This window comes from Cibotium barometz, chromosome 19 (genome assembly GCF_041138505.1).
Source record: "Cibotium barometz isolate CiBa-2024 chromosome 19, ASM4113850v1, whole genome shotgun sequence".
In the NCBI taxonomy this organism is placed as follows: domain Eukaryota; kingdom Viridiplantae; phylum Streptophyta; class Polypodiopsida; order Cyatheales; family Cibotiaceae; genus Cibotium; species Cibotium barometz.
This window is the reverse complement of record NC_141064.1, coordinates 13,207,506-13,279,594: the sequence shown is the minus strand read 5'-3', so window position 1 is coordinate 13,279,594 and position 72,089 is coordinate 13,207,506. Positions and strand designations below refer to the sequence as shown.

At 41.2% G+C, this 72,089-nt stretch overlaps 1 protein-coding gene across 1 annotated transcript; it reads right to left on the bottom strand.

Moving 5' to 3' along the window:
* Positions 1-32,470: 32,470 nt before the first annotated feature.
* LOC147628241 (uncharacterized) lies at positions 32,471-63,074 on the bottom strand. Its single transcript, XM_086813298.1, has 4 exons — positions 62,864-63,074; positions 62,580-62,681; positions 33,433-35,952; positions 32,471-33,287 (listed from the first exon to the last, which is right to left on the bottom strand). The coding sequence occupies exons 3-4, from the start codon at positions 35,850-35,852 to the stop codon at positions 33,164-33,166; spliced, it is 2,544 nt and encodes an 847-aa protein (XP_086669424.1). The 5' UTR covers positions 35,853-35,952; positions 62,580-62,681; positions 62,864-63,074; the 3' UTR covers positions 32,471-33,163.
* Between the last annotated feature and the right edge of the window lie 9,015 nt (positions 63,075-72,089).

Sequence of the window (72,089 nt, the reverse complement as noted above, 5' to 3'; positions counted from 1 at the left end):
ACAAGATCTACTGCCATTATCTTACATCAAGGAGTCACGATAAATATACCAAAGGGTCAAACATTAAAGATATGAAGCAACAGTGTCCAAAGCTACAACTTGGATGAAGCCCGTAATGGTGTGACGGAGTATTTAATTCCCGCTTCAAGAGCATGTGGTAGCAAGTTAGGATGAAGTCCTAAATGATGTACTTCATAGATATATTATGAGAGTAGTCATTGTAATACATTAGGCCTGTTATGAGCCTAAAGTACCCAGCCGACCACAGTTTAAGCGAGTGTGAACACTTATGGCCATGAATATAAGTAAATATCTCTCATATAATACAAAATACTCTCCCATTGTGTAATTGAGTCTTGCTCTTGCTAATCTCTCTCCCTAATGCATGCTAGTGATTGTGTGTGATTGAAGTGAGGTGAGCGGAGGGACGAGTACCTGTAGTACAATGCCACAGTGTGACAATGCTCGCGGGAGGCACAATGGAATTACTTCTCAAGGAGTTGTAGAGCTTGGAGACCTCAAGGATTACGAGCTCGGCCATTGGAAAGATCCTCATAAGATAGTTATGGTTCACCAAGTAATCTCTTGTTGGGAGGGGGGTTAGAGTGAGCCATAACATTTTTGGCGTTGCTGCCAGGGAGCCATCCCTTGGCTTTTTCTACCGTTTTTCCTCTAATCTTCACATTACCCATTGCCCATTATCTTTATTAATGGTTTCTCATGAAAAAGATATGGATTTGATAGATTTGTGTGTGATTTGGTGTAGAATAGCTCTCTTTTTTGTTTTTGTAAAAAATGCTTTTTGCTTAATTTTTAACTTAATTTATTGTTTTTGTTGTTGTTAATGTGATTTTTCATGTTCTTAGGACTTGCACATAGTTTGTATTAGGCTTAGTTTGCATCCATTGCATCAAACAATGCAATAGAATGTAATTTTTAGTGAATGTTAGCTCTTTTTAGTGTTAAACATAGAACTAAGATCATTAATTTTAGTTTAATTGTGTGTTTTTTGTTGAAATTGTTTACATTAGAGTGTTAGCAAGCATTAGGAGTAGCTTAATCTTTCAAAAAAAATAAAAAACCATAAAAAATCCTTGAATTCGACTAATTTCTCTTAATGGACTGGTTTTTGTCATTAAGGGTGATTAATCTCATTTAAGAGGTAAAAATTTTAGAAAATGCGTTAATTAAGGTCTAAACTAATCATATGAGTAGTAGAAATTAGTATTTTTGAGTGTTTTGAAAGCATCTAGATGCATCAAAACACCTAATTACATCAATTTCTTCATTAATTGGAGGAGTTTGACTCTCGTTTTGCTTAATTTTGCCTTAATAGAGGAGACCAAAATTAAGAGTCTAATTAATCTCCTATTTTAGATTAACTTACACATTTGTTGATGCACATAGATTAGCATTGCCTTGCTCTATCCAATGAGGTGCTCAATTGTGTGAATCAATTAGGGATTAGTGGTTAATTAGAGTCCTCGATTAGTATAAAAGAGAAAAAGATTAGTAAAATGATTAATCTTAGATTAATTTTTAATCACTTTTTTACATAACTCATTAAGGCTAATGAGCATTCAATGAGTAGATGCTCATGAGTTGTAAAATTGTCCATTTTGGGGGTCATTTATGAAGGGTGTACGGGGTGTTATAAAAAGGTTGACTTTTTTTATTCACACTTATCTTTTTGGGAAAATGCTCATTTCTCCTTAATTTTAAATTCAAAAAATATCCAAAAAAAATTCATATTTCCCACTAGAGTCCACAAAAAAAAATCAAAAAATGTTTCACACCGTGAACCATTTCTGCACTTTCATGGCCTAAGGTTTCATGCCCTAGGAGTTCGCGCGAAAAAAAAATGAATTTATTTTTTTCGTGAAGTCCGCTTCACGGCGTGAAACACTTCGTTCATGCCCCCACAAAAAAATCAAATTTAACTTTTCCGTGAAGTCCGCTTCACGGCATGAAATGCTAAGGTTTCACAGCGTGAAACTCTTTGTTCACGCGGCCCAAAAAAATAAAGTTAACTTTTTCGTGAAGTTCGCTTCACGTTGTGAACTGCGCCCTCCTAGTTTGCGACGTGAAAGGGGACTGTCGAAAAAAAAAACGAATTTAACTTTTTCGTGAAGTCCGCTTCACGGCATGAAACCCTTCGTTCATGCAGCAAAAAAAAAATCAAATTCAACTTTTTTGTGAAGTCCGCTACTACACCCTGCTAGTTCACGACATGAAAGAGGTCCGTCGAAAAGAAAAAAAAAGTCAAATTTAACTTTTTCGCCGTGAAACGCTAAGGTTTCACGGCGTGAAATCCTTCGTTCCCACGGCCAAAAAAAACCTCTTCCGTGAAGTCTGCTTCACATCGTGAACTGCACCCTGCTAGTTCACACGTAAAGAAAAAAAATCAAATTTAATTTTTCTGTGAAGTCTGCTTCATGGCATGAAACGCTAAGATTTCATGACGTGAAACCCTTCGTTCACGACGGCCAAAACAAACACCCCTGTTTGGAGGCCCATATCTCCTAGACCGTATATCCGATCAAAGCACTCTAGGGCTCATTGGAAAGCTGACATCGCGCTCTTCAACTTTGGACTCGGCCGTTCGCAGTCATAATCGATCGTTTTGGCCTCCGACTAGCAGCCTCAAAATTCAACCTGAAAATCGAGGTAAAACACAACTCGAAAAGCACGAAAATTTGTTAAAAAATAGCGCGAAAACGACATTGAACCATATTCGGGCTACTTTTTGAGGGTCTAAACAACAAAATCACGGACGACTCAGGGAAACAAAGTTGTAGTACTCCAAAAATACTACGACTCTCTCATATAGAGTTTTTCAAAATTTCTTTTAGAACACCCTCAAAAACATGCTGCGAGATAGGGTAAAAATTCTCGAAATTTTTTTTCGTCTTGAGACGGTGATGGAAAATAGGTATTAGGACCTCCTCTTTCATCTGGGAAGTTACTAGCATACATGTTTTTCGAAAAATTATCTCAGAGGCTCACATGCATATAGCGCCTAAGCTATTTAGGGCAAATGGACACTCTTTTGACCCAGTGAAGAGAACGCCAAGCCTCTTGAGGCTATAGCGGGCTGTAAGAATATTTTAAAAAAATAAAAATGTGTGCTTGCTTATTAAGGAGCATTTAGGCAATTAAGCATGGCAACGATAGAGGGATCGCGAGGGATCACACAAGGACTGAACCCAATGGCTAACATCTTCGAGCCATTGAGATCTATGCCGCAAATACACCTCCCAATACCAATGGCCATGCCTATAACAAGCATGTCATCGGGTTTTACACCACCTGTCACTTCGATCCCACCGGGCTTTGGTCCCTTACCTAACATTCCCATAAATCCTATCGGTACCAACTCTTTCCTGGATGCCCACACCTTGGAAATACTGACTAGTCTAGGAAGGGGGTAGCCCAAAGACTCAGTGAGTCTCTCCCAACAAGAGCACTCACATACGGCCTCAGTGACTCATACAAAAATACGACCATACAGATTTCCAAAATTATGGGCAAATATGACAGAACAATAGACCCTCATCAATTTATTCAAATGTTTGAACAGAGATGTGAAGCCTTTGGAAATCCCAACTGTCCCACCAAGGTACATGCGTTGAACCTACGCTTAGAGGGAAAGGCTAGATGATGGTTCATCACATTGATGCTGGCAATCAAGACCAACTTCAAAACCTTGAAAACAACCTTTATCCAACGGCTTTTCCAGACAAGGTGATTAGTGGAGTGGTGCAGAAGAACTCTATTCAATTGAGCGTAAACCAAATGAATCCATTAGAGAATTTATCCTACAAAAAAACTCTTGTATGGGAAAAATTAAATGATTTTCAATTGAAGAGATGTTTCATGATGGGCTTAAAGAATAACAGTTTACACAACTTGATCATTGTATCCAATCTGGAAACATTCGATCAATGTTGTAAGGAAGCAATACGTTTAGATGCCAACATGTTGGAAGATGATCATGCTACAAGGTGTTCCTCATCTAAACCAAGTAAAGCAATGGCAAAAGAAAGACCGATCTCGGAATTGTCATTTCTCGAATTATATGCAGCCTTGTTTAAAAACTTTCAATCGACATCTCTAAGAGAGGATGAGATCCTTCAAAACCAAACATCTTTAATGCCTTTACAATGAGGAATGAAATGCCTTGTATTGAGTGCAGTCACTACGACCATCCCAATCCCCATTGTGCATACAAGGCAACTGTCTTTTTATACTGCATATATTGTAAAACCTTTGACCATGATACTAAAAAGTGTCCCACTTCATCCATAATTGACTCAAAACCTCCATCTCCCGTGCACCAAACAGAAACAGTCCAAAGGGTAGAAACTGCTCAAGAAGCAGTTAATCAAACACTTTAGTGTTTCTATTGTCAGGGACCTCACAAGGTGGCAGACTGCACAGTTTGGAATACTTCCATGCCCATAGTCCCATAGTCACTGACACTTTGTGACCCATGTGTGAACGATGTGGCATTGATCACAAGTTCCAAGATTGCCCAAGATGAGTTGCTTCAATGCAATTTGTCTCACAAAATACAACTCTTAACTTCTTAAGTGTACAGAATGGGCAATTGTCCACGACACCCTTGAATTTGCTTATAAGCCAAGGCACAAGAAATGATAAAATACAACTCTTAACATCTTAAGTGTACAAAACGGGCAATTGTCCATGACACCCTTGAATTTGCTTACATGCTTACAAGCCAAGGCACGAGAAATGATAAAAAAGAATGTAAAAGAAAATAACTCAACATGGGTAGAAGAACATGCTTTAATGCAAAACCCAAAACAGAAAACAAAACCTTCTAAACCCAAGAAAAACAAGGGACAACAAACTATCGAAACGAAGGTTGCAAGAGTAAAGGACAGGGAAAAGGAACCTGTGGAGGACATAAACCCAAAAGAGCCGAAAGCTACACATGATGCAGAAGCATCCACATCAAAGGCCACTACACAAACCACAAAACCCATATGTGCAACGCAGGGTACAAAAGCCCAAAAGAAAATTCGATCTTGTCGCATGGGCAAACATATTGAAAAACTGACAATCCAAAGAAAGTCAAAAAATGAAACAAGTTCTAGTACGCCACTAAGTGAGGATGAAACAAGTTATGATTCGACACTCAGTGTACTTAATAGACCAATCAAGAAACTAGAACCTACCCAACCATCCCAAATTGATAATAACCCAACCACCCCAAATTGATAATAATGATCACATGACATATGCGGAACGCAAAAAGCAAGCTCAAGAGAGCATGCTTAGCTTGGTTGAATGTCATAGGATCACCGGTTGTGATTGAGGATGAAACAAGTTATGATTCGACACTCAGTGTACTTAATAGACCAATCAAGAAACTAGAACCTACCCAACCACCCCAAATTGATAATAATGATCACATGACATATGCGGAACGCAAAAAGCAAGCTCAAGAGAGCATGCTTAGCTTGGTTGAATGTCATAGGATCACCGGTTGTGATTGAGCCTCATAATGCCAATCCTAAAAAAGAAACCAAAATACAAAGCCCAGAGGAGTACTACTTCCCCTTTTAAGAGAAAGACATGCTCTCTACAGAAGAGTCATTTGAGACAGATTCCACGAATTATGCACTTAAGCAAGCACGTGAGGAATTTGATAATTCCCTTACAAAATTAAAGCAGTCTCTCAAAACCTCATTTGGAGGAATGCTCTTCTCTCATGGTGGTGAAACCAGCATAACATCAGCACTTACACCTTTAAGGGCTCAACATGAGTTATACCACAATGTAAAGAGCTCCATAGAACAGGACTGTGAGGATTCACAAGCTTCCAAGCAGACCTCATTTAGAATTGTCAGAGGACCAAGTGTACCAGTGTACACATTGGATACTCTTGAAAAAGCGGAGAGCCAAACTGAGGATGAAAGTGAATGGGAATATGAAATAGAAACGGGATCTGAAGTTGACACAAATACTGAAACATCCATGGTTCCTTTCGAAGATTCTATCATGGTATGGTTAGATTTCCCTACATGCAATGATGTTAAGCACAAACACGCATTGAGTAGCCCTCAAGCTAGTCATAACATCATGACAATAGACACTTGGGTGTCATTGGGACAACCTAAACTTACCCCTACAGACAATGGTCTTGCAAGAGGAGCCAATGGACAAAGCATTGAAGTTCCAAGTTACTTTAGCTATGCTACTCAAATAATCAGATGTGGAATTTACATTCCATGTTACCCTAGATTTCCTTGAGTATGATGTCGTCCTTGGTGGAACTTGGATACATGACTCATTGTATTCAATAGATGAACCCATGCACCTTGAACACTCTTGCAAGTAATGTACAATTGCTATTACAAGAGAAAGAGACCTTGGAGGAGCTAAAACTTCCCACATATCTTACTGAAAATATCCCTAGGATTCTGGTTGGTTTGGAACTTTCCAATAAAATCACCACAGCTCAAGCACAACTTTATCCAACACGAGAACACAATTTTATGACCCTAGAGCTATGGGATTTGTTAGGACAACCAACAATCACGGCTCATCCTGAAAGCATTCCCTTTACACAAGACTTGAACATGCCATGTTTGGGATACTTTGAACATACAATGTATATTGAAACTAACCCCCTTACTTGCAAGTTTTTTGTGGTTGAGTATGTGTTAGAAAGAAGATTTGATCTTGGGGCATAAATGGACTATTGATGCCCAAGCACCATTGTGCTTTGCTAACGATAGAGTCATCATGGTGGTCAACGACAAAAAGTTGACATTACCATACTACAAGGAAGAAGATCCAACTTTAATGGATTTTTATGATGCTGAATGTAAAAAATACAAGCCTCTTCCACTAAAACCCCTCTACACCATGACTTACCATCTGCATCATCAATGGTGGACTTCAGTAAAGCATCTATCTCTAACAAGAAACTCAAAGGAAAATCCCTAGAGCTTATGTCTCTTCATCGAGAAACCCCACCAAAGGAGACAACTTCATGCTTGAAAGCCTCATCATCTACAGCCACTCCATAAGAGACTCTAGCCTCATCATTTTCAGCAATGCAAATGAGTCTCAAAACCTGCAGCCTCAGTGCCAACCAATGTGAAGGAGGGCCCCAAACCTTCCACATCAACCAAAAAGAAAACTCCACCAAGACAGCCAAGATCAAGGTATCTTAATGGTATCAAAATGTGGGTGAAAAAGTAGCTACTTGTATCCCAAGGATACTATGAAGGTGCCAATCAAATTTGGGTTCCTTGACATTCAAAGCATCTTCCTCAATGAAGCACTCAGAGGCCAAAGAAAAAGAAAAATACTCCACAACACCGTCCACAAAAGCCTATGAGAGTTCCTCAAAGAACTTCACCAAGTCAACAAGTGTGGATACCAAAAACATTACTGCAAGCACAAGGGTACTACCAAAGTAATACCAAAGCTTGGATTCCTAAGCGCATCACAAAGTCCCCTAAGCTTGCACACAAAGAAGGAAGCCTCAGCACCAAGCACATCAGCCACCAGTTTATAATGTTCATCAAAGATGGGTGCCTGTGCATGTGCTTCAACAACAAGGATACTATGATGGTAATCCCATCATATGGTTGCCAAAATCGAACAACGTCAAGAAAATCGAACAACCACAGACTTCAACCCCAACAGCTTCGCCTAAAGTTTGACAAGAATGGAGGCCCAAGCAACACTAAGCAAGTCACTCAACCACTCTCGTATTTAGCACCTACACAAGAGCTTGTGTGTTCAAGCAACCAACCAGCAGTCTTACCTACCGCCTCAACAACATTTGAGCAACAAATTCAAGAATCAATACCCACATCTGTAACAACGGATACTTATGAGCGCATCAAAGACAAACTCACAATGCTTTTGTCACCCCTCTGGATATGAAGCATAAGTGCACAAGAACTTATTGCTCACAATTCATGCCCTAACTGACCCATACAATCATTTAAAATAAAAAACCATCGAGGTCAAACCTGCAACTTCATGGGGGCCAAACCTGTAATTTCATGGCCTTAGACCATTTCACGGAATTACCCTGCACAGAATTCCATTTCACAGAATTACCCTTCATGGCATTCCATTTCACAGAATTACCCTTCATGGCATTCCATTTCACGGCCTTCATTTTCACGAGATTAACTTTCACGGGTTTAGGTCATTTCATGGAATATCCCTTCACGACCAAAAAAACATGCAATCTCACGAGTTCAAGTCTCTCACGAATTACCAGTCTCACGGCTTAAGAACCTACACTTTCACAATTTAAGCCATATCATGGATTAAGCCATCTCACGCATCAACACTTTCCCACCGATCTTCAATAGCCATTATATATTTGTTAAGCTTATAGCTTATTATTCTTTTAGCTAAATTAATGTAGCATCTACTCCATGAGTACATATCCATACTCATGCATTGGAGAAAATTTGCACCAAAGCCTCACCATCTATAACTTCCAGGTACATCTCTGGATGGGGGGGCCATGGTGGGCGAAAGCCTGGTCAATGGTACAACCCATCGCCTAGAAATTTCCTTCAAATTCCAAACCTCTCTAAACAATTCTACCACCTTCACAAATCAATGATCTTCAATCCTTAGTGAAGATACCTATATTAGCCTCGCAAGTCGACATAATTCTTTCAATCTTCTCCAGCAAATGGCTACTTCAACACATAGAGCAGTTCAATAAAAGTCTATATGACTCAATTCTTAGGAAATCGCTACTTCAACACAGAGCAGTTCAATAAAAGTCTATATGACTCAATTCTTGTACTTCATGTATATCTACTTCATAAGGGCACTTAAACATACATAAAAACATAAAAAGCACATGGGCAAAAGAAAGCAGGAACAGGTCCTACTCAACAACATTTGACAAGGATCCTACCACACAAAAGGACATCATCGAAGGCCGATTTCTTCAAATGATGAATTTCGCTTCAATGAATCAAATGAGGAACTAAGAATCACCATCTCGTTCCTGATGATTAATTCTACGTTCCTCCGGATCCTTCCCTCTTTACTCTCCCATTATTAACATATCTTAGCATCCCCACAAACACAAATCACATGTAACATTGCTCATGATTTCCAAAAACAAAGTGAGCAAAAAGCCCCCAAAAAAAACATGCTCACACAAATATAAAAATGCAATCATTCGCAAAAAACCCCACCCCCACCCCGTTAGGAATTTCCAATAAACCACTAACATTTTTATTCACTAACTAGCTTTTCTTATTCCTTCCAGAGGGACAAAGACCATTGAGCGTCAATCAACATCAAAGCCATCGACAAAGCTTGTCCATTCCCCCCACACAAAGGTCTTCAATGCGATCTTCAACGCGATCATGAGGGCGTGATCGCCATCAGGAAGGGGGGGATGTTAACCCAATTCTAGGGTTAACAAGATCTACCACCATTATCTTACATCAAGGAGTCACGATAGATACACCAAAGGGTCACACATTCAAGATATAAAGCAATAGTGTCCAAAGCTACAACTTGGACAGGCGCCCGTAAAGGTGTGACGGAGTATTTATGGCAATTCTCGCTTCAAGAGCGTGTGGTAGCAAGTTAGGATGAAGTAATAAGTGATGTACTTCATGGATATATTATGACAGTAGTCATTGTAATAGCATTAGGCCTCTTATGAGCCTAAAGTTCCCGATCAGCCACAGTTTAAGTGAGTGTGACACTTATGGCCATGTATATAAGTGAATATCTCTCATAATACAACATACTCTCCCATTGTGCAATTGAGTCCTGCTCTTGTTAATATATCTCCCTAATGCATGCTAGTAGTGAGTGTGTGTGATTGAACTGAGGCAAGAGGAGGGACGAGTACCCGTAGTGCAACGCGGCGGTGTGACAATGCTCGCGCGAGGCGCGGTGGAATTGCTCCTCAAGGAGTTGTAGAGCTTGGAGACCTCAAGGGTTACGAGCTCGGCCATTGGAAATATCCTCATGAAAGTTGCATTTCACGAGGTAATCTCTTGTTGGAAGGGGGGTTAGGGTGAGCCATAACACTGCTATGCACTCTGATTGTCAATGAAAATGGTGGTAGAAGACGACTATCTAACACCAAGATCTGCCAATCGATGGGGTGAAGCCATACACAGTCCACAATAACTATGAATGATGCCATGCACTCAGCTTCACAACTTGAAGTGGACACTATTAGTTGCTTCTTGTTGCGCCATGAAATACATGAACTTCCAAGAAGGAAAATGTCACCACCACTGATAGACACCCTAGTGTCATAACATCCTGCTGCCTAGCCATTGTGAGTGTACGAAGTTGAGCATAAAGAAAACGTAGTGCTGCTTCACTACTTGCCAGTGTTGTGTGTTGGGGCAATGCATAAATCTGCTCAACAGTGACACTGCATACTAAATATCAAGATGAGTAGTGCATAGATTAGCATCCAATAACTCATTGATAAGTGGCAACATCAAAAGCTTCTATGAGATAGCATGATGCCCCCCTTAATAGGTATAAACTAGATACCCAAATAGTAATGCAAAAGCCCCATGTCTATAACATCAAATGCATGTTGTAATTCAACAATGAAAGCTGAAATTTGCCCTTCATTAGGGCCAATCATCACGAGCAAATCAACCCAATTATTATCCTCCAATGCATCAAATGGAGAAAGTGGTTCATCATTTAATGCAAAAGCAACAAGGGCGAAATCATCAAAACAAGATGCGTGTTAATGAGTAACAACGCATGTCCAACCTGACATAAGTATACTAAGCTTGTTGTCAGTAGGGAACTCTATCACAAATGGCTGCATCCTCTGTAATTAATGCATCATCCATGGCATCTTGATCAAAGTGTGGCTGATCTAGAGCAATATGGGAAAGTTGGATTAGTGAATTGATTGATTTTGTCAGCAATAGAGCGGAAGGTTGATTTGGAGCAATAGGAGGTTCAATGGATTTAGCACTGGTACCAAATAATGGCATGAAGATGTAAGAACTAAGATGAATTCCAATACATCAATAAAGGAAATTTAGTCAATGGTCAAGCCGACAAGGTGATAATCAGCAAATGGAAATAGGCTGATATAACAAATGTGTCAAGTGGGGGCAGCAAGACGCACATCCAGCCATTACTATGAGAGTATAAGGCAACCTCTCAGTAACACCAAGCGTGGTGGTGTGTATGGAAAAATAAAAGAGATGTGTAATCCCATGCAAATTGGTGTAAATAAACCCTGAATTATGCATAGTGACAAAGCAGCAAAGCTGAAGACAATGTAACAGTCTGATACCATGAGCATCCCTATAAATGGGATGCAAAGGGGAGGCAAATAAAACATGAAGTGAGGAAAGAAAGTAATACATCTCAGCAAGTAAGAATCACTACATAAAGGTATATCTATAAGACATAGCACAATCGAGAGGTCAAATGTGTAAGTGACCAAGGACATCACCAATAGCAATACACAAAATGTGTCCCCCCTCAAATGCAACAAGTGCTATAAAGAATAATCGTCAGAGTACCGATCATCACCAAAATTTATGATTGGTAGAGCAACATCTGCAAGGAAGATGTAGTGACTCAGGCACAATCATAATGAGCACAATTAGCCTCTTTCGCTACATCAGATGAACCAACACACCAGCTGACAATTCTGCATCTAAATCAAAGTACCAATCAACATCCAATAATGACAAATAAGAAGCAAGAAAATCATTTCATGTGATTGTTAAGGCATAGCCATCATGTGTGAAATTTTCTTCCCCGGCATTGTCAGTGGTACTGGCAACAAGGCCTTGTTGCTTTTTCTTTTCCTCACTCTCTTTCTGCTTTCGACATCCCTGAATTACAAGACTAGGTTTTTGATAATATTTGCATCTCTTCTTCTTCTCAATCTTGTCCTATTTGGACATATTAGGATCTGAATGGGCTTGTTCTTTGCCCCTAGGTTTAGCACTAGAATCAGCCCCATATTTTCCTTTGTCATAGTGGGAGGCAACAAAAGCCTAATCCAAAGCAAGCATGTTGCTTCGATTGGAACGAGGCTGCTCTTCCTATAGCAAGAGAGCTACCAACTCATCAAATGTGTACAAATCTGTATTCCTCTTTGTTAGCAAGAGGCGAAGAGTGGTAAAAAATCCTTGATAGGATTTAGGGAAGCCATAAGAACTGTAGAAACAAGAGAGCTACCAACTTATCAAATGTGTACAAATATGTATTCCTCTTTATCAGGAGGCGAAGAGTGGTAGAAAATCCTTGATAGGATTTAGGCAAGCCATTGAAAACTATAGAAACAAGAGAACTGTCAAGAATCACCTCATCAATATTGATCAACTACTCTCTCATATCCTTAACACATGTTAGAAATGCATCTATAGATTCACCCTCAGTCAAATGCTCCAAGTCAAGCTTTTTCCATAGATAGGCAACTCGAGCTTCATTGTGGATCTGATATAGAGAGGCAAGTATATCCCATGCACTTTTAGAAGAAGTACATGAATTGATATGAGGCATGACTTGACATTTGTTGCAAGAGAGAAAAATCAAGGCATGCACCTACGCATCTTTAGCATCCCATCTGAGTTGTTCTGCTGTACGAGGAGTAGGTGCAAGTGGTACACTTTCACTCAAACTAGACTCATTGGTTTTGGCAGTGCATCCACTTGATGTGCTAACAGTAGATGTGGGCCCAGCAGGCCTTAAGTCAATACTAGATACATACACCTACAAGTTCTTTGTCACCAGTACATGCCGCATCTTATATATGCCCAGATAGGATAGTGCCATCCAACTTGTCCTTAACGAACAACATGCCAAACAAATCACTAGTGTTTTCGGACATTTTACACAGTAAAAGAATGTGCAAATTGAAGTATATCTAACACAAATAACTTTAAGTGACTCAGAGTACCTCAAATGTCTGCTCAATGCATGTGCAAACTTACTAAATCAAGAATCTATCGGTCAAAATATGTAGGTAGAATCGGTGGATGCGGGGCAGAATTGGTTGACACAGCAAAATTGGCTGACGTAAAATCAGTAGGTCGAAAGCTGTAGGCAGAGTCATGGATGAACGTGGAACCAACCTACTGATGGATGGATGCTAAACCAACTGACAGAGAAGCGCAAAATCAGATGACGGAAGCTGAAACCCAAACGCCGAATGTTGAAGGCCATATGTGTTCAAATAAGAGCAAAATATAAACAAAAACTACTGCAAAAATAGTGAATGGAGGTAGATAGTGGTGGAATGTCGAATGTTAAATGCGGAAGTTTGAAATCCAAATGCCAAATGCAGAGTGCCAAAGCAAAAGGCTGAACACAAAAAGCTAACTGCTAATGGGTAAACTCGGCCACAAGAAAGTAAAGCCGGCCAAGCAAGTAAACCCAACCAACTACTGAATGACTGTTGAAAGCAAAAAGCGGAGCACTGAAAAACTGACCAAGCAAAACCGACAGATGCAGCTGAATGTCTGATCAAGCAAAACTAAAGCTGAATAACTGATTGAGAAAAACTGAAGGTGAATATTGAATGTTTAAATGCTGAAGCCGAATGCTAATCAAACCGATCGATATAGCTAAATGGTTCTAAGAGTATAGAGGATATGGTTTTGATAAGGACAATGTCATTTCTGTCTTCATCACAAAACTCAGTTCTTGTGGTTCTAGCACACGTGTCCATTGTAACAAACAAATGCATGTAGTTTTTCTCCTCTCCAGCAATGAATTAATGGAATTTTATCATCTTTCTCACATTCTTTACAACTATTCCCATTCATATGACACATGTTTATGATCTCTAGCATGTTATTGATAGGTGTCCTAGTCACATCTCTATATGAATAGTTCTTTAGGTTCACCTTGATAGTGTTATCATCTTATCGGAGGTAGATGCCATCTCTTCCCCAATCATAGATCAACATAATTTGATGCATAAATGGGCGTACATCATAATTGGTGGGCCTTCCAAAGTCAATAATAGTAAATGTATACTCATAGGCTAGGCCATACGACATTACTTCCACCTCCTTCCTATGAGTGTTCCTAAAATTCGGCTGATTGGAGGACAATCTTTGACGTTTAAAGGGGCTTGCTCCCCCATCTTTGCCACATGCCTTTGGTGGCTATGCTCACTCCTCCTCCACCATCTAGGATCACAGTTGTGGTCATGCTCTCTCTAATTTGATTCAAATGGTGGCATTCATGTCGTCACCTTTGAAATACTTACCCACTATACTCGCAAGCACGTCTTTGTACATTTTCAATGGGGTTTCCTCATTTTCTTTTATGGGTCTCTTCTAAGTCCCCTAATGGTCTGGGTTGATTTTTCATCCATTTATGGACTTCCTTTCAGTGTTTTCTCCTAGCTTTGATTCCCTACACAAGTTATCTCTCATGAATCTCTCGTTCCCTCAAGATGTGGATGTGTGGTCATGTATTGCTCTCTGGTTTTCCACATCTTTAGGCTCTAAAGGGACATTTTACACAGTAAAAGAATGTGCAAATTGAAGTATATCTAACACAAATAACTTTAAGTGACTCAGAGTACCTCCAATGTCTGCTCAATGCATGTGCAAACTTACTAAATCAAGAATCTATCAGTCAAAATATGTAGGTAGAATCGGTGGATGCGGGGCAGAATTGGTTGACACAGCAAAATTGGCTGACGTAAAATCAGTAGGTCGAAAGCTGTAGGTAGAGTCATGGATGAACGTGGAACCAACCTACTGATGGATGGATGCTAAACCAACTGACAAACAAGCGCAAAATCAGATGACGGAAGCTGAAACCCAAACGCCGAATGTTGAAGGCCATATGTGTTCAAATCAGAGCAAAATATAAACAAAAACTACTGCAAAAACAGTGAATGGAGGTAGATAATGGTGGAATGTCGAATGTTAAATGCGGAAGTTTGAAATCCAAATGCCAAATGCAGAGTGCCAAAGCGAAAGGCTGAACACAAAAAGCTAACTGCTAATGGGTAAACTCGGCCACAAGAAAGTAAAGCCGGCCAAGCAAGTAAACCCAACCAACTACTGAATGACTGTTGAAAGCGAAAAGCCGAGCACTGAAAAACTGACCAAGCAAAACCGACAGATGCAGCTGAATGTCTGATCAAGCAAAACTAAAGCTGAATAACTGATTGAGAAAAACTGAAGGTGAATATTGAATGTTTAAATGCTGAAGCCGAATGTTAATCAAACCGATCGATATAGCTAAATGGTTCTAAGAGTATAGAGGATATGGTTTTGATAAGGACAATGTCATTTCTGTCTTCATCACAAAACTTAGTTCTTGTGGTTCCAGCACACGTGTCCATTGTAACAAACAAATGCATGTAGTTTTTCTCCTCTCCAACAATGAATTAATGGAATTTTTATCATCTTTCCCACATTCTTTACAACTATTCATATGACACATGTTATAGGTGTCCTAGTCACATCTCTATATGAATAGTTCTTTAGGTTCACCTTGATAGTGTTATCATCTTATCGGAGGTAGATGCCATCTCTTCCCCAATCATAGATCAACATAATTTGATGCATAAATGGGCGTACATCATAATTGATGGGCCTTCCAAAGTCAATAATAGTAAATGTATACTCATAAGCTAGGCCATACGACATTACTTCCACCTCCTTCCTATGAGTGTTCCTAAATTACCATCACGGCTGATTGGAGGACAATCTTTGACGTTTAAAGGGGCTTGCTCCCCCATCTTTGCCACATGCCTTTGGTGGCTATGCTCACTCCTCCTCCACCATCTAGGATCACAAATGTGGTCATGCTCTCTCTAATTTGATTCAAATGGTGGCATTCATGTCGTCATCTTTGAAATACTTACCCACTATACTCGCAAGCACGTCTTTGTACATTTTCAATGGGGTTTTCTCATTTTCTTTTATGGGTCTCTTCTAAGTCCCCTAATGGTCTGGGTTGATTTTTCATCCATTTATGGACTTCCTTTCAGTGTTTTCTCCTAGCTTTGATTCCCTACAAAAGTTATCTCTCATGAATCTCTCGTTCCCTCAAGATGTGGATGTGGATGTGTGGTCATGTAGTGCTCTCAAGATGTGGATGTGTGGTCATGTAGTGCTCTCAGGTTTTCCACATCTTTAGGCTCTAAAGGCTTGCCACGGATTTCTTCCTCGGTTTTAAGCTCTTTTAGTGCTTCTCTATTTTCTAGTTATTGTCATGAGTGGTGTTTCATTGATAGTTAATCTTTTAGTGATCTCTAGCTTGAGACACTACCTTCATGGGATACTTCTAACACTACCTCTAGAGGTCTTAGTGTAGGAGTCTTGTGAGGAAAGTGCTTTAGTGGGTCTCTCTATTTCTAGTTGTATCCACTACATCATTTCCTATGCTTCACTCAACCTCAAGATTTCCTCTCTCGAGTTAGGATATTCTTGTAGTTTCTTTGGAAGGGGTTCTTTGTATTTTTGTCTTGGTTTGTATCATCCTTCCACTGCTTTTAAGGACATTTCCAAGTTTTCATCCATTATATCCATCAAAATCAATGTCATTGCTTTCCATCCCTCGTTCCTCATCTAGAGTGATTTGCATCAAAAGTTATCAAACATCTTCAATTTCAATGAAGTCTAGATCATCCCTTAGATCTTTGGTTTGTTTGCACCTCTCTCAATATGGGCTTGTGATGCTTTTTGGGGTTCTTCCCTAAGTTCTTCTATTATGTCCATGAGGATTTTTCCCACCATCAAGGTTTTCTACTCCCCATTTTTCTTCTAAGGGAATTTGAGTGGAGGAATTTGGAACATCATTAATCAGTAGTTCACTTGGATCTTTCGCTTTATGCATAACCTTAGGACCTTGGGAAGTCCTAAGTCATCTAAGAGGTTCTGTTGTAAAATCTCATTTGGCAACGTCATTACCTTCCCCTTATTGCAATCCCTACTTTTTATTTTCCCCTTTTTACTCTTAGGGGGTTCTGATGTAGAAGATATTATGGACAAGGCTACCTGATCTTGAAATTGCTTCGCTTGGGCCTTCGTTATGATCTTCAATGGAACTTCCTTTTCATCATCTAACGAGTGGCCCAGACCCGCCTACGGCGGGTCAATTATTGAATGGTCTAAACCGTTGTTCACATGTGTTAGTGTCTATGACACATGCACATAGGACATGGGTCTGGCCCAAACTCTTAAAAGGGGAAATGTATGAATATAATTATTTTTCCATTTTCATCACTTCTTGTTATATAAACACAATTGTCATATAAACATCATGCTATTTTCATCACATCATGTTATATAAACACAATTGTTTTTCCCTTTTCATCAACCCAAACTTTCTCTAACTTTGTTTATGTCGTAGTATGTATGTATGTCAAACCCATATGCATGCTTAACCTTTTACGATATATTTATATATAAAAGCATGAATATCTTGATTTTATCCATAACATCTACGTATTATAACACATACACCTCTCTCTCTCTCTCTCTCTCTCTCTCTCTCTCTCTCTCTCTCTCTCTCTCTCTCTCTCTCTCTCTCTCTCTCTCTCTCTCTCTCTCTCATATTAGATTTATTGTAATTTAAACGCACTATGCTCCTTCTATGATAAATATATATTCATTTATTTATTAGATAATAACTATATAAACATATACAAATTTATTATATAATACATATATATATATATCTAAACTTATTATAAATCCACTATAAAAAAATATCTATTATATATTACATATACATATTTTTTAGTACATATTATATATTATATACATATACATATTTTTTAGTACATATTAACCGCATAGTATTATATAAATATATATATATATTTACATAATAAACATAAGTTATCATATTAAATTTCCAATTTTTGTATAGTTTATATTTGCCTATATAATAAATATATAAGTTTATATTCACTATATATTACTTATATTAAATATGTTTATTTATTTTATAGTAATCAAATACTCATTATGTAAAGATATATTTACTTACATTAGATTTATATGTATTAATTTATTTATTTTTTATATATATTTACATGTATTCACACACACACACACACACACACACACACACACACACACACACACACACACACATATATATATATATATGTATGTATTTAAATAATAAACATAAAAAGTATATGTATATATATATATATATATATATGCATACATACATCTATATCATATTATATTATATAAAGAGTATAATTATATATATCTATATGGGGGGGGAGAGAGAGAGAGAGAGAGAGAGAGAGAGAGAGAGAGAGAGAGAGAGAGAGAGAGAGAGAGAGAGAGAAAGTCGTATTAATGTCCGCGGAATGCCTTGAAGGCATATGGGACCAAAAGACATGACATCACAATCATTACAATCCACTTCGGGGTGCACTTAGGCGCAAGTAAGCATAAGCACGAACATTGAAAATAAAAATAAAAAGCTAAGGGTCATCAACTACCATGTGTAATATGAATGCTTGTGGTATGTAGGAGAGAGCTAGTTAGTGGGGTTTAGGCTTCCGGAAGTCTTCAATTATTGTTCTTCCTTCGCGGTAGACAGCCCACTTTCCAGCTTGGCGGGCTTCTCAAACTTTAGCACTTTTGTTTTTGAGCTGCATAGGTGTAAGCGCGTCTGCTACTATAGCCACAGCTTGGGAGCCTTGGAGTGCCTTGGATTGTCGCAAAACCTTGATCTTGTCCTTCTTGGTTTCATAGCATAGGATGGCATGTCCCCCTTTTGGGGTAATGAGATATGGATTGCCTATGTCGATGGAGGGGAGAACCCTACTGATTCTCCTCTTCCAAATGTCCGTATTGGGGATGTAGTCATCTACATCTATCTCGGTTTGCTTCCTTACCTCTTTCTTGTCCCAACCCTGAGAGAGAGAGAGAGAGAGAGAGAGAGAGAGAGAGAGAGAGAGAGAGAGAGAGAGAATATTGCAATGCATACATACATACATATATATATATATTAAAATATATGTATATATTGAAAGAGAGAAATATATATATATATATAATTATAATTATTTAAAGATTTTAAAAATCAATCTATTTATCATAATAAAACACACACACACATATATATGAATGTGTGTGTGTAACAAAGTGTCCTAGTGGTGCATGTGCATATGAGGATGGGCCTAGGCACATGGGGTTAGGGTCCATTTACACATGTGGAGCACATGGGGCCCTAGGGGTATAAATAGGAGATTACTATCATGTATTGGGATCTTTTTACTCACCTTATGACATTTGGACATCTATTCTCCTTGGAACATGTGTTCCCATGGATATGGTGCAAACTCCCATAAGTGCTCTCTAGGTATTTCTCCCTATGATGAGCTTCCTCTAGGTGAGAGGCTAGCACACCACACTTCCATAGTTGCTTGCATTGGTATCAAAGCCCTTGGCTTAGGTCTTTGCTTAGGGAGTGATTAATGTTAATCATTTTTGAAATTAATTTTCACACAATTTTTAGATTTGCTAATTTCTTGTTTGACAGGATTGGCAAAGAAATTTCTGTTAATCATTTTCAAATTTGCATTATACACTGTTTTCAGAACCCTAATCCAATTTACTGTTTGATTCTTTCAAACTTCTTGATCTTCTTGATCTTGATTTTCTTGATTTTCAAATTAGGGTTTACAGAGATTTTAGCAACCAAAATTGAGAGATTTTCTTGCATTATCTTGCTTAGAGAGCTTACAATTCTAATTATTAATCCATTAAGCCTCTATTTCTATCCTTTTTTCCAAAATCTTGGAGTTCTTGGAGCAGATTTACAAGAAGCTTGGTTTCTTAAGCAATTTTGCAATTTTATAAAAATTTCATTGTAATTTCAAAGACTAGTGCAAACTTTGCAAAATATTCAAATTACAAAGTTTATGCAGAGTACAGTTGCTGTGCAGACATCAAGATTGTTGTGCAGTTTTGAGATTTATGTGTAGATTATTGTGCAAAGTACAGATTGCTGTGCAGAATAGAGTTCTGGTGCTGATTATTATAACAGTTACAAATTCTATGTAGAAAACTAAAGATTACTCCAATTCATTGAAGTCTGTGCAGTTTCTTGAAGTTTATGCAAAGTTTATTGTGCTGAAATAAAATCTTGACACAAATACCAAAACAGTAAGTGATTCTTGATCAAATCTTTCTTATCTTGATACTTTCTTGCAAAGAAGATAGACAAAGAGTACAAATCTGTTGGAATCTACACAGATTAGCATAAACCTAGATGTATTAGAAGTAAGGGAAACAAGAAAAGTGTTGAGAAAACATTGTTTACAACATTTAAGCACATGACCCACTATCAGAAAATTTGCTTTAAACTCTTTGAACTTCCCAAATGCATTACCTTTTTTCATCAAGAAGTAGATCCATGTCATTCTACTATAGTCATCAATGAAGGTAACATAATACCTGCAACCATTTATAGATGGGGTTTGTGTTGGACCCCAAATATCACTATGAATGATTTCCAAAGGCCTTATGCTCATTTGACCATCCTTTGGAAATGGAAATCTTGCTTTTTCCCTAACTGACATGCATCACATACATGATTTCTTCCATCATACTTGAACCTTGGCAAACCACCATAGATTTTAGCTTTTCGATAATCACATGTCGAATTCTCTTATGCCGCATATCAATGTCCTACACAATGTCATGGCTATGTGAAAACATGGTTGATGGATAATCATATGTCCAATTCTCTTATGCCGCATATCAATGTCCTACAAAATGTCATGGCTATGTGAAAACATGGTTGATTTTAACTTCGAAATACCTACATCCTATGTGAACAGTTTTCCTTCCTTTTGTCCCTTTGCAATGAGCTTACATCCATTCTTGAACTCCTCAACAAAACAACCATACTCATTGAACTTTACTTGCAATCCTTGCTCCACCATTTGATTTATGGCATATACAATGTATCCGACATTGTCTTCACTCTCCCATCATGCATCTTCAATGGCACACTACCAACATGAGTGATAAGATACAGTGTATCTTATCACTCATGATACCACAGATCCATGTATTTGTGTGGGCAACTTTCTATCAAACCATTCACCCCATGACATGTCATCCGATTTGATGCACCAAAATCCACGTACCAAGTATCATCTCCTTCACTAGGTGAAGTCATAGTCCCCATCACATGCTTCATTGCAAACAAATTATCTTCATTTCCATGACCCACATTTCTAGAGGATGCATAGTTACCATGCTAAATTTTGCCACCTCGTAAATCATTTTGCTTCTTGTAACATTCCTTGGCCATATGTCTAATCTTACCACAATAGTGACACTCAATGCCACTTCCATACTCCCGTTGAGGTTGCCGTCTACCTCTTCCTCTAGAATTCAATCTTGTAGAGAAACATGGATCAAGGCTAGCGTTAAACTAAAGTGAATTAAATAAAATGCTAAACATGATTAAAGTGACCTGACCAAAAGTAAGAATAACTAAAAAGAGATGAACAAAATATGCAACCAAATGGACTTACTTGATATTGCTTGAAAGGAGTTGATTGTGTTTACATTGCTTGAAGGTGCCCCTTCTATATGAGGTGGCTACTAAGTTTCTTGAGAGCTCATGTGGGATAAATTAGCTTTGATAATGTGGCAACTTGCTAAATGACCTTGTTACCTTACTCACTCCCAACCTCTTCCTGGTGCCCTTCGGCACCCCATTTCTTAACACCCCCCCTTGGTGCCAAAGCTTTGGGCTACTCAAGGTGGTCGGATGCGAGATTTTACAACATATTTTCACCCCCCCTTTGATGGTGACTTGACCTATCTTTGAGGTGGCCTAGAGGTCATTTGTAAGAGTAAGGTCCCCCCCTTGATAAAGCCTTAACCTATCCTTGAGGTCTAGAGGTCTCTTCTAAGAGTAGGGTTACAACAATCATTTCCCTCCCTAGGTGCTCAACTGGCAACTCTCGGGTGGTCAGGTAGATACGCATAGCAAATGATTTTTGGCCTACTCATTTAGTGGCCTTTACAATGTTGGCTTGGGTAGTTAGTTGCTGGGGTTTTCCTCTTTGCTGACTTTATGCTTTTCTACATTTCTTTGGCTTTTTCTCCTTGAATTCTTTTGTTTTTTTTCATTTTGACATTGCCCTCTTCATTGTGCCTTTGGTTCTTTTTCTCACACACTAATGCGACATTATGTCATGCAGCAGATGGTCTTACCATGAGCTTCTTGAGTCTCTATGACAGTGTTTAAGACCCAAAAAATGCGAGCACAAATTAAGTATTGTTACGGGAAGGTTTTAGCCTATACGGCCAATGTCTAATCTCAATGCAAAACATGGAAATAAAATATGCATCACTAGGACATGAATATGCATGCAGATCACACTTATTTTTAATGCAAGAAAATGTGTGATTACAATTTAAGTGCACGGCCACAAAAGCGTGCCATCCTCTTCCTTCTTCTCTTCAATGCAACCCTGGCTTGGAGCATCGTTGTGAATGATGAGACGACCACCATGATGAAATCATTGTAGCACATGTTGTACAATACATTGGTGTGCAAGCTTCACAATTTATCAACACCCACCACAAGGTTTTGATTTCCTCCATAGGAACAGCCGCTTAGAAAAGGTAAGACCTTAGCATTTTTTAAAAATAATAATTTAAGAAAAAAAACATTATCTTTCTATCCTCTGGACAAAATGTGGCGGCTTGCAGATCGCTGCTTTTGTGGATGACCGAGAGGAAGGAGAAGTCGTCGCTGCGCGCTACTGGAGACGATGCTAGAGTCGTGCTACACTGCTGATGTACAAAAATTCAATTCTGAATTCAGTTGTTGTGCGCTTATCTGCTGTTGTGTTGGTATTGATGCTATGCGTCGGGTTCTCATAAGTAGTATGGCTCCTATGCTTCCACAAGCGATTGGAGAGCTGATCCCCCTCAGTTATACTAGTCGCACTGTGTCGTTTTGCTCCCAGATATATGGCTGCCTACCTATACTTCACACCGCTTTGTGTGGCTGCCTCTTTCTCTTGCTCTTGGCAGATTGGTCTTGGTAGACTTCACAAGGGTTGGATGCAAACAAGCTCAATGTCACCGCCGTAGCTCAGTGCAAAAAGCAACAAGAAGCATGGTGTTGAGAGAATGAGACACCAATATGCTGATGCAAAGAGAGAGAGAGAGAACCAATTTTCTTGGCTAATAGATGTGACAGGGAGCTTAATCTTGGAGCTTGAAATGATTCTTATTCAAAACTAATCTTCTTCCAACTTGGGCAGCAATGCTTCAATTATACGGCACCACTTTTCAAGAGTGAAAGGAAGATCTAATCCTAATGCACAGACTAACTTATTCACCTTGTTAAATCTAGCCAACTTGGCTTTGATACCATGTTGAGAAACTAGATCAAGGCTAGCTTTAAGCTAAGGTGGATTAAAGCAAATGCTAAATATGATTAAAATAACATGAACAAAAGTAAGAATGACTAAAAAGAGATGAACAAACTATGCAACCAAATGGACTTACTTGATACTGCTTAAGATGAGTTGGCTGTGTCTACATTGCTCGAAGGTGCCCCTTAAATATGAGGTGTCTACTAAGTTGCTTGAGAGCTCATGTGGGATAAGTTAGCTTTGATGATGTGGCAACTTGCTAAATGACCTTATACCTTACTCACTCCCAACCTCTTCCTTGTGCTCTCTGGCACCACATTTCTCAACAAAGAGTCCCCCTACCTCAGGAGTATGACTCTCTCCCTCCTCGTGTACCATATGAGGGCTAAAAATTTTCTTATTTTTTTGGCGATCTATCTTACCAACCACATCCACCTATACATCCTCTAAATGAGGATCTCCCCTTGCTTCTTGCACCTCTTTGTGTGTAGAATGCCTAGTCCCTTGCACACCCACTGCTACTCGATGATGTACCTAATCCAAGCGTCAACTCTTCCACAATAAGCACTGAAATCAACTCTTTAAACTCTACAGGATCACCACTTCTCACAGTGATAGAAGTGTCAATGATTTGTACTCCTCCTTGTCCAAACCTTTCAATGTAACAGCAATTGAATCATTATCATCCATTGGTGCATGGATAGATGCCAATTCATCTGCACATGCTTTGACCTCCTGCACATAATCATAGACACTCCTATTGTTCCGTGTTATACTGTGTATCTTTTGTTTCAACTGGATCATCCTTGCCTTTGTGTTCATGTCATAGATCTTCACCAATGTATCCCATGCATCTTTAGGATTGTCTACATCCTCCATAAGGCATAAATCCCTTTATCACACAAATCAAGAAATAATGTAACACCTTGAATGCTCTTTCCATCCAATTCCTATGTGTTGTAAGTTGTGCCAGAGTTGTATTAACTGTGGGAACCCTTGGCTCCATCTTTTCACTTGTCACCAAATTCCAAAGCCCTTTGCCTTTCAAGAAGTTTGTCATGCAATACTTCCAAATCTGGTAGTTGTTCCTATCAAGCTTTTCACCTACAATTTTATCTGAACATCACTCATCTTGGCCAAACACAATGCTTTAGTGGACACACCAATAAATCAACTCAATGTGATGAGGTACAATGCACACCGCTCACATATGCACATGTAACACCTGTCAAGGATAATGCCCAATGTGGATTCTTACTTACTCAACCTCATACACATCCAAAATACAACCTTCACATCAAAACTTGTTCATTTTGCAACATACATAAGCTCCTTCACTTCACCGCATACATACAGCTAGATGTTTATCACATGCAATGATGTTTATACTCAATGTGTGCCCCCATACATGACCTCATACATGCGTTTCTCAATTATGTTTATATTCAACGTGTGTACCCATACATGACCTCATACATGCATTTCAAAGGTCCTATCACATGCAATGATGTTTATATTTAATGTGTGTACTCATACATGCATTTCAATGCTCAAGTAGTTCAAAATGTATACTCTATTTTGACTGATATGCTCTATAAATGCTATATACAGTTTATTTCTCAATATTGTCCACTCCTCATGCTCTCCAAAAATCATGTAAGGCTTCAACAAGATATTTTAGATCATATATTTGTGGTTTAACCCAGTGACCAAATTCCAATCACACTATGGTTTATATGGAGCTTTGTAACAGTCTGTGCTTTTGCTCGAGCCCACATTTTTTCTTCTTGTGCCCTGCTCTAGCTTTTCACCACTCAATACCATGCTTAGCAAGATTGTTTAGCATGTAATTAAGGTATTTGATTTATGTAATCAACTGAACTATGACTAGCTACTACAAACATTCATAACGAAGGTTTGCGCTAAATTTTGTGATGCCACCTAGCTCTGTTTTGCATTAAAGGTGCCTCAACTCAGCTTGCAGTTATCGTGAGATCCAAATACATGCTCGTAGTGACCTATCAATGCTTCTCTTCACACACCTCGGGACATTTCAAGCTCCATGGGCACTTCTCAACGTATACTGCCGCTTCAGTGTGATACAGTCCTAGATTTGCAACTCAGACAATCCTCATTCTTGCTTAGAATTTTCTCCAAATGTTATCAATGCCTCTAAGTACATCAAATACATGCCAATGTTGCAAAACATCAACTACTGCAACTCTCAAGCTTTAATATAAAGCTTCTTAGCTCTCTTTTCCCTTTGCATGTGGGGAAGCCGACTCTTGGCTTCAATCTCATTAAAAGTACCCAGAATCGGTAAGAGAGAGCTAGAGAAACTCACCAGTTGGGCTAAGCTTTCAGATCTGCAAGGTGTGTGTGCTCTATAGCTTTGAGCTTCTCTTCACAGCTTCAATTGAGAGCTCTTCACAACTTCTTCTTCCTTCACTCACATACACTCACCAAACCCTAGAATGAGAGCACCAAGCTTTAATACCAAGAAAAGAGAGTAGAGAAGACCAAAGGAGACACACACAAACCCTAATTGTTCTCATTAATCCATCTCACACAATGTAGAGAAACTCCATAGCTAGCTTCATTCTCCTTCACCAAAATCAGCACATTATAGTTCACATATAACATAACCTTCGTACTAATGTCCACACACACTTGGCCAATTGGGCACGGCCATTATTGTCCACACACTGCTAGACTACTATCCACACATCTAATACTATGTTGATAAGCTTGCATTCTCAATAAAATGTAGCCATGTGTTCCTTTTTTTTTGGCCCTTATCAGAGAGGGGTTGACCTTTGGAGTAGGGCCTCCTGCCTAGGGGTGAGGAGGACCTATGGAGAGTGTTAAGACTATAAAGGGGGGAGGATTGAGATGTTATAGCCAAGGAGAGTCATGGGGGGAGTGGAGAGCAAACCCTCTTGCTTAAGTGGAATAAATGAGTATGGGAAGTGGATAGAAGGAAGAAGAGAAACCAATGAAAGGAATATATAAGTTTGAGGAGTGGTATTGTGAGAAAGTTAGCACGTCCCAATGGGATAATAACCCTCCATGTCCCTCTTTTGTAGTTCGAAGAAGGATGGCTTGAAGGGCCAAATCCAGACCTATGGTCCCCCCCCCCTTTTTGTCATATAGGGATTAACCTTTGGAATAGGGCCTCTTGGCTAGGGGTGAGGAGGACTTGTAGACAGACTATTAATATTGTCGAGGGGGGGAGGATTGAGATGTTACAGCTAAGGAAAGTCCTAGGGGAAGTGCAAGAGCAAACACTCTTTCTTGAGTGGAATAAAGGAGTATGGGAAGTTGATAGGAGGAAGAAGAGAAAACAATGAAAGGAACATATAGGTTTGAGAAGTGGTATTGGGAGAAATCTAGCACAAGTCCCAATGGGATGATAACCTTCCGTGTCCCTCTTTTGTAGCTTGGAGAAGGATTATGCACCAAGGTGCATGCCCTTTTGTATGTCAGCTAGAAGAAACTAAAATAAGGAAAACTTTTTTCTCTAGGACAGCTTGAAGAGACCCCCTCACCCAATGTCTTACTTTGTCCTCACCTTGCGAACTTGCCTTATTGCCTTGTAACTCAGCCTTGTAACCCACCTAGTGCCTTGCCTCAAACCTCACTTTGCACTCACCATGGCTTGTTGCTTGTTGCTGCCTCACACCTTGCAACTTGCCCTTAAGCTTGCACCACTCACTTAATTTGTAAATCAAGAAGCACGTTAAGCTTGTGGAGCTTCTTGGATTCTCCAAGGGGATGTGAGCACTTGTGTAAAAAGACACCATAAACAAATTAGCTATCAAATTTTATAGGTACAAAAGAGTAAGGGAGAGGATATAAATAAGTGTAGTAGTAAGTAGACTTGTGGTGTTCCCTACCAACCCATGCTTACCAATCCATTAATAGTCAAGTGATAGTGGTGACACATAAAAGGGAAAAAGCTCAATGAACCACCTTAGGTCCTCTTAGTGAGCAGAGGGGTGGTCAGTAGGTGCATTGTTCAAAAAGTTCCTAACTCGCAAATTATGCTTAGCTTGGTTAGTAGGTGCATCATTCAGTAAGTTCCTAACTCGAAAGTTTTGGCATCCTATGGCAAGAACTGGTGGTGGACACTCATTGGAAGATTATTGCCAATTTCACAACTTGGCAAATTTGGAGGGCTAGATGCATGAAAGATACGGATGGCATCATTTGGGTTAATATTTCACATACTCCTATGTCCATTTGGGTTCATCACATATACAAAGGGACCTTTCATATTTGTGGAAGCTAGGTGCACCACTTTTATGAGGAAGTAGGACCATGAGGATTTCTACTCCCTCTAGACCTCTAGACTTTCATGGCATCACCATATCCTAGATTGGCTACATACACCCTACATTTTGGGATGTTTTCCCCCTTGATCGATGTGGTGGTCATGATTTTATATAGTGATTCTTTATAGGTCCATTAATACTTGATATAGGTCTCAATTTTGCAAAAACAAAGCCTTAATAAATTTACATGTTGACATCACTCAGTAATTTAGTATGATGTTGCAAAAATATCAACATTTAAACCTTTCTTTCTTTATCTTCTTCTCCTTTATCAAGTTATTTGTCACATATCAAAATCATCACATGTTATAGTCATTGTTGCAACACGACTTGATTCTTGTTGGAGTTTTATTTTTTCTCACGTATCAAGACTTAAATTGATATGGCCTTTAAAGGTAAATTTTAGATAAATTATTTATGGAAGGCCATTGGGATTGGTGTACGAAGCATAGAATATGAAAGATATTTGGTCATTGACTAACTAAATATGAAAAAGATTCAACAATATATAACTAGAAAAAGATTCAACAATATATAACTATATTAAACAATCTACTAGAAAATTATAATCTCTTTTCTTTCAATGGTACTTACACAAACCTAAGGCTAAGATTCCATGATCAATTTGTGGGTGGGTAAACTCAAATGACAGCTCTCTAACCATCTTTGTTGTTAGTCATAACCTCTATGGAGACGCCCATTATTTTATTTTGGGATATTTTATTTTAGATACGCCTTTTATCTATATCATTTACCAGGATTAATGTGTTTAATCAAAGTTGTGCGCATTGGTATGATGCGATCAGGATTAACGTGTTTAATCAGTTGTGTGCACTGACTAGTATTATTTTGGATATAGATGAAGAATAAGTGACAAATCATGTGTTAATCGTCGTGGTGGAGCATGTATTGGACCACTATGGAATATTTTGGAAGACGTGTGAACATCTTTTATGATTTCATATTTAGGCATCTATATTTTTGTAAGGTCAAGGCCTCATACCTTAAATAATATTTTATACTTTTGGAAGACATAAGACTTTATATTGATGCTTACTATTTTACGCTCACAAAATCAAAAGCACTTGTGCTTTGCTTTTGAATTTTTTTTTTTTGGAAAGCAAGTGCTTTTTCTAAGACATAAATATGGGAGAGTGGTACAAGGACCACACACTCTACCCAAGGGAGATTCAACTCACTATTGTGTCGACGGTGACCTCTACTCTATTCTCTATCTCTTTCTTGTTTATTTAATTTAGTTTATTAAGGTTTATGCTTTCAATTGATGCAAGTATATGTATGCTCTAATTTTTGTGTTGAGAAATTAGAGTTTTCTTCCCTAAGTGTCTTAAGGTCCTAACATTTATACTCCTCATCAATGGCCTTCCAATTATACTACTCTAATATTTTTTTAACTTTGCTCATCTTGGGAGAGAGAGAGAGAGAGAGAGAGAGAGAGAGAGAGAGAGAGAGATGTTGAACCTTAGAGGTTAACAACAATCAAGTTCATAGCAAAATCCTTCTCTTCCAATGAAGGTATACCTTTGAGATTGAACCCACTATGTGAGCACAATAACTCTCCAAGTTATTGGTGAAACTTTAGAGAGAATCCTTTTGAACTAGATACTTTCTATTAGACATTGAGTCATTTAAAAGGTTACTTGCTACATCATTGTTTGAGACCCTTTGATCTTGGAATTTTCCTCTTTTGAATTAAGATGATCTAAAAAAGCATTAAATAATTGATTGCATCATCAAGGATTTGTCACATCTTTCAAAGTGCACATATTTTTCAAAACATTAATTGAGATCCGAATAGGACGCATGATAAATGTTGTTTTTGAAAAAATGCCTTTGATCTATGGGAGTGGATTAAAAATTTCTTTTACAAATTCCTTGTTGAATGTTATCTAAATTCTTGATTTAAGATCTTTTCTTCAAGGACCATTTTTAGGCTATAACTCCACTTTTACTTATTTCCCTATCTATTGATTTGTTCACCTCTTATTTTATATTCTTTTGTCTGGAGTCCCTATTTTCGAAGTCCAATATAGAGATGATTCTTTAACACTTTACTCTTTGATGCTATTTGAACAATTGTGTAGGCTTTTCCTCAAAGATTTCCTTGATGTGGCCAACCCTAACCATTTACATGATCCTTGAATTTAGTCCATGTGTTTGTTGGACAGGACCTTGAATGTTAGAATCTTGGGTATATACTCATATCTAATTTGGTTTACATTTTGGAGTCAGATGTAGATACCATGATAATAATGCACGCGCACACGGAGGTGCACTGTGAACGATCACTGGTTCTCCTTGAATTTACTATGAGGTATACCCACATCCCAAATATGACACTTGGAATGAAGCCCCTCCCTCATACATTGATATAGGCAACCATAGTTTGCACATCCCACATGTTGATAATCTTAACTATATCCATGTTATTCGCTTAACAGACATCATCGAATGCACTTCTTCTTCTTCTTCTTCTTCTTCTTCTTCTTCTTCTGTTGCTACTTCCTTTTTTCCCCCGACTAGCCTCATGCCCAAGATCCTCTCGTAGTTATTGCTTTTCACTACCCGTAGGTGCTTTTTACCCCCCTGTAGGCGATGCCGCCGAGGAAGCACCTTTTGGGGTTTTAAACCCAAGACCTCTTACTGCTTTTCACTACCTGTGGTGCTTTTTATCCCTCTGTAGGCGATACCGCTGAGGAAGCACCTTTTGGGGTTTTGAACCCCTCCTTGTCCTAGGCAAACACCTTCACCACTTGGCCAAATGTACTTGTTCTAACCTACATATTGTCCTGCTTTGCAAATGGGCTATTAGGTCATGCACAGATAAATTGCCCCTTCAATATGCCTTCGTGGTTGATGACATGGCCAAGACTACCAAAATAACCCCAAGAGGAAGCTATGCTGTGTAGCTTCCATGCGTGCAATAAACTATTTTGTGGCTTGACAACCTCCTTGTATCAGTGTTTTCCTGCGTCTTGCATCCTGTAGGACTTTTTGGCATTGGAAATAGCAAGATAAAGACCTTTCCATGTAGCTCATTCCCTGATTTTTTCTCTTTACCTTGTTATGAACGTTGGAAGTAAAGGACAGCGTGAATGATGTCTCATGACCACTTCTAACTTCAAACCCCTTAGCTATGGAGACTCAACCTTACAAAGGTAGCTGTACCCATTGAAACATACTCTCGAGAGTAATATTTAGACACATTCCTCAATAGTTCACAGAAGCAAATGTCAGCAAACACCAATGCATAAAACTTGTTAAAAGAAACAAAGAAGCATCACCCATAAAGCAGTACTAGGAATCCTATATTCTGTCAGCACGTCCTTGGGACTTTGCTTTTAGATTTTAAACACTTAATGCTTGTCATCGATAATCTTCTATAAATTATGATTGGATCACAGAAAATCAAGGATAAAATCCCTGCGAAAGACTCATACAAAACCATGTGGAAAAGAAGTGAGGCTGCATTAACCACTCTAGAGACATCATGAAGGCCCTGTAGCTGTATATCTGACAAAAAGACCTTGTCTCAACTCTCATAAAGAAAGCTCTTCGGGCCACTTTTGGCACGTGAGGAGCCATAGATCCTGCCCCATGTGGCCATGAGAGCTGTGTACAAAGACCTGCCAGATTATTGGGAGACTGAGAGGCATAATTCCAAGTCCTAGAGCCTCTGTGCATCTGGATCTCCAGATCCACCATGCAGTAAGACTGGCAATGATCTCCCAAGCCAAGTCTACACAAGGAGAATGAGGTTTATGTATAGATACCGGTACTGCATCTAGGGTGATATGTTGAGAGACTACTCTGTGGATCAAAATTCTCCTGTCAGAATTCGCTTCATCGTACAGAACCTCAGGACCTGACTGCGTAAGCCAGATCATCGATCCCAAAGTTATGTAGGCTGTAGCAATTCCCTCTCCTCATCCTGCCAATCAAGTGTGCAATGCCTTGGAAGATCCAATCAACCTCTCTGCTCTTGTATTGCGAGTCTAGACCAAGGATAATTTCCCAAGACTAAAGCAAACTGCTGTGTGAGGATCACATCCACACCTACCTGGCATCTTAAATATCTGGCAGTAGTACCCCTCTCAATCCATTTGAAGCCAAGCTTGGCCCCCCCATTCTGGCGTGTCTACATCATTGACCCAAAATCCAATGAATTTGTGCCAGTTGACGAGTGCACCTGCTGCAAGACAAAAGTCCTCCATCTTCTCATTTTGGCAAGTAATTGAATGGACCAAGGAGAGTCATTATTATTCTGCTACTTGACTTCGAGAAGGCCTACGATGGGGTGGACTGGAGTTTCTTGGATGGAATTTCTACGATATATGGGCTTCTCTGAGCAGTGGATTTTATAGTTTACCACCCAGCCCAGAGCCAGGTTCTCATTCAGGGTGGCAGTGAAGACAGATTTCAGATTTTCACGTCTGTATGCCAAAGCTGCCTGTTTGCCCCATTTCTCTCTTTGTAGCTCAGGTGATGAGTCATTTCCTCTGTTCGCAAACTCAGATTACTGGACATCGTCTTCAAATCAAGAATGATGAGGAACTTGTCAACTGCATGCTTGTGACTGACACTGCTATTGATAATTTTGCATAAATGGATTCAAAAACATATATTGATCACCTCCTTTCCATGATGCAAGCAAAAGATCATCAGATGTGCCAACAACAACATAGGCAAGAAGGCAAGGAGCAAGATAAAGCTCCTAATACTTGTAAAGACCAGATATCAGATTGAAAACATATAGATGTGATCGTTGAATCAAGGAAAATTTCAAAGTTTCTTCCATGCCCAGAGATAATTATCTTAAACTGCCAGGATTTTGTACAAAACATTTGGTAAATAATATTGCTTTGCCAAAGAGCTCTAAGCCCTTCTTAGATGAAACTCTTATGTGCATAATGGGATTGTATTATTTGTTTCCAGAGAACATGCTAATGAGCAGAAAATTATTGCACAGATTTCACCCTGCTCTGTGATATTGACAAAGAATGATAATGGAAGATCTGATACAAACTTGGTGTTGCTAGACAGAAGGACAATTCCATGTCATGAGGCTGTGTCAGAGTCAAGGAAATGCGGACAGCAAGGCAGCCTCCAATGGGAGAAGAAAACGGATCCCAGAGAACTTGAAGTTTTAGATACATCAATCTCAAGAATCCAGTTTTTTCATGGTGAGAAACACATGCACACACACACCTATTCAAGTTCTGGTATCACATCCATGCCATCAGTTTGGTGGGGGCTGCCCATGGAAAGGGGCATTGGTTGGGGGTGGGAGGGGACCACAGACTAGAGCTCACAGACCCGATTTCTAAGAAACCATAAAAAAAAGAACCTCAAGCATTGTGTCCTTGTTTGAAGGAAAGCCCATCCCCCCCCGCGACTGTCGTAAGCACTAACCTCAGTCAAACAAGGTTGAAGAGCGTTTGCAACAGAAGCAGCAATGCCATTTTGTTCGTTGCCTGAAGAACCGTGAGTCAGGAGCGCCCATCTTGACTGGGCTAGTGTTCCAATCTGAAGTCAAACTGCAAATTCATCAAAAGGACAAATCAGTCACTTATAAGCACACGTAAAAAAATACATTCTTTTAATCCACATACATTTTCCAGCACAAAAACATGACAAGAAGCAAAAAATTAGGATATCTGAAGCCATCAAACAGGTGCCTACATCGGAAACGCAAATGATCGCGTGCTTGTACTGCTGTCAGAACGATGAGAAATACTTCCAGACTGTGGAACTGACCCTGAGTATGAAATAATTCCTGAGTATGTGAGTGCTCCTGAAAACGCGATTGGGCCAGAGAAAGTGCCCGATGTATACTCATCATTGTCTGTATTCTCATACCATTTATCAGGATAAATGTGCGGCTCAAGATGGTTTCCAATACCATTCCTTTCCGCTGCAGGCACCACTCTTCCGGAAACCTCGATGCCTCTGCCATCCTTTCTGAATACATACGGTTTCTCATCTTTGTTAATGGGCAGGAATCTATCCTCAGAGGACAGAAGTGCGCGTAAACTACGGGGAGATTCAATGGCATGTTTAGTTTTCGGGGAAAGTGTGATGGTCTCTAGTGTACAATCCTGCTCCTCGATTTCCTTCTCAAGTTTGAATTCTCTTGCATTTCTGAAGAACTCTGCAATCTTAGGTCCGGGTTCGTCTTTTGAAGCTGAAGGGTTTGTAGCCTCAATATAGGCAGCTGCTAAAACAGTTTCCACTTGCCAGATTTCACCTGGAATTTGAGTTTCTTCAGAGGTCACTGCAACTCGTTCTACTGCATTTTGAGTTTCTTTAGAGCTCACTGCAACCTGTTCTACTGCATTCTCAGTTTCTTCAGAGCTCAATGCAACCTGCTCTACTGCATTTTGAGTTTCTTCAGAGCTCACTGCAACCCCTTCTACTGCATTCTCAGTTTCTTCCGAATTCACTGCAACCTGCTCTACTGTGTTTTGAGTTTCTTCAGAGCTCACTGTAATGTGTTTTTCTGCATTCACTGTTTCTTCAGAATTCACTGTAACTTGCTCTACTGCGTTTTGAGTTTCTTCAGAGCTCATTGCGACCTGTTCTTCTGCATTCTCAGTTTCTTCAGAGTTCATTGCAACCTGCTCTACTGCATTTTCAGTTTCTTCAGAAGTCACAGCCACGTGTTCTACAGCAATCTTGATTTCTTTAGAACTCATTGCAACCTGTTCTACTACACTTTGAGTTTTGTCAGAACTCACTGTTGCAACTTGTTCTACTACTGCATTTTGACTTTGAGTTTCTCCAGAACTCTCTGCAAGCTGTTCTCCCGCATTTTGGATCTCTTCAAAACTCACTGTAACCTGTTCTACTGCATTTTGAGTTTCTTGAGAACTCACTACAGCCTGTTCTACTACTTTTGAAGATTGACTTGTGTCATCTGGTACTTCCTCCATCTGGTTCAAAACCTCAGCACTCCCGTCCTCACCCGTCTCAATGCAAGGCCCTGTAGACTCGCCCTTACACCCACCCACCAATCCTAGCAGCAATGAAGATTTATCATTTTCTATTGTGTGCTCAGCATGACACAAATCCACTCCCTCCTCCTTAGATTCTTCAGATCTTTCACAAGGATCAATTACAATTTCTTCTGCTGCTTTTGTAGATACTTCATCACTTGCTAATACTACACTAGAGTTCAAGATCTCGGCACTTTTGATAAAAGTCTGTTTGTGAAATCCACTAGAGTAACCCTTCAAGCCAGTTAATGTGACTGACACTAAACCAGATTTTTCTGTTTCACTCCCGTTGCTTTCCATTTCCAAGGGCATGGTGTTTATCTTCTCTTCTTTCACGTCCTTTTTTTCTTCAATCCAGTTGCTTTCTATTTCCAAGGGCATAGTCTCTACCACTCCTTCCTCAGCTCTTTCTGCATCAATCCAATTGCTTTCTATTTCCAAGGGCATAGTCTCTACCACTCCTTCCTCAGCTCTTTCTGCATCAATCCCTTTACTTTTTGTTTCCCAGGGCATGGTCTCAAACCTCTGGTCTTCTGCAGCAGATGGCTTTGAGTCATTTGCAGACTCTAGCAAGGATAAATAGCAAGACTCCTCTGATTTATTTGTTTCTGGACAATGTTCTGCAGAGAGCTGACTGAGATAATTATTTTTGAGTGTGCTAATATCTTCATTTACCCTTTGATCACCTTCTAAAGAGGATGCCATGGTTTCCACAGATGTGCTCGTCAAAAGTTCATCTACCTTTTGGGCAAGTTGCAGGCAGCATAAATCAGTCAAGACACTGTTGTCGTGCCCTGAAATCTGAAACCTTTCACAAGGTTGTTCAAGTACATCACCGTAGTGATGATTGGAGGCTTCATTTCCTATCGAAGTATCACCATGTGCAACATCGCAAAAACATGGCTGTTCTGTCTCTGAGACAAAACCATTGTTCTTCAAATCTTTTGAATCACTTGTGAAGTCTTCATCGGAGTGATCTGCTGGATTGCACATGTTCAATTTGGTGGAATTTTGACTCTCCTGAAGTGAAGATCCTTCTGTATCAGAATGGCCAGCAGGCACAGAATACTGATTGTCTTTAATTGGTGCAAGTGTGACAAACATCATAAACTTGTTAGGGATTTCAACGTCTCAACAGCCAAAGAAGCAGAGTCTCTCCTATATCATCTACATTCCACCAGTGGGTCACCATATTTCTTTGCAAGGTCTGTAATAAAACCAACAAAACATGCTGAAGGGTTTAGCAAAAGAATCAGTGGTACAACAATCAAAACACAGGTAATACCTTATAATCTAAATAATTAGATTTTTATCAACTCTTTCTTGCTTGTATCTATGCCTTTTAAGCTCAATTTTTAAGGTATTTGGATGAAAATATTTTGAGTACAACCCCGCTGACCTTACCTCGGCAATTACACATGCGGAATGCATAGCAAACCTTACCAACACCTCCTAGGGACCTCCTCCTCAACTAGAACATCCACCGTTTTCAAGGATAGGCAAAAGTCCTCACCCCTACAACAGTAGTGGCAATACCTCTTCCTCTAGTGGTGCTTCAAATCGATTCAATTCTCAAACGAGTTTCAAAAACCTTGCCGTCAAGATGGTTCCTCCTCCAATCGCTCATGGCGACTATAGTCCTCTCAACCACGAGAATCAGATCATGGACGTGACTTTGGACACGACCAACCTCACACCATTTTAAGCCAAACTCTCAAAATTCTCCTCAAGATCAACAAAAATTGGGATTATGTACCATCTGTTCAGGACACTATCGTTGGTTCAAGTACCCTATATGCCCCAATAATCAGCAAAACTCCAACGTGGAACCTTCAACCTCAAAGGACAAGTCCGAGGTTCAATGTTCGGAAAATTCCAAAGGCAAGCATGCTATGGTCTTCTCTCAGCATGCACAAGCATGTGTACTTACCTCAATAACACAAGCACAATCTACCTCTACCAATCCGGCCATGATGTCCACACGTGTGTTGACACTTATTGGCTCAATTTTTGTCTGCCCAATCAATGTTTTGATCGACAGCGGATGTTCTCAACTTTCTGGCCATGGTGATGGTTCGGCATTTGAAAATACGCACCACTTGCGGCCCCACACTTATGAGATAGAGTTGGCGAATGGGTCTGGATTCGAGTGCAACACCATGGCTCCTCAACTTTCCTTTCACATTCACCAATATCGTGATAAGATGGACTTTGAGGTCATGCCCCTATCCAGATACGACATGATCTTGAGTTATGGTTATATCAATATGACCCCCTCATCAATTTTCGCAGTCACGCCTTACACTTTCTCAAAAATGGCATGCGCATCAATCACCAACGCGATCAGTAGAGGTGGTCCAAAGCACCAGTGCAGACGCTTCCAGAGGAGATAGCTGGGACCTCTACCATTGTTGAGCAGATATCGGGTACTGATGTACCAGGTGATGTGGGGGAGTGGGAGCCACTATATGATTCTGATGGAAATCTCCTCACAAATGGGGACTACTCATCATCCTCATCTTTAGGCTTGGATGATGATAGTGAGAGCCAGCCATATGGCTATTGGCGTTTGTACTTTGTAGTATGTACTAGGATTTCAGCTTCAGCATGACTTCATCTTGTTTATAGTGCAGCTCATTTGACATTTATATAGCATACATGTTTGCATTTCAATTGTTTTTTGTGCAGCTTTGTGTACCAGTGTTGCTAAATTATGAATGATTTATAATGTGTTTTTTTTTATTTACACATAGTCACCAGGACCAGGAAACGGACCGGAACCGGGCCAGGTAGGGGAAACGAGACCGGGCCAATTAAAGGAAATGGAAACGGCAGGAAATGACACGTGTACAACTTATTGGGCGAAAAACAAATACTGTTGTAAGCTGTAGGGCTCACATAATTAAACATACACAAAGTAAACATACACACTGTGAACGTAGCCGTTGAGGCAACGGCAGGAAGCGAGCAACAGGCAGGATGTGAGCAACGTGCAAGAAGCGAGCAACAAGAAGGGCTACGAACGGCGATTTCTCAACGAGCCATCGAACGTTTTTTTAAACATTACGTTTTTTGGTTTTTTTTTAATGCCACGTGGGCAACAAAGGACAACGAGTGGCTTTTGGTCGAATTTTTTTGCCACGTGGACATCAACCCGTTTCCGCCCATTTCGCCCGTTTCCGTGCAATCGAGTAGGGGAAACGGCGTTTTCCCATTTTGGGGCGCCGTTTCTTGTGACTCTGATACACATTATTTTAAAAAAGTGAATGTACTTAAAGTTTTTGTGTACTTTATGTACTCGCACGCATACCGTACCGAACCGCACCGTACCTAAAGTACTCAACCACTATGGTGCTTTCCTTTGTAGAAGTTTGGAATACCCCTCAGCTTCATAGGCTGAAACCTATTCTTGGAGTTCTCACGCTTATCAAGTACCGAAGACTTTTGATCTCCAATAATTGTCTTTTTCTTTGGTTCATCTACCATGTAGACCCTAGCAGCAACTGAAGCTGAATGCTTCAAATCTTGGATGGTATCATTCGGGCATACATTCACAAAATCTCAAATGGTGTCATGCAAACCGACCCGATACTTTCTTAACCTAGACTTCTCAGAAATCTCTTTAAAAGGAGTAATCTTGAGATATGCATCCCAAAATTTCTTGTTGTAATGATCAAATGTTTCACATGTTTCCATCCGCAATCTTTCCCATGCAAGGTGCACATCATCTTCAAACCTCTTCGGTAAAAACTAATCATAAAATTGCTTTTTGAAGTCTTTCCATTTCTCGGGAGATGTTCCCTCACCCGTGAGTGCACCCCACCAAAATTGCTTTTTAAAGTCTTTCCATTTCTGGAGATGTTCCCTCAACCGTGAGTGCATTGGCTGTCTCCGTAAGATGTAAACTAGCCATGCGAATCTTGGATGACTCCGAATAGTTTTTTAAACCAAAAGCAATATCGAATTGGCGCGCATAAAAGGAGGGCTTTGTCTGTGTAGCCATAAGCTCCATCATATGGTGTAAACCGCACCGTCCTTCCTCCTCTGAATTCCTTAACTTAGCACTTACCTTTCTTCTCTTTGAAGAAGAAGAAGAAGAAGATGATGACAAAGATGAGGAAGATGAAAGGCTTGATGAAGAAGATGGACTCCTAGACCTTTTCTGACCATGTCGACTTTTCCCACAATGAGAGTGGGATGATTTAGAATGGCTCCTCTTCCTTCCACGAGAAGGTGGAGAACTGGGTGTTAGATCTCTTTGATGAAGACTTTCGATTTTCAGCCGCATCGTCCTTTGGTTGCTAATTGCTCAAAAATTCTCATTAAGTCAGGATCTTGGAGAAGAGTGTCCAAATTGGTCATAGTTTCTTTAACCATATCGGTTCTTGGGTCTTCTTGGGTTTGCTTTCCACTTTTGGTGGCTTGGTCCTCTTCTTAGTGGTGCGTGCTACCCATTGCTTGAAGAAAAAGCAAAAAGCACGTGTAAAGATCTTATCCCTCGTAGGAGAGAGATATCGCCTTAGCTCTGATACCATTGAAATAGGCCTTCGTAAGGGCTATGGCACGGGTACTTAGCTTATCTTTAGAAAACAACAAGTTCGCACGTAAAACCTTTAAGAAAATCTGAAAATAAACAAAAGAGAGAGAGTAGACAGAGGACACCACGATAGGGGTCGAAATAGCCTTGGACCCCCCCCCTCTCTCCGAGTTATATTAGATAAAACTCCTTGGAGGAGTCTTGAGTGCAAGTTCTTAGAGCTAGAGAGCTCTCGTCTTTTTCCATGTCTCAACAATGAGAGAATAGCTGAATTTATAGTTCTTGCCCAGAAGCACTTGAAAAAGCGCTTTAAAACTCGCTTATAGTCCAAAAAGCATCTTTTTAATAATAAAAGCTCTTCCCTTTTTAGTTTTTAAAAAGCTTTTAATCTTTTGCTTTCCAAAAGCTAATCACATCATTCCAAGCCTGTAAAGTGACCTTGCACTGCTTTCCTGCCAATTGCCATGTCACCATCGCCACGTCATCAATGCCACACCACTTTCTTTTCTTCTTCTTTTTTGCATGCACATTGCGTTTTGCATGTCAACCACCTGTATTTTGATGCTTCGGTAACACCATTACTATGGTCCTTTTCAGATTATTAAGAAGAATTCTCCTTTGAGTTATAAGTTGGATTTTCCACCTTCATGGGGAAAAATTCATCCGACTTTTCACATATAATGGATCAAGAAGTTTGTACAAGGAGATTCTATCGCTCCAAATGTTTCAAATTATTTTCCAGAGATTGAAGATGAACACATGATTTAGATTCCAAAGAAGATTCTTGATGTTCGACAAAAAGAAACTCGACAGAAGATTATTACAGAATTCTTGGTACAATGAAAAGATTTGGATTCTTCAAATTCAACTTGGCAAAATGATGAAGATCTACATCAATACCCAAAATTACTTCAAGAGTTCTTTAGTCAACAGCAATCACTTATCTAACCTTGGATCTTATTAAGTGTGGGAGGGAATGTCATGATTGTGAATTAATCTCTCTAATTACTCTTAATCATTGAAAGAACACTAGTCAAAGGTCACACCCTATCACGTGGGTCATCACCAAAGGACACGTCTATTCAAAGAGACAAATCTATTGATCAAAGGACACATCTCTACGTTGAAAGGACATAACTATTCATTTAGGAGTGACAGAGTCACACCCTTTCATCAGGGATGTGCCCCTTCATTTGTACCTATTCAGGCCCTATTTAACAAGGCCTAGTGTCTCCGCCTTGTCCTCCCCCTATTGACTTTTTTCCTTCAACAACATTTTATTTGGATTCAAGTCGGCCACTCACTGTCGATTGGCTCTATGGCCGCTACCGCAGCCAGTCTTTTCTCACCCCACAAGCCGGGAACATCTTCAATTTTTCGCAAGACGAGCTCACCTCTCTTCAGCACGACATTGGCATTGAGGTCCATATCACCCTTATTGTGAGGGTTTATGGCTCCCACCCCTCTCGTTCATATGCTCGTGAATGGTTTCTCCCTTCGGAGCTGACTATGCACTTCCAGGACACTCGTCTGCTTGGTCGAGGCTTCTTCCAGGTGGACTTTCATTCTCTAGAAGCCACTTCTAAGGTTTTGGCTGGCAGCCCCTTCCCTCTTGGCCCTAGGAAGATTTTCTTCTTTCAGTACCAGGTGGCCTTTGATCCAGTGGTGGAGGATTAGCGCCTTACCCCGGTCTCACTTCGGTTCCCTACTCTTCCTCGATCTTATTAGAAGCTCTTAGCTTCCATAAGGGCATCCCTTCCCGACCCTCCCACCTCAACTTCTGCGGCTGTCACCGCCACTTCTGATGGTGTACCCCGAGTCTTTGTGCTTGTTCCTGATCCATCGATTGCTGATGACCATATCATGCTTCAAAGACCTAACGGCTCTCATTTCTACCAAAGGATGGAGATTGCAGGCAGACCTGACCAATGTTGGATTTGCCCACGAGGCCACATTGCTAGAGATTGTCCCAAATCGACTAGGAGGCAGCGTGGTTCTACCCATCAGATACCTTCTGCAGTTGCCCAGACTCCAGTTGCCCCTATGCCCCAGCAGACCACAGAGCGTTGGATTGTGGTTAGAGATGCCGGTGCCCTCAGACCACCCCTCTATCCACACCCCTTGTGGAGCACCCCGACCTTTATGCAACTCTTGCCTCACAGGATGTTGATCCTTCTTTGGAGGATGAGGCTCTACAGGCACAAGATTTGGATCCCTCACAAGAGGATGTTGAATTACAGTTACAGGATGGTTGCACCCTTGAGGATGATGTTGTGCAGTCGCACTGTCATGGTAACCTCTCCAGTTTTGAGGACCAAAACTAGCTTTTCCCCGGAGTGGGAACGAGAGGTAAGGTTTTCATCTCGTCAAATTTTCCCTCCCTTACCTATGCGAGACATACCTCCATCTCTAAATGGGGTCCTTTGTCGACCACAAGATCTGGTCGTTCTTACTCTGAGTCCTTGTGAGGATTGTCTCATGCAACATTTAGGGTCTTGGGGACTTTTTTCCTCATCGGCAGAAACAAGTTGTCAAAACTCAGCTTCATTGTGCAGTTACAGGTGGACCTATGGATGTATTGCTCTTGCAAGAGCATAAACTGGATGCTAGCCAGTGTGGGAGATCAGGCAAGCTTCTCTCGGGACACACCTTTTGGTCACCAGCTATTGGTACCAAAGGTGGTGTCTGTATCTCTGTTTCAGCTTTGGTCTTGCCTTGCACCATTGGACATGGTGTCATTTTGTCTGCAAGAGCGCAATGGATCCTTCTTATGCAAGGTACTACACGCATTGGTATTCTCAACCTCTATGCTCCTAACCATAGAGGTGAGAGGATTGTCTTTTGGAAATCTCTCACTATGTTGATGCCTTATGTTGACCATTGGATTATTGGTGGGGATTTCAACATGGTTGAGATGCCAATTGATAAAAGAGGTGGACATGAGGGCTCGGTGCATCCTCTTGAGAGAGAGTCTTGGGAGAGGTTTATACTCTCCATTCACGGCAGGGATTGTTGGCATGAGGATGACATTACGAGGAGACCATCCACTCTTCTTTATTCATGGTCTAACAGGAGAAGGGATGCAAGATGTATTAATGCACGGTTAGATTGATTTTATGTGGATGATTGGGTACTTTTATTGCTACAGGCATCTCTAAATCGGATCATTGCTCAGTGGTTTATGCATTAGAGATCCGAGTAGCCATGGATCAGCACCCCATGTACGCATCCCTGATCATTTCTTCTCAGATGAAGAGCTATCACGTCGCATGCTTGATATTTGGAGATCTCATGATTTCTCACAGGCCTCGCAAAGCCTGGCCTCTACTCTCTGTGCTATTAGTGACTTTTATCACACATGTGCCCTTTTTAAGAGGCAAGAGGCCTTAGATTTAGAAAGGACTATTAGACGTAGACTAGCCGCCTTATAGAAAAAGCACGAGAAACATCCTCACGCTCAATGGGTTGCAGATTCTTTATGTACTATTAGGGCAAAGCTTCATCACTCTCTTGAGCAGTGTGCAGAGTACCATTACCATGCCTAAGAATCCTCTTGGACAGATGGGTGAAAGATGCAACAAACATTTCTTTGCTACTCACGGTCCATCTCATGCCAAAGATAGTGTCAGGCAGTTTGCAAGATTCACATGGCACTCTTCACTCAGATCCTCTTATGGTTAGACAGATTGCCATTGATTTCTATCACCAGCTTGCTGAGCCTCACTCTGATTTGAGACACAGGTCACAGAGGAGATGTGTGCCATTCTGGATGCCCCTTTTTCTATGCAGGAGTTCAATCATGCTCTTAATGCCTTACCTCATGGTAAGTGTCCAGAGGAAGATGGCCTCTCCCCTGTTTTTTTCATTACTTTTTGGGATGAGATTGGGACTGAGATCACATCGGCTCTCCAAGAGATGTGGGACACAGGTTCTATGCCTTCTTCTCTCGTTGAGGGACTTATCTATCTTATCCCTAAGAGTGGGGATAAGACATTGATTGGCTAGTGGAGACCTATCACCTTATTTGGGACTGCATATAAGATTCTTGCTAAGACAGTGAGCATTAGAATGCAGCCAATTTTGCCGGATGTCATTCATGATACTCTGAATGGATTCTTACATGGAAGGAGCTGGATTCTTACATGGAAGGAGCATCTTTGATAACATTTTCTCATTTTGGGAGGCCGTGGAATGGGCCAAAGCGAGTAATCAGCCCTTAGCCATTCTGCTCTTGGATTTTGAGAAGGCCTATGATAGAGTGGATTGGGACTTCCTTGAGGGTATTCTTAGCCATATGGGTTTCTCTCAGAGATGGATCAAGGGAAATTCATGCATGTATCGCTATGCCCATAGTAGTGTGCTCGTTTGTGGTGATAAAGGAGAGAGGTTTCAAATCTCTCACTCAGTACGACAAGGTTGCCCTTTAGCCCCATTATTATATATCATAGTTGCAAAGGCCATGAGCATCTTCCTCCGCTCCACTGCTTGTATTTCTGGATTGAGGTTGCCTCTTCGTAGTCAAGAGGAGCTGGTTGACTCTGAATTAGCTGATGACACAGCCATGTTCTTGGAGGCCTCACACATATGCTTATGTTCTTTCCGGATAGCACTAGAAAAGTTTTGTTTGGTAGCAGGGACACTCATTAATTGGCACAAATCTGTTGGCTTTTGGATTAGTGACTCACCGAGAGTTGCTTGGGGTGCAGAGCTTGGGTTCACTTGGATCAATAGAGGATGCACTGCTAGATATTTGGGATGCCAGGTTGGGGTTGATATCTCTCCCGCATAGCAGTTTGCTCCGGTACTTATGAGCATCCGGAAGAACAACTTCATTGGAGCTCCAAGAGATTAGATTTAGCCTCCAGTGCTTTGGTGGCTAATCAGTTATTGCTTGCCTCGGCTTGGTTTATTGCCTCTTGTTGGTGCTTCTCTCATGCGTGCATTGGTCAATTGCGGAGATTGATCCGCAATTTTCTTTGGTCGGGTTTGGATGGCACCACAGACACTTGTGCCAGGGTAAGCTTGGCTCAGAGTTATTCAGCCCAAAAGAGAAGGGAAGCTGAATATATTGCTCCAGATGTTCAGTGCAAGGCGTTGCTCTGCAAACTTGTGGTCAGAGGTTTCCTACCAAGCACTGAGCCTTGGAAGGATTTTTTCTTGTCTTGGATTTCCGGATGTACAACTCGTGTTGGGAGAGATTGGCTGCCCACCACAGTTTTTTGTTCACAGAGGCTGATATCAAGATACCATCTTCCCCTCTTATTGCACCTCAAATAGTGATGCAAGGCTCTTGGTGTTTGTGGCTATATGGTGGCAGTCCTATCAAATAACTTCAGTGGGATCCAGGAGAGTGGGAGTGGATTGATGCCTTCGATCCATTGAAAAGCCCTCCCTTTTTCAGTTTCACGGTCCGGAATGCCAGGCTTCTCCTCACTCGACAAATGCATAGGATCCCTACTCTCAGGCCTCATTGGGAGAGCTATGATATCTCTCCAATGATACAACGCAAATATTGGCATAGGCTTTGGCATTCATATAGAAGGAGCCAAATCTCTCATTTCTTTTGGTTATTTTTACATGGTAGTCTCCCCACCAATCAATGGAGATCAGTTTTCGGTACAGCACCTACCTGCCCGAGATGTGCAGTAGATTCTAAGACTGTACAACATTGTTTATGGGGATGCAGCACTGCACTGCACAGCACATTTAGGGTTCTATAGCCCAACTCAAGCAGACCCTTCAGTTGTCAGCTCCAATAGCCTCCAAGTAGTGTCTCTAACAACCTCTGATCTAGAACCCCTTGGTCCATCTACCTAGTGGTCACATGCTTGGGGCTCGCCCGCACGTATCATGGGGAGCTTGAGCATGGGTCCCACTAGGTCACTTGGAGATTGGCTCACATTCAGACAACTGCCCCCAGAGGCCTAGGAGAGGGGCCTTACTTGGATCCAGGTTAGGGATAGAGTCAGCCTCAACATCGACTCTTCCATCCCTCCGGAGTTGCTGGCCTGATACTGGCACAGTGGGAGTGTTCACACTAGGCATGATATACCCTTGGCAGTTCATGGCAAGGATGAGATCTCTGTCTTACTCACCTTCTCTATTGGACCTCATGGCAGACTGACAAGAGCAGAGCCCCCCTTGGATGATTTCAGGGGTGCACCTTGCAGAGGGTGAGGGTGATTGGTTTCCATGCACATGAGTGGCACATTGACCCTCCACCGGCAAAGGTGGCCACAGAGAGAGGCTCTGGTGTTTGTGGATTTGGGAGGGCAGGCCTCTTACGCGTGTCCAGTGGGACCTGCGGGAGTGGACATGGCATGCTCCAGAGGACAAGGAGGAGACTCTTGTTACCCCCCTTTTTTGCACACACTGCACGGCTGGGCCATGGGTTTCAAATGCAGAGCAGCAGAACACTGGCAATCCCAGGGCCTCTTGCGGAAAAACTGTGTCTCAGATTTCTGGAAGAGGCTCTGGGATTGTTTTCAGTCTTAATCATAGTGATCGGTTAAGAAAATGGAGGCTCCAATTGAGCTTGTAGAAAGCTAATTTTATGGAGCTTTTTACATAGGCCTCTTGTCCTTGATGAGATTGAATGGCCTGACCACAAAACCAGTTGAAACATCAAAAAAATCCCAAATCTGACAGAAATCAGCCGATTGGTTTTTTGTTTGCTGTGAATTAACCAGTGGATCATTTGGCATGAAACTTGATATGTAGGGTCCTCACACCATTTCTAAATCACGTCTAAGAGGGCTTGCCCTAATTGTGAACACAAACAACAAACGAAGTGAAAAACCAATCTGCATGCTTTCATGATTTGCGGGCCACTAGGGCGAAACTGAACAATTCCTTTGGGTTAGGGTTTAGCAATAGCATAAAGAAGAGGTCCCTAAAGTGGCTTGGGTAATGGTGAAGAGAAATGGGAGAATGGAGAGCACAAAAGCTAGCCACAAAGAGGGGAGAAATGGATAAGATGGATTAGAACCACTAATGCTAATAATTAGTGAAAGATAATGCTAAGGAAGTGCTAATAGAGAGCTCAAGGAGAGAGGAAAGGTTCTGAAACTCAAGGAAAAAAATAGGGGCTATTTATAGCCCAATGGCTATTTTTCAACGGTCTCCAAAATAAATTGGCTATTTTTTCAAAACCACTTTTGAAAAGATTCGCCCAAAATTTACCAATTTTGGAGGGATTTGGAGAAATACTCACCAAAAATACACACACAACTATAGCTTTTTGCCAAAAAATTGAAAGATTTGCTCAAAATTCTATATATACCTTCATAAGGTCAAAAAAATCTGAACTTAGGAATTGAGAGATTTGAGAATGAAATAATAGTGAATAAGGACAAAGACAAAAACATTAAAAAAAATAAACTAACAAACCTAGCTACTAAGGAGAGGAAATCAAAAGATAATATCAAACGAAGACTTTTAACTAAGACATTAACAAAAAAAACAAAAAACAAAAAACAAAAACAAACAAACAAACAAAAAAAACAAAACAAAACAAAACCAAACCAAACAAAAAACAAAAAACAAAAAAAAACAAAAAAACAAATAACAAATAACAAAAAACAAGAAACAAGAAAACAAGAAAACAAAACAAAACAATTACATGAATGAAAGAAACTTTTTTTTTTTTTTTAAACACACACACACAAAAGCATACACACACTTCTTAATAAGAACTTAAACCTTTTGAGCTAAGATACTAAACAACACAAAATAGCAAAACATAGAACTATAAACTCTAGACCTAAAGCACTTAAGAGCCAGGACCAAACATTAAGCTAAACTTTAAAAAAGACTTCGACTCAAAAGTGCAACCATTAACGCCAATGTCCGTCCGAACATGAAGTGCTTCAAGGTTTAACAAGAAGATATATTTGCCAACCCATCCACTTACATATTCTTAAGGGTGTCTTATTTTTTACCTTGGCTCTGAAACTATGTTGAAATCTATGGTACCTTCACTAATGCAAGTATATTAAGCTAATCCAGGAGGAAGTCCTTCCAAGGCTCACCACGCGAAAGGCGGCCTCAAACAATCAACTTGCCTGAAAGGCACGGCTCTGAATGGAGTTGTCAATGATGCTCATGCCCCCTCTGCGTCACGGCGACGCTGAATGATCACTCTCCTGGCCACCTTGGCCCGGGCAAGCTTCCCATCACTGCCAACCCACATAAAGTTGCGGATCAACCTCTGAACCTAACCAATACAAGCCCAGGTAGCATGAGGTGATGCACCACATGGTGACGAGAAAAACCTAGTTCGCTACCACAACCCAGCAAGCTAAAGAAAGCCTGGCTTAAGTCCAATATAGCAGCTTCTTCCAAATGCTCAGAAGAAGAGGGGCTAGCTGCTGCTCAGGGGAGATAATGATGCCCACCTGGCATCCAAGACAACACACTGGAGTGCCCCTCGGACCCACTAGACAGCCTCAACTAGACACCAAGTCGAGGCAGGCGATCAGCCAACCCAAAATCTGCACGACTTGTCCCAGTTGATCTCTGCTCCGGATGCACGACAGAAGATCTCTATCGCCTTGGCGAATCTCTAGAGATTCCCCTCGTCCCCAAACAAATATGTTGTTGTGTCATTTGCGAACTCGAAATCAAGCAGCTCCTCTTGTGCACGGATGGGAAGATGCAATCCTTGAAGCCCAATCTTCTGATGAGCGGAGAGAAAACTACTCATAGCCTCGACTACAAACAAAAAGAGATAAGGTGCTAGTGGGCAACCTTGTCGGGTCTCCACTACCAAATCTCCAATCTGTCACCACCCTCCTTGGAAATCAAATGGATCAATCGCTTGGCTCCCGTACCCATTATCTCATTGAAGGCAGCTCTGAGGCCGCCTTCCATGAGATCCTGGTGTCAGAGAAATAAGGAGACTGGAAGCCCGTCCTCCCCTGGGCATTTGCCCCTAGGTAGTGCCTTCATAGCCTCCGCCAACTCCTCCACTGCAATTGAAGAAAACCGGAGTGACCCTATCTCCTGCCTCCGTCCAAAAGGAGGCTCTGGCATGGTATCTATACTCCACCCTCCCCTCCTCTATGGATCTGAGCTCTGTACGGGTGACAACCAACTGCCCCTCAATCCACCGGCTAACTAGTGCACTGTCCCGAAGTTGTTGTAAGGAAACTACACCCCGGCGAATGCTCCTCTCTTGCTCTCAGAAGCCAACCAATCTCCTCTGTGCTGCCTCTTGTAATCTAGCCTCTCCCAAATCTCCACTATCCTACTACATATCTCAAGGTCTTGGATGAGGCTATCAAGGATCTGGGTGCTCAAATGTATGTCCTGCCTCTAGGGGTCCTACTCAAAAAGGATAACTAGTGCATGATTGGAAAAAGTAGTGCGTGCCAAAAATACCAATCATGCCACCATGACCACAAGCCCATCCATCTACATAGAACCGATCTAATCTCGATAGGTTAGGGCTGGTACTCCTCCTGTCGTTCGGATCTCAAGAAACACACTCTCGAGGCTGCATCCAAACTCTAGTAAATGCCAAGGGTCCTGCCCCCTAAGAGCCAAAATTAACTCCTCCCAAGCCTAGTACTCTACAGCCATGCCACTTCCGAGTCCTCTACCAACTCTAGCATGTTAAAATCCCCACCCATACACCAAAAATCCGCTTGCAAAAGGAACTGACGAACTGTACTCCAAAAGGTGGCTCTGCCTATTGCAGCGTTTAGCGCATATACGTTCAAAAAGCCCACATTGTCCTCTCCAATCCTGATGGTCACCCACTCAACTCGTCCAATGACGATGATGCGTGAGTCAATCACTATCAGCAATAGCTGCTGAATGACGAAAATGCATACTCCACCCTATGTCTCGGAGGGGCCAAAAGAATGGGGCCAGAAGAAGTGACTCCTACCCTGCAGGACCTTCCCACAATGACAGGTACGCCCCTCTGAAAGATGGTGCTCCTGAATGAAGAGAATATCAATGAAGCCACCAACTACTCCTTTGTGAAGCTCCTCTCTAAGGACACCATGCCTCTGAAAGCATTGAGGACCCCCAAACCCTGAATGTTCCATGAGACAATCCACATAACTAAGGTTTGTATGAGGCAGAACTGAAGGAACTGCCCTCCACTCGAAGAGTCTTGGGCGTGGGTTTCGACAAAGAGTAGTCTCATTGTCGGTCCTAGGGCAAAGCCACGCCAAATGGGCACGAATCTTGCCCTCCATGTGGAGCCACTCTGCCCGAGCCCGGGATTATGCATACTCTGGACTCCACCTGTCGGGCAATGCAGGTATCTATAGGAGGGGGGAAGGGGTACTGCCACTAAAACATGAAACACAAAAAGAAGCACCTCCACACTAGAGGACACCATTTCCCCTTCTTGATCTCTGTGGCCCAAGCCACCCAATTCCATCCGAGCCAAAGGCCAAAGGTGGGTAGCACATTAGTGATGCGCAGATCTCTATTGCTTACCGGTGAATATTGGCACAGCCACCACCGACTCCATGCTCCAATCTATCCTCGTCGGCATGCACTCAGGGGGAAGAAGAAGATCATCGCACCACTCTCTGGGGTGGATGGCCTAGAGTGATGCGACACCACACACATACGCATGGGAGCCACTGTCTCCTCCAACATACCAGGTCCTTTGATGGGAAGTTATCACAAGAAGCTGTAGTCAACTGGCTGCCCCAGCCCCCCCTTCCACCTCTACGGAGCATTCCCGCCGTCCTCCGGCCGGCGCTTGACTTGGAACAGAGGCAAGCAGCTAGTTCAGTCCGCCGTTTGACCCATCATTTTCACAGTGCCGGTAGAGATGACCATTGTTGCCTCTCCGGTGCGGGCTCTTCCTCCAGAGTTGCCAAGTGGGCCCCTAGGGTGGAGGGAGGGGGTTTTGATGAAGTCGGAGCAGAAGGAGCTGCAGGGGGTAAAGCCAGAGCAGAAGGCGAGGGTGGGAGGGAATGGCCAAGGGCTAAGAAGGGGGGCCAGAGGGGGGCTGGATAGGGAGGGGCTAAGAAGGGGGGCCAGAGGGGGGCTGGATGGGGGGGAGGGGCTGCGAGGTTGGGCCCGCCGAAGGCTGCGAAGGGTCAAAGAGCCTCTCAGGAATCTGAATACGTCGAGAGGGGTCTCGACGACACATCAGTCTCTAGATAGGGGGGACCGGAGGCGGGTTCCTTGAGGGTACTTTGGGGGGTCAAACCGGCCTTCAAGTAACTTGACGGGCGGTGAAACAAACACTCGCACACAAAACACTTCAACACCCATGGGGACCTGGAAAACGAAAACAAACAGAGGGAGCTAGAGTGCTCCTGCAAACAGTACAAGGACACCGATTGGCCCCAAATCGCAGTGGCGCCTCTTGCGGTATTTCTTTACTTGATCAAATTTGAGTACAAAGTACAACTTGTAGAATCCTCCACCAATAGGATCCTTTATAGTTTCACCCAGGACTTCCACATGAGAACTCTTGTTATTATAGCACAGCATACCATAGAGAAGGCACATCTGTACAACACCTCCCTGCTTGAAAAGGTCTTCTCCATCTCTACCATGGAACCCTCAAACCCTTTCACAAAGGGCAGTAGGGTTGTACCAAACCATATGTCCTTCACTATGGTCACAGCTTGCATGTAACCTCGAGAAGACTACAACCTATTCACATGAATCCAAAGACATGTTTTCCACATGAAACCAAAGACTTGTATCCGATAAGCCAAAGACCTGTTTTTCCACATGAAACCAAAGACCTGTATCCGATAAGCCAAAGACCTGTATCCCATAAACCATAGGCATGTTTCCTCGATACGAAAGTCCTGTTTCCTCTCGAAAAACCAATGTCATGTTTCTATGAGAAACCCACAAATACACCATCCAATCTGAAAGAGTGCACAGAGCGAAAGCAAAGTGGCACTAGAATGTGCTGAACAGGGAGTGCGAGAGAGAGAGAGAGAGAGAGAGAGAGAGAGAGAGAGAGAGAGAGAGAGAGAGATGGAGAAAACTATGCTGAATATACTGAAGCAAAACAATCCCCAAGCAAGAGACACGAGAGGTCTCATAAGTGAGGGAGCAAAATATGTACAAGACTGAGAGGCCAGCACCCACTATTTATAGTAGGGGAAAGCTCGCCGACTGGAGCTGCAAAACAAGCCGACTGGAGCTACTGGACAAGGCCGACTGGAAAATGCCAGAAAGGCTGGGAAAAATCCCAGAAAAATACTAGAAAAAGGGATGGCCAGCCCACAAGCAAGGGCCATGCAAAAGGGACCAAATGGGCACCATAAAAGAGCAGAATCTGGGGATGAATGTGCTAACACCCCCTCTCAGCACCAGATGCTGAACAAACTCCGAGAATCCGAAGATGAGGAGCCAAGGAAGCCTGAGAAACCGGCTTGGTGAACAAATCTGCAACATTCTCCACGGAAGGACAATACTCCAATCGCAAATCTCCAACAAGAACCCGTTCACGAACATAGTGATACTGAATCTCGATGTGTTTCGTACGAGCATGAAACACCGGGTTCTTGGTGATGGCGATGCAACTCTGATTGTCACACCAAAGAAGAGTAGATCCACCGGTAGGAGGACAGCCGAGCTCCTCCAATAATCTCCGCAACCATATCGCCTCACATGCAGCATAACAAACTGCACGGTACTCCGCCTCGATAGAGGAAAGCACCACAGTAGGCTGCTTTTTATTGCTCCAAGAAATGGCTCCAGACCCAAGTGAAAGAACACAACCAGCGGTCGAACGCCGTGTATCTGGATCTCTAGCCCAGTCTGAGTCACCAGTCTGAGTCAAACCATCCAACAAGAGTGCGTCCTTGGCCATAAAAGATGCCAAAATCCAGAGTGCCACGCAAGTATCGAAGAACTCTGAGAGCACACTGCCAATGTTGCTGGCGGGGTTTGGATGAGAAGGAACTCAATAAACTGACTGCAAAGCATATGTCCAATCAGGAGTAGGTCAACCATACCAAACAACCAATGAGAACCCGATACTGTCCCTGATCAGTCCCTAGAGAAGCATCAAGTGAAGAAAGCTTCTCACCAATATCCATAGGAGAAGATACTGGTTTGCACCCAGTCATCTGAAATCTGTCGAGAAGATACTGGTTTGCACCCAGTCATCTGAAATCTGTCGAGAATCGCTCGAGTGTACTTCTGCTTAGAGAAGAAAATGCCCTTCGAGGTCTGCCAAATCTCAAAGCCAAGAAAATAATGCAAGAGGCCAAGATCCGTCATCTCAAACTCTGTCTCCAAAGCATCTATAACAAAACGGATCCGCACAGAATAAGAACCTGTAAAGATGAGGTCATCAACATAGACCACAATGATAACAATCAACCCCCTCTCAAGGAGGATATAAAGGTTTGAATCTGCGTGAGAACCACGCAGGCCGAGCTTCTAAAAGAACTCATCAATCCGCTGGTACCAAGCCCTGCGGAGCCTGCTTCAGACCATATAAAGCCTTCTTCAGTCGGTACACATGATCCTGTTTTCCCGGAACAACAAATCCTGGCAACCGATCAATATAAACCTCCTGTGTAAGCTCTCCATTCAGGAAAGCCGACTTGACGTCCATCTGGAAAACGGGCTATCTATGATGTCCTGCAAGTGCAAGAACGGTGCAAATGGTAGTCATCCGGGCCGTCGGAGCGAAGGTCTCATCGAAGTCGACACCAGGGCGCTGAGTATAACCCTTGGCAACCAACCTCGCCTTGTGCTTGTCCAAGCTGCCATCAGCTCGGAACTTTGATTTGAAGATCCAACGCACACCAATCACCTTACGCTGCAGTGGCCGAGGCACCAAAATCCAAGTGCCATTCCGTTCGCGATAGCATCCAGCTCTGCCTGCATAGCACGACGCCAAGGCTCATGTGAAAGAGCCTCGTCTACAGAAGTGGGATCAGAAGGACCATTAATGATAGTAGACATAAGAGCATAATTAACAAACATGCTGCCCTCATGAATTTGTTTCCCTGTAACTCTGGAAAAACGCCGAAGAGAACCAGGCGGAGGAGCAGAAGGAAGCTCACGTAACCCAGAATCACAAACTGTCTGATAATACCAACCAGGTACAGATCTGCTCGAACTCGCCGGAGGAGGAGCAGGGTCATCATCATCTGACTGGGAGGTGTAACAGAAGCAGCGGGAGCAGGAGGAGGAGGAGGAGGAGGAGGAGGAGAAGGAGGGAGAGACGGAGGTGAAGGAAGAAGAAGCTCAGCACCCCCCTCGGAAGATGTAGGAGTCTCGTCGAGCACCACATCACGGCTCACAACAACTTTACCAGCCTGAGGATCATAAAGACGATATGCCTTGGACACAGTGCTGTATCCGAGAAAAGTCATACGCTCAGACTTGGAGTCCAACTTGGAGCGATGCTCCTTAGGCACATGAACATACGCCGTACACCCAAATATCCAGAAATGAACAACGGAGGGCTTCTCACCATGGAAAGCCTCATATGGAGTTTTATCGGGAAGAGCAGCGGTAGGAGACCTGTTCTGAATGTAGACATCAGTGGAAGCCGCCTTAGCCCAGAAACGTCGAGGTAATGAAGAATGCTCAAGCATAGCACGGCCATCTCCATAATGGTCCTATTCCTCCTCTCGGCAACTCCATTCTGTGATGGAGTATATGATGTAGTAAGCTGTCTCCGAATGCCATGTGTCTTGCAATATTGCTGAAACTCCTGGGATGTGAACTCACCCCCTCCATCAGTCCTAAGAGCCTTGACCGAGTGACCGGTCTCTTTTTCCACCTCAGCTTTCCAATCACAGAAGTGCTGAAAAGTCTCATCCTTGGTCTTCAGAAAGAAAACCCAAGTATATCTGGTAAAATCATCCACCATCACGAGCATGTACAACGCCTTACTCAAAGACACGGTACTCATAGGACCACATAAGTTTGCATGAATGAGAGCAAGTGATGTCGAAGATCTGTGTGTCGCGCCCTTCGGAAAGGCAGCTCGATGTTGCTTCCCTTGTAAACAAGAGGAACAAGCAGTAAGACGGAGCCTTGATGGTCAGTAATCACTCAACCAACCCATCCTTCGAAGCTCGCTGCAAAAGCTGATAGCTCAAATGGCCAAAGCGAGCATGCCAAAGAGCAGAAGAAGAACCAGAAGAAAGCAGAGTGGTCAACTTGTAGAGACCACTATCTTGGACTCCCTGAGCCAAGATGCTACCAGTCACCTTATCACGAATGGTAATCTAATAACGAGAAAAGATCACCTCCGCACCCTAAGCTGTAAGAGCACTCACTGACAAAAGGTTAAAAGCTAAATCTAGAATATACAGAACGTCAGAGAAGTACCTCTTGTCCTCGTCAGAACGGAAGATGGAGATAGTGCCATGACCATGCACTGGCACAGAAGAAGAATCACCCAGAGTGATCTCGCCTGATCTGGCAGTGAAGTCCTCGAACCAATCTCGATGGGGTGTCGTATGAGCAGTAGCACCGCTATCAACAATCCAAGATCGTGACTGAGAAGTCACAAGAGAAAGTATACGCACAGTACCTACTAAGAGAAGAATGCCATCATCCTTCTTGGGTTGAGACATCGCCGTTGAGGAAGAGTTCTTTACTGCTTCATCACGCTTCTTCTAGTGACATTGGGGTGACTTGTGACCCTTCTTGCCACAATAATGACATTCAATGTCCTTATTCTTTGAAGATTTGTTGTCTTTATTCCTTGTCGGAATCCTTGGAGTTCTTGTCAGAACCCCCTTTTCCTTTCTTTTGTTGATTCTTCCCTTTATCTCGTGCTGCCAAAGCTCCATCAGGGCCACCAGAGGTGCCAATCGGCTCCTCAAAGCGAGACTCAATCTACATAACGGAGGGGAGAACTTCCTCCCATGTCCTTGCCACAAACAGCAAGCTCGTCCCGGAGATCTTTCATCTTCGAGATGAAAGCACATAAAGATGGAAAGGCAGAAACTGATAAGTTCATAAGTTGCTTTTCCAATCTACATAACGGAGGGGAGAACTTCCTCCCAAGTAACTGGAACAGGACGAGGAGAAGAAACAAGAGACTGAAAGTATGCATCAAACCTCTCTGGAAGTTTGGAGAGCAGCCGAATAGCCATGTCCTCTGTGGAGATGTCCTTGCCACAAACAGCAAGCTCGTCCCGGAGATCTTTCATCTTCGAGATGAAAGCACATAAAGATGGAAAGGCAGAAACTGATAAGTTCATAAGTTGCTTTTCCAACGCCAAAATCCGACCCGGAGACTTAATCTCAGAGAGATCTGCAAAAGCCTTCCAAACTTCATGTGCAGCATCTGCTGTACGCACATGAGAGAGAACAAAATCCCGACGGTTCAACATCAAAAAGGAGAAAACGCGTCGATCATTCGACTGCCAGATATCAATCTGTGCCTGAGTCGTACCACCGGAAGCAAGGGTGGGAGGAGTGGCATTGGCCGGTGTAACAAGCCAATCCCAAAGATCCACGCCACGCAAGGCCGATTTCACCTTCACCTTCCATAGGATGTAGTTGGAACCATCCAACTTTGCAGACTCAACAAACATATGAAGAGAAGTCGATGCAGCCATCACAAAAGCTTGGGCTCAATCTCAAGAAAAAAAAACGCACAAACTCTGAAGGAGGAGTGTCCTCCACAAGTACCAAGAGTGCCACCAAAGCCTGCAACACCAAAGACCCCCTCTACAAAGGGGAAAGGCGACTGGAGAGGAAAACGCAGCACACAGCAGGCTGCTGTCCTGAAAAAACAGGCCACCTATGTCCAATCTCCACGTGGAAAAGAAAACCGCTGATCAAAGAGTACCTGATGATGGCTGTGTTGGTGAAGCCAAACTGTAGGCGAAAAGACCAGCAGGTGCTGTCCAGAAAATGCAGCAGCAAGGGGCTGCAGATCTGAGAGAAAACACAGAGGAGAGGGTGCTGAAAACAGGGCTGAATCTGGGGCAGCAAAGAGGTTGCTAAACCGGGAGCGATGATACCATGAAAGAGTGCATAGCGCGGAAGCAGAGTGGCACTAGAATGTGCTGAACAGAGAGTGCAAGAGAGAGAGAGAGAGAGAGAGAGAGAGAGAGAGAGAGAGAGAGAGATGGAGAAAACTATGCTGAATATACTCGAGCAAAACAGTCCCAAGCAAGAGACACTAGAAGTCTCATAAGTGAGGGAGCAAAATATGTACAAGACTGAATGAGAAATGAGAGCCAGCACCCACTATTTATAGTAGGGGGAAGCTGGCCGACTGGAGCTATTGGACAAGGCCGACTGGAAAATGCTAGAAAGGCTGGGAAAAATCCCAGAAAAATACTAGAAAAAGGGGTGGCCAGCCCAGAAGCAAGGGCAATGCAAAAGGGACCAAATAGGCACCATAAAAGAGCAGAATTTGGGGATGAATGTGCTAACACAATCATGGTGCCAAAAACCAGGGTTGTTTTCCGTAGCAATACCCTGTGCTTTTCCATAACCCAGAGAGAGAAAGATGGAGGCCGTTTCAAGCAATCCCTGAATACACATAAGTTCAAGACGAAGAGGAACACATCTCTTCCATGAACATCATCCCGTGTATATGTAGCTGGGTCTTTGTATCCAAGTCTCTTCAACAGGGCCTACAATCCATGATGAGAGAGAGAAAGAGAAAAGCCTATCTCCAGTCTCCTGCACCAAAAAGGTTTGGGGGAAAATCTGTCGTTATGGGTGCGCAGCCTGAGATCCTGGTGGATGCGCTCACCTTTGAAGACTATGTGACGGAGGTCGAAGGCTTGCTGATGTGATCTGGAGAGCTCCATGTTCTGTAGAGCAAAGGCGAGGGATCGATCATCAGGGAAGAGAGAGAGAGAGAGAGAGAGAGAGAGAGAGAGACATAGTTCAATCATCGCGCCCCCCCGCAATACAGCCCGAGACTCCCTGCAGCCCAACCCGCCTGTGCTTCTTGTCCTGCCGACCTGTACGCCACCAACTCAGCCCACGTGTGCATGTGGTGCCTGGGTGCGATTCCTGCAGCCAACCAACGCTTCTTGCCATAACCTTGGGGATCGCCTATGCTCTCTGGCGACACAACACTCAAGGAGAGAAGCGCCACATGCTACACGCCACACACCACATGACGACGACCCACGACCATCCCCACGAATCTCCGCCACCCTTCGCTTTATAACCAGGATGCGATTCAAATTGCTTTTCTTCAAAAAAGCCAATAACTAAAAGCAAAACGCATGCTTTCAAATATATTATTATTTTTAATCATCTAAGAGTTTTAAAACCTTATAAACTTAAATCCTTTTGTCCCCTTTCACACTAGGGCTGGCCCACACATAGGTTTCTTTTCTTGATTCCAAGCTGATGCCTTTCACACTGTCCATCCCGAGCCCGCGCCCACCTGCTTACTGTCCAGAGAAAAACACAGGGTCGTAACATACCCCCCTCTTGAAAAAATAGCAAGCGTCCTCGATTGCACTCAATAGCACAGTAAGGCATCGTTTGAGCAAAGATTCCCCATATGACAAAAGCAATGCCCCTCCAGTGCATCTGGGTGATGAAATAATCATCCTGGACAATAAGGCCACACCGTCACGTCAAAGTGATAAACAACTCTTGCTTGTTCCTTCGAAACCTGCAGCAAAAGTCTAAAACCAAGTGGAAACACATAACCTGTGTTAGCCAAAAACAAAATCATGCATCATTCTACATATGACACACATATGCATGACACATGTATGCATTCGCAAACAATATGCTCCTCAAAATGCTCTACCTACTTTAAAGTAACAGTCTAAGGGCTGCTCGCAAGCCTTACACCCATGGGCATCCCGTAGGACCCACGACTAATGGTACAACATGAGCATATGAAAGCACTCAATGCATCCAAACAATACATCCACTAAGTACTTCCCACATATGTCTCATGGCCATCCCGCAGGAGTCACACCCAGTGGTGCACAGTGGTGCATCCATGAACATAATAAAGTACTTGATGTATCATACATGCAGCACACGATACAATCCCGAGTATTACCCAATGTATTCCCAATGGTACCAGGATCCAAAGACACCAAAATACAATAATGCTTATTGTCCAGAGAAAAACACAAGGTCGTAACGAGGGGGGGGCATCACCATCGGGGGGCTACTGAGATAAATGCTCATAACGGTTCTCTAACAAAACCGTATCCTCCTGTGTCTTGCTTGCCTAGCGCACCTTTGGCGGTGCCGCTCTGCTCTGGAAGTGTGCCGATGGCTCCACCTTGGGTGAGTGGTCTACCACTCTCCTGCACACCAGGATCAACCAAGGCCGGGTCCTGGTGCTCTGGTGCTTGGGGGCCGAAAACCTTCCTACCCTTTTGAGGAGGAGGTGTTCCATCTATTGGTAGATGAAACATTGACCTGCGAGGCCCCGTCTTCTTGCCATCGCCACTTCTCCACAAGCCTCTCCCGCCCTTCGGCATCCTTACCCCATCTCCCGCCCTCGTCCTCGCACTCTTTCTTCTTCCTGCCCCATTTCCCTACAAGTTCCAGTGCTTAGGCTGTTGTTGTTTAAGTGAGGTTCGGCTGCTCTGGTCCTTTCCCATATCCAAGAGGACTCCATGGCTGCTCTATCATCCCCAACAGAGGCTATTGCCCCTTGCCTATTTTCCGAAGTGGACCTTGAGCTCTCAGCATTTACAATCTCCTCCCTCGTGGCCTCTTCATTGGTTTGCAAGATTGCTGGGGGCCGCCTAGCACGTGATCAGACTCAAGATTTCCATTAGGTAGCCTTCATTGGTGAGCCTAGAAAAATCATGGACATTCATTCATTTTCTTGGCCATGGCTACTGCCACGTGGAGTTTGATTCACCTGCAGTAGCAACTGATCGTGTGTTGCAGTAAAGCCCCATCGCAATATGCAACCCTCAGGCGTTTTTCTCTCAATGGCACCATTGCTTCGACCCCTATAACATGACTGCTATGCGGAAGTGTGCTTAATGATGATTAACACAAAGCAATAAAGATTAATGCTAATCACATGCTCATGACATAGAGAAGTACTAATCACATGCTCGTGACATAGAGAAGTAGAGAGACTCTTTACCTAACCTACTCCTACTGTATATTACTAAATGAATGAGTAATTACAATGATTGTCATAGATCCAATGTAGATCTATGACAATCAATGAGTAATTACAATGATTGTCATAGATCCAATGTAGATCTAGACTATGAATGTTATGAATGAACTTATGCTTATTGTCTTCCACTGTGCGTTAATGGAAAACGCTGATTTGGAGATATAGTTGGTTGATCCAAACAGTTAGACTGCATGCCCTTGGAATTTGGCTCTACAATCTCTGTCTTTGAATGATTATGAATGATCCATGACCTGCCTTTACATAGAAAAGTGATAGCAAGTCGTAATCAGGTCGGTTTTCACTTTTCAAGCCATAAAAAGTCATCAAAAATGTCATAAAATGTGTTCATATTGTGCCCATAATATGTCCCAACCATTGGTGCATGTCCTGGGCACCTCCGGGCACCTATAAGGCCACCAAATTGGCTCCAAACTGCCCATATATGACCTCCAACTTTGCCCTTAAGGCCGCTGTAAGGAATAAGCATGTCTACGTGGCACCAGATTAAGGTGTGCACGTGGCATTCCCTCCTACTAAACTTGGATATGGGGTGCACATGATGCACCTTTGCTCCATGCTGTCGATTCGACTGCGGACTCGATCTCCCATATGGTGTCTCCACCACTATCTCCTCAGGAACTGCGAGCAATGGAAGTTGCCCCTTTGCCTTTGAAAGCGCTATTGGCATGGTAGACTCCATGAACACCTCAGCAATCGAAGTACTTATCTTCTCCTCCTCATCAATGGATTCAGAGATAATTGTGGGAACCTTGGGAACTGTCATCTTCTCGATGGCTATGATGATCTCGAAAACTCGCATGGAATTTGGAATTGTCTATGGCTCTCCATGCTCGAACAATTGCACCTCTTGGTTGACCTCGACTTGCGTATCCGACACGATTTCTAGTGCCTCGTTGGTATCCCTTTGTCCTCGGTCTTCTACTGTGGTACTCTTGTCCTCTTCCTTGGTCTTTCCCACACTTGCTTCCACTGGAGTACTTTGACTCATCATGGCGAGAAGCTTCTTTATTTCTTTCCAATACTCTTCTTCACGTCTTTTTTTCTTTGCCTTGCTTCTTCTTCACGTTGTTCTCTTCTTTGCCTTGCTTCTTGTTCACATTGTTTTCTTTTGCGATCTTGGTCTTCACATGCTTGTTGGTAAATCTTTTCCCTTTCCTAGGATGCCTATTCGAACATTGCCCAACTAGCTTCACTTTGCCTTTTCATCAAAGCGAAAATATCCTCTATGGTTGCCATGAAGAAACGCTTGCTATTTTTTGCTATAATCAACCCCAAAACCCTAAACCTAGGCTTCTACATGCATCCTAGACACCCTAGAACCATGCTAGACTGAAATCTAGACTTTCTAGTACTATACTATGCGTACAAAAAAGCTTATGCAAAAAGGCTGATTTAATGCAAAAACACAAACCCTAATTTTGCTTGTAAACCCTAAAACGCAAACCCTAATTTTTTGATTTACATGCAAACCTTAGCATTGATGCAAAACTTTACCTAAGAACAACCTAAACATGCTCTGATACCAATGTAGCATGAGTACTATGCGGAAGTGTGCTTAATGATGATTAATGCAAAGCAATAAAGATTAATGTTAATCACATGCTCATGACAGAGAGAAGTGGAGAGAAGGAGAAGAGACTCTTTACCTAACCTACTCCTACTAGATATTACTCAACGAATGAGTAATTACAATGATTGTCAAAGATCCAATGTAGGTCTAGACTATGAATGTTATGAATGAACTTATGCTTATTGTCCTCCACTGTGCATTAATAATTTAATGGAAAACGCTGATTTGGAGATGCAATGCCTGGTAGCACCACTATCAATATACCAAACCATGTGCTTTGTTTCTTCAGAAGCATTAAGAAACATATTGATTAGAAGCTGAGGTGACATTGCAAAAATCATAATCCACCTCATCCATACTCAAGAATGTCCAAGAGGCTGTGAAGCAGTTCCAACTCCAGGAAGATGTGGCTGGTAGCACACAGGAGTCTAGTAGTGGGCGCTTGGTTGATGACAGCCGGTCGCCCCGCCTGTTGCGGTAGATGCGAAGCCTACCAGGAGTCCCAGCGATGCTGCCTTTGGGATTGCCCAAAGGCGCAACAGATCTGCCGCTGAAATCCCAGAGATCCCTTGGAGCACACTGACCCCCATGGACAAGAGGTGAGAGCTCATCGGTGGTATCGCTGCCCCCCCGCCCCCCCCCCCCCCACCCCCCCCCCCCTCTTTTCCCTTTTATTCTTTTGCATCTTACCTCCTTGAAGGGCTGTAATCTTCCTTAGGGCAGATGCTTCTATTTCTACTAATCAAAGGAAAGTTCCCAACCCATGGAAAACTGAGAAAGGTAGAGTGAGGTAAGCAATAGATAAGTACTGAGCCTTCTGCCTTGTAACTTTTGCAGCCATTTGCACGACACCTGATATATGGCAAAGAAATAGCTTGTATGCCCATGTGGGGTATTCCATGTTGATCCAACTATGCCTTCAACAAAGGGATAAAAAGCATCCATCTTTATCACCATTATGATGTACATCTTAAGCCTGCACCTCATAGATCCTTCTCATCGTTCATCAGGACTTCATTGGCAAGGTGGGCGAAACTCCATCACTCATTACCTTTTTTCCTCTTTACATTGCATTCAGCACTATACTAATTCTGCCATATCAGAACTCCAGTGACACATTCGCATCCATATTTTGTAGAGGTTAATCATATACCCACAAGACACATATCCACACGACACGTACCTATATGGCCATGCACCTCAAAGTGACACCAACCTCACACATTTGCATGCCCAAAGCATCAAGTAATTGCCCCCTTTTAAAGATTTGCCAAAAAAGGGCATTGATTAGGTCAAGGATAAACTTCACAGGTGATCTACTTAGCCGGCAAAGGGCATTGAGCTTGCCATGGCACAATCTCATCATGTGAGTACAATTGTGGATGGAGTTAACACCCTGCATAGTCAGCTTGCAGTAGGAGTAACCACCGTGAGTAGTTATTAGGTGTGTCCATTAGGAGAAAAACACAGCATGCCATGGTACACATGCTACGGATTGATGAAACAAATAAGGGCAGTTTTTTCCCTCTTAGGAAATAATGGTCTGAGGAAAGATATCACAATTTTGCATAAATCTGCGTTTAGATTAAAATTGGCCAAATGCTTATCATGTGCACATTTCTTGCTATGGTGTTTGGATACCTTGGTGGGCGGCGAAATCATGGGCAGTCTCCAAATCATGGAAAGAAGAAAAAAGATGCTGGCAACAAGCTCTGCTCAACCTCTACCACTTGTGGAGAAACCCTGTTGTTGCAAACCAAAGGCCTCAGCCAGTATAAAAGGGGGCAAAGTGGGCATATGTTTTTTACTAAGATTAAATGCAATTGATTTAGCAGCGAAGCAAATTTGCGATTAAAATTAGCAGATTGGGGAGGTGAATGCAATTGATTGGCAAAATGGATGAAATCAGAGAAGAGTTTGAATACCTGGAGAATCAAGGGATGAGCAGAGACGCCATAGCTCGCGAGAGATGAAGCTTTGTGTTTCCAGGAATTGAGATTATTGTGTAAAAATCTATCTAGACAAGATTCTTGAGAAACAGATAGTTGAGGAGGAAAAATTGGGGTTAGAGAAATTGAGATTCTAAGATTAGGTATAAGCTTAGCGAAGCTTGGCTGTTTGTTTGTAGTTGTTGTTGTTAGCTGCAGGCCCCTCGTTGGTTTTATTATTATTACTATGAATTATGATTTGTCCATTATTAATTAATCCATTGATTTTTATTGTTATTGTGTGTTGATGTCAACATGCAGGCTCGGATCCAAGCCTACGGCCTTGATGACCGGCCAAGCCGGTCGCCCAGCCTTTCCGACTTCTGCTCTGCTAGGCTCGGCCCTTCCACCGAGCCTCTAGGCTCGGGCCAGTGTACTTGGCAAGGTCAACCCACGGCTTCAACCGGCCGGGCCAGTCACCTCGCGGAGCCCATGACTGGCCCCTGCCTGTCGCCGTCACGAAACCACCCACACGTGCCCCTGCTAGCGGCGGTATCTTGACTATCTTCACAATTAATAAATCAACTAATTTCTCAACGACCCACTTGAAGTCCTAAAAATGACGTTTGAACTGATACCCGCCATAAATGTCATTTTTTTTGAATCATAAGGTTCTCTCCTTTTAAGAAAAGGTCTTTCAAAATCAAAATCATTGCATTACAATTTAAATGTCATTTCTATTCTAAAATTCTATCTCATGGTGGCCACAATCATGACTCTTAATTTCTTAGAAGTCAAAAAAACTTCAAACACCTTAGTGATTTTCTAATAATGCACCTCACCCTCTTGAGCCTTTGTGAAGGCCTTGTGCGGGGGATAGTCACTAGCCCCTTTCACGGTGGCTCAAATATCACCGTTTCACGCAATGTGCAACCTCGAGTACTAAACTACTTTTCAACGCTTGTCTTTTGTTATTTACTCTTTTCATTTGTTCACCAATGAGGGCTCATTTGGTGTGTAAGCAGGCTCTTAATTACAACATTATTTAGAAGGGAAACAATCTTACATGCTCTTAATTACAACATTATCTACTCGAAACAATTTTCCATCAATGGGGGGCCTTCCATGTCATTCATGAGGAATTGAGGGCAATCTTGATTGCCTCATTGAGGAGTGTTGTGTATGTATCTTGAGGAATTTAAGGCAATCTTGATTATCTCCTCGAGGAGTGTTGTTTAATTGAGGAATTGGGGGCAATCCTAATCATCTCCTTGAGGGATGTTGAGTAGGTGTCCTTAATTGTCTAAAAATACATAGAACCTTCACTCTTAATTAATTTAAAGAAAGTCAATATGATAATAAGCAATATTATTTCTTACAACAGTATCTAAATCTCTAAGTATGCCTTACCCTATTAAAAACCCTTTACACTATACAACTTGTTGTAGTTACAATTAGGCAAAAACTATCTATGAGCAAAAAGTACACATGAGAATCACTTAACCATATGTTCAATGGGGTGATCGCACACAACGTAATTATGCTCTCACTAAATTGTTAACACAATTAATTTAAAGTGTTTTTCTTCTGATAGTTATGCTTTCTTGGCATTACTATAACTCATAAGATGAAATAAAGGACATCAAATGACCTTATAATAACATAGCATTCCTAGAAATCCATTAGATCTAATAGATAGTAACATGTGCAAGAGTGACATTAAAAAATGTTAATTATTTCATGCAACCTCACATTGTGTCAAGAACGGGTGGGAAGGAGGATGTGTAGATGAGTAACAACAAGCTCATTGCAAGAATTATTGTTATAGTGTCAAAGAAAGCTTAGCAATGAGTAGGTTGGCATACAACAGAAAACTAAAGGGTGGTTTATTATAGTTAGAGATGTGAAATTCCCTAGATATGGATTTTTTTGGCCCATTTCCCATCTTGCTTAACTAAAGCACCCCTTCAGAGTGACTTGAACATCAATGTATTGACCACAATCTTCTCTTTTTATTTTTCCAAGTGGTATACACATTCACTTATTATTTCTTCATAACTAGCAATTCGGCATGTCATTCCTTGTGTGGTAGATCTTCCTCCCAACGACCACCTTTGCTTTCAAGCAAGATATATGCCCTCTTGAAAAGTCTCATGCCAACCTCTTTGTTTAAGTTAATAATAATAAAAAGCATCCATCAATTTTACTAACCCTATGATAGAATCTCCACTTTTTCTATGTTATTTTGTATCTAATGATGTGGAAATAATGAAAGGATGTTCACAAAGAAAGATATGTGATCTATCAAAATCAATAGCTAGTTCAAGCCTTTACTCCTCTTTAAAACATATCAAAAGTGCTATGAACCTCTAAGTCTTTATTACCTCGTGACTCTTGTAATGATTACCCATTTTGTGCTCTACCATAACAAGATAAAACTTTTGGCATTTGTCAATGTACAATCACTTTTTAGAAGTGAAGATGAGTACATGCATATTTTTATGTCTCTCATGCATGAGTTTATGTTTCCCTTCACAAGTAAAAAAAATTTAAGTCTATAGCAATTAAAATCACATTGTTTCGTCAAGGCCAAAAAAGAAATGGAGTTAAGGTCCTGACAAGAAAAGTTTTAGTATTTATGGCATCAATCGAGATCAACTCAAATCATTAATTTAGGTAGTTGAAGATGTAATGTATTCAAGTAATGTGTGTGAACATGCTTTGAAGAAGTGTTCTCAGTTTGAAATCTATCTCTTTTTGAACCATTCATGTGGTTCACTGTACTAGTAAAGTTAATGACATGTAACACGAAGAAGTAAAGTGTATTATGCGTTAACGCATTAACTTGAAGCACAATGCTCTACATTTTCCTTTATTGGTAAAATTGACTATATATTACATGTACATGTTGAATATATAATAACTTAATATCATAAATTATTTGGACAAGAAACAAGCACGTATATATTACATGTACATGTTGAATATATAATAACTTAATATCATAAATTATTTGGACAAGAAACAAGCACGTATGTTGCTTTTGTTAGATCCACACTATCTATACATCATTAATCAGAACAATATTAGATAATGATCAAGGTCACTCCACTATGTCAAGGAGCTATTGAATACATTATGTGTCAACGTTATTTCAAATGTCGTAAAGCTCCTATAAGATATTAGGACTTTTGTGTTACAACACTATTCTAATATATGCTTCTTGATAGATGAGTAAGTCCAAGTAAGATTATATGTATATTAAAGTTCATTTTCTTTATCATGTGCAATTGTTCAAAAATAATTAGATACAAAAAGAAAAGAAGCTTACAAACCAAATAATTCTCTAAAATTTAGATTTGTGGGTTTAAAGTTGTAAGTACTTTAGCCATAGACTAACATGATCATTTAGATCATCTATTCTTATACCACTCAAGCCTTAAAGCTTTGGGAGGGTATTCCAACTTCTAGTACTCCATGAAAACTATCATTATTGATGAGGGCTTATGAAACTCACCTTTAACTAAACACCTTTCCACAATCACATGTTTGCTTTTAAAACATGTCAAAAGGAAAATAACCTCGTCTTTAATTAGCTTAGCATGCTATGTAGGCTAAACAAAGGCACAAGTTTGAAACGATGGTTCCATCCTTTATCAATACCTAGTACAAAGATGATGGTGGACACTTTTTATATATTTTAAAATTAATAATTTATTATAATTTATTGGAAACACAAATTGAGGAACAAATTAGCAAGGTGATTATGTGTTTTTATGTGCCCTTTATATCTAAGCGGCAAATCATTTATCATTGGTAAGAAGAACTCCTTAGCTACAACCACATTAGAAATAAATGTGATAAGTCTTGAACACCAACCTAATGTATTTATTTCTTTGGTAAACTAAGGCCTTATGGGGAACCTTGCAAAGGTGAAAGAAGTTCCTAAGCACTAGCAAATAAAGAGGCCCAAGATAAAGCTAAATGGTACATCGTAAGCAATAATTATGCATATAAATTATTCCTCCAAAATAGATTACCTCCAAAATAGATTAAGACTTTGAAGATAATTCCATAAGTATTTCGTTGATGTTTTAGATAAGCATTATCATACACTAAAGGCCAAGTATATGAACTAAATTTAAAACATCTAATCTATTAATTTTCATCCGACTGTGCAAACTAAGTAATGAAAGAAAACCTTGTTTCATCTGGCTACAAAAAATGCATCTTTTTCCACATGGCTTTAAGTCAAATATTTATTCCATTGCTTTATTATTGGTCCATTAATATCGATATGGTATCATGTTAAGTGATAGGTGGTTGATTTTTTGGGTGAATTTAGGTTAAACATTTGCATGTGTTTGATGCATTTAAATGAGTTGAGAGAAATTTAAATGAGTTGAGAGAAATTTAAAAAATGCTTGGGGAGCAAAATGTTTAAAGATATATATGAATTGAATGCCAAATAAGGTTCATGAGGGTTGTAATTTGAATTACCATGTTTATTTTTAATTTTCATATTAGTATGGAAATGCGTATATTTGTATCATATATTTGTACTAATGGGTAGGGTGTTGAAAAGAATCTATTTCTAATTGGAAGGATGAAGGGTAGGGTAAGTAGCATTAAAAGGGTATATAGACTATTAGGCTTTATTGATAGGTGGAATTGTTTAAAGAAAAATAAATCCGATTGTATACTAACACTAGACTTCTTCTTTTTGAAAGGAAATTAAGTAACTTTTAGAGACTTTTACATAAAAGATTTTTCTCTACCATAAGGTTTTAAAAAAATTCCTTCCATGGAAACACCCTCAATACAGGATGGTTGAAAAAGAATATTAAATACCTTAGGCTTTATTGATAGGTGGAATTGTTTAAAGAAAAATAAATCCGATTGTATACTAACACTAGACTTCTTCTTTTTGAAAGGAAATTAAGTAGCTTTTAGAGACTTTTACATAAAAGATTTTTCTCTACCATAAGGTTTTAAAGAAATTCCTTCCATGGAAACACCCTCAATACAGGATGGTTGAAAAGAATATTAAATACCAGTAATGTTTCAAATAATTCATATTTTAAGTCTATCAATTGGGTACTTTTAATAAAGAAAAAATTTATGTTTTTCTTTGGAAAACCCTTAATAAAATTTAAGCATGCTAGAATTATTTATTTTAAATAATTGGAATGAAAAAAATAAGGGAGAGAGAAATAAAAACATTTAAAATTTTCATAAAGAAAAAAGATATCTTTTTCATTATAGCCTTCCAAACTAAAGTGAAGGACCTCTAAATTATTTTCTTATATATATATGTGTTATGTACTCTCAAAATTGTAGTTCACATCTTTCGTTCATAAATGAATGGTCCTTTAATGATTTTTTTGAATATGTCTTTATTCTGTATCTTTCACATTGGTGGATGTGCCTTTGTTATGTATCTTTCACATGAAATATGTATTTGCTATGTATCTTTCACATTGAATTTCACCAATCAGTAGTTAAATAATTTTTATTTTTTTGACACCGTTATTATTTAAAAATTCGAAGGACATTTCTAAAACTTCTTTTTCCTAAATAAATTCGACTCATTTTAAAGAAAATTTCAAAAGACAATAATCAGAATTTGTCAAGTTTAAATATAGAGAGAGGTCACATATGGTGTCGTGTAACTTCTCTCTATTTTCTTCCTATCGGACATTGGGAGTTCATATTGTCATGTGTAAGTTTACAACAGAAAAGGTTGGGTTGGGAATATTGTTGTTGCATGCGAATATGCAATTAAGAAATAGCTCTATGTACAATATATATATATATATATATATATATATATATATATATATATATATATATTAGTTTATCATCCCCACACACACACACGCACGCATACATATTGCATATATACATACATACGGGTGGTTGCAAGATTAGGGTGCTCAACTTTAAAGACTCTTTGAAAAAATGGGACAAGCATCGGGAATCACAACTCTTGGGTGGGGTATCTCGGTCAAGGTACATGGCCAAATGCGAATCTCACACGTGCATATATACATACATACGGGTGGTTGCAAGATTAGGGTGCTCAACTTTAAAGACTCTTTGAAAAAATGGGACAAGCATCGGGAATCACAACTCTTGGGTGGGGTATCTCGGTCAAGGTACATGGCCAAATGCGAATCTCACACGTGTCCAGCGAATCCTGGGTTCATGTGCCTTGATCGAGGTATAGTGTCCATCAAACTTGGCTTCTCTAACCTTGATCAAGGCCCACACAAGCACCACAGTAATGAACCCCAATCAAGGTCCAAAAAATCATCGTGATACACCTCAATCGAGGTCCACACAAGCGTCACGATGGACCTCGATCGAGTTCCATCGTGGCACTTGCATGGACCTTGATCGATATTCATGTATTTGCTAGGATGGACCTCAATCAAGGTCTATACATCATGCCCCATGAAATGCATAAGTACATGAATGGACAGACCTCAATCGAGGTATGAAAGTGGGAATACCCTTGATTGAGGTATGCAAGTGCAGAGAACATTCTCGAGTACTCAAAATATTTGTGCCATTCCATACCTCGATCGAGGTACTACACCGATGGCATCTACATCTTCCATACCTCGATCGAGGTATGCAGATCACATCTACATCATCCATACCTCGATCAAGGTATAAACATCATCTCCACCATCCATACCTCAATCAAGGTATATAGATCACATCTACAGCATCCATACCTCAATCGAGGTATTTAGATCACCTCTACAATGCTATACCTTGATCAATGTATGGAGATCTCATCTTTGCCATTGAAACCTCGATTGAGATTATCCAAGATCAAATATGTGCCATATGTACTCAACACAACATATTGGAGAGGGAAAAACCCTAAGCCTAAGCCTCAATCAAGATAGTACAAATTTATATCACTCTTTGTTTTCACCATTTCACTCCTAGAGCTCTCTTATTTGGTGGTTGTATTAGCTCCATATCTTGCTTAGGCAATATCTTAAGCCTAATTATCATATCGGTTCTTTGTCCATTCTCCTTTTTCATACTTGCCCTTTTGGCCACATCCATCCTCTCATCATGAATTTATACACATGAAGTTATACATTGTGGACCTTATGTCTCTTCTATTGAGCAAGAGTTATTGGTTGTTCATGCGAGCACTATAGACACTCCGTCTACACTCCACATCATGCTAGACTTAGAGACCATACTTGCATTGCTTCTAGCCATAGTAGTGTCTTATATGTAAATGAGCATATGGTGAGGCAACATGTCTCCATGGCTTGGATTATCACGGGGTGAAAAGGCTCCCTAGAACTAGAGATGTTGTGCTTGATCTTTTTGTCAATAGCCATGTGGGGCATCCCTTTTTCTATGTCTAGGTGTTCCTAGTGCCCTACTATGGCATCACATATATATCTAACTAATATGTTGCTGCTACCTATAGTAGGATGCCTAACCATCATCAAATTCCATTACACTTTTTGAAGTAGTTATATGCAAAGTTTGTATTGGGATGATATGAGGTGGATTACATTAGCTACTTGCCCAATGGTGATGATGGCAAGGGTTGCGTGAGGGATGATATGAGGTGGATTACACTAGCTACTTGCCCAATGGTGATGATGGCAAGGGTTGCGTGAGGGATGATATGAGGTGGATTACACTAGCTACTTGCCCAATGGTGATGATGGCAAGGGTTGCGTGAGGACAAGGCTATGCGACCTCCACCAACCCATTACAAAGCTCGAACAAATTCGACATGTGTCCCCCTCTCTAGTGTTAAGGCACTAGGTTCTCAACAAGTAGGGATGAATGTGTGTGTAGTCAACATCCAACACGTGGTGCATCTCTATTTTATTTCTTTGATAATTCCTTCATAATATTATTTGTGTTTTTGCTAGATATCTTACAATACTTATCCTTTTGTGTAGACAACATCTAACATGTGGTGCATCTCTTCTCATTGCAATCTCGGACTCTTGAGACCAAGGCAGTTCTCTATTTTATTTCTTCGCTAATTCCTTCATAATATTCTTTGTGTTTTTGCTAGATATCTTATTAACAGTTTTCCTTTTGTGTAGACACCAACAATATGGGAGTGCATATCTAGTTGCATCATCGCATACAATGATAGAAAGGATCTCAGCAGAGCTTCAATAGCAATGGTTGAGACAAAAGGTGGGGGAGGTGAGATAGCGACTGTTTGATGAGGAGATGAGGCAGCGGCTCTCACAAAGAGCACAGATCTAAGAACTATTTTTTTTAGTACATGTAGTTGACTCCCTATGTAGCCTTATATCCTCCTCCAATCTTTGACATTAGAGCACAACGACAATTTTACACCTTATGCTCTAGATATTTTGCACGTGGGCATATGTTCAATTTTTATGGTTTCCCTCAATGTGACAGGCTACTATGGGCTAGGATGTGGGAACTTATTGCATTTGTTGTGCATCTCTTGGGTTGGTGGTCCGACATGCAAGAGTTGCCCAATTTGTAGATATGTTGTAGATAGAGCCACATGGGCATGAATGACCTCTACCCTAGCACACGAGAGATCAATCCTAGCACATGAGAGATCAATCCTACTAGTACAAGCGTGCCAACCTCTCACACTACACCTGAGGACGTGGAGGCACATGCTTTGGATATTGATGTTCACTAGATTCCGCCTCTAGTTTTGAGGAGTTTGTGCATATGGAGTGGAGCAATAAGGATTTGGAGCATATCTTTGAGGAGAGAAGGTGGATAGCGCTTAAGCATGTTGGTGGTGTTAGAGCTACCAAAAGAGTGTACTATTTGCGGAGAAGCATACACAAGTGGGGCAACTGAGATAAAGAAGGCAATGGATCATAGAAAAAAGTGTTTTACATTTCTACATTTCTAAAAAGGTATATTAGGTTGGTTTATTAATGGAATGGATCCTACTTGACTCATTTTCTACATTTCTAAAAAAGTATATCAGGTTGGTTTATTGATGGAATAGATTTTTAAAAATCCTACTTGCCTCATTTTCTCAAGGCTACCAAAGGAAGTACTGAGGAGACTCTTATGCAAATGCATTTAGTTGGTTGCCTGCATACAATAGTCGTGGCCATGAGTGCATCATTCCAAGGTTTTATGTACATATCCAAATGTACATAATGATCCCATTTTGACAATTACAATAATTCATTTGATAATTTCACCTTGGGAAGGTGCA

What these genes read in the sequence shown, in the direction of transcription:
- LOC147628241 (XM_086813298.1), bottom strand. Translation starts at nt 35,852, where the DNA reads ATGATGTTTGTCACACTTGCACCAATTAAAGACAATCAGTATTCTGTG. An exon ending in CGATCATTTGCGTTTCCGAT is followed by an intron (nt 33,288 to 33,432) that starts GTAGGCACCTGT and finishes ATGAATTTGCAG; the next exon opens with TTTGACTTCAGATTGGAACA.